Source organism: Scomber scombrus, chromosome 3, assembly GCF_963691925.1.
Source record: "Scomber scombrus chromosome 3, fScoSco1.1, whole genome shotgun sequence".
Classification (NCBI taxonomy): domain Eukaryota; kingdom Metazoa; phylum Chordata; class Actinopteri; order Scombriformes; family Scombridae; genus Scomber; species Scomber scombrus.
The window spans coordinates 17,709,531-17,779,083 of NC_084972.1; the positions used below are offsets into that span (position 1 = coordinate 17,709,531).

General features: G+C 40.1%; 9 protein-coding genes across 9 annotated transcripts in view; 5 read left to right on the plus strand and 4 right to left on the minus strand.

Annotated features, from left to right (window-relative positions):
* The first annotated feature begins 13,610 nt into the window (after positions 1-13,610).
* Positions 13,611-20,566, plus strand: LOC134005957 (von Willebrand factor A domain-containing protein 1-like). Its single transcript, XM_062445005.1, has 6 exons — positions 13,611-13,692; positions 18,168-18,707; positions 18,829-19,104; positions 19,621-19,896; positions 20,134-20,418; positions 20,547-20,566. The coding sequence occupies exons 1-6, from the start codon at positions 13,611-13,613 to the stop codon at positions 20,564-20,566; spliced, it is 1,479 nt and encodes a 492-aa protein (XP_062300989.1).
* Positions 20,567-23,444: 2,878 nt separating this feature from the next.
* On the plus strand, positions 23,445-25,655 carry LOC133977874 (olfactory receptor class A-like protein 4). The gene is made up of 4 exons (XM_062416172.1): positions 23,445-23,681; positions 23,902-24,165; positions 24,959-25,204; positions 25,443-25,655. The coding sequence occupies exons 1-4, from the start codon at positions 23,451-23,453 to the stop codon at positions 25,653-25,655; spliced, it is 954 nt and encodes a 317-aa protein (XP_062272156.1). The 5' UTR covers positions 23,445-23,450.
* Positions 25,656-26,328: 673 nt separating this feature from the next.
* On the minus strand, positions 26,329-27,949 carry LOC133977895 (olfactory receptor class A-like protein 4). Its single transcript, XM_062416193.1, has 2 exons — positions 27,466-27,949; positions 26,329-27,370 (listed from the first exon to the last, which is right to left on the minus strand). Exons 1-2 carry the CDS (start codon positions 27,550-27,552, stop codon positions 26,378-26,380), a joined length of 1,080 nt encoding a protein of 359 aa, XP_062272177.1. The 5' UTR covers positions 27,553-27,949; the 3' UTR covers positions 26,329-26,377.
* Positions 27,950-33,448: 5,499 nt separating this feature from the next.
* Positions 33,449-38,373, plus strand: ssu72 (SSU72 homolog, RNA polymerase II CTD phosphatase). Its single transcript, XM_062415986.1, has 5 exons — positions 33,449-33,708; positions 34,647-34,790; positions 36,681-36,820; positions 36,997-37,115; positions 37,425-38,373. The coding sequence occupies exons 1-5, from the start codon at positions 33,629-33,631 to the stop codon at positions 37,524-37,526; spliced, it is 585 nt and encodes a 194-aa protein (XP_062271970.1). The 5' UTR covers positions 33,449-33,628; the 3' UTR covers positions 37,527-38,373.
* Positions 38,374-43,157: 4,784 nt separating this feature from the next.
* atad3 (ATPase family AAA domain containing 3) lies at positions 43,158-49,513 on the minus strand. The gene is made up of 16 exons (XM_062416318.1): positions 49,232-49,513; positions 48,546-48,622; positions 47,790-47,891; positions 47,578-47,637; positions 47,415-47,484; positions 47,148-47,313; positions 46,863-46,932; positions 46,221-46,376; positions 46,050-46,106; positions 45,502-45,627; positions 45,263-45,387; positions 45,083-45,134; positions 44,878-44,948; positions 44,597-44,764; positions 44,028-44,136; positions 43,158-43,937 (listed from the first exon to the last, which is right to left on the minus strand). The coding sequence occupies exons 1-16, from the start codon at positions 49,422-49,424 to the stop codon at positions 43,452-43,454; spliced, it is 2,088 nt and encodes a 695-aa protein (XP_062272302.1). The 5' UTR covers positions 49,425-49,513; the 3' UTR covers positions 43,158-43,451.
* Positions 49,514-50,076: 563 nt separating this feature from the next.
* Positions 50,077-52,844, minus strand: mrpl20 (mitochondrial ribosomal protein L20). Its single transcript, XM_062415774.1, has 4 exons — positions 52,651-52,844; positions 52,425-52,535; positions 51,462-51,539; positions 50,077-51,367 (listed from the first exon to the last, which is right to left on the minus strand). Exons 1-4 carry the CDS (start codon positions 52,735-52,737, stop codon positions 51,194-51,196), a joined length of 450 nt encoding a protein of 149 aa, XP_062271758.1. The 5' UTR covers positions 52,738-52,844; the 3' UTR covers positions 50,077-51,193.
* A 180-nt stretch (positions 52,845-53,024) lies between these two features.
* On the plus strand, positions 53,025-57,475 carry sdhb (succinate dehydrogenase complex, subunit B, iron sulfur (Ip)). Its single transcript, XM_062416617.1, has 8 exons — positions 53,025-53,132; positions 54,211-54,344; positions 55,018-55,103; positions 55,483-55,619; positions 55,766-55,882; positions 55,986-56,087; positions 56,186-56,308; positions 56,898-57,475. The coding sequence occupies exons 1-8, from the start codon at positions 53,061-53,063 to the stop codon at positions 56,976-56,978; spliced, it is 852 nt and encodes a 283-aa protein (XP_062272601.1). The 5' UTR covers positions 53,025-53,060; the 3' UTR covers positions 56,979-57,475.
* Positions 57,476-59,182: 1,707 nt separating this feature from the next.
* On the plus strand, positions 59,183-65,885 carry mfap2 (microfibril associated protein 2). Its single transcript, XM_062416620.1, has 9 exons — positions 59,183-59,278; positions 61,197-61,258; positions 62,863-62,910; positions 63,323-63,349; positions 63,456-63,545; positions 63,659-63,700; positions 63,786-63,873; positions 64,856-64,929; positions 65,042-65,885. Exons 2-9 carry the CDS (start codon positions 61,228-61,230, stop codon positions 65,143-65,145), a joined length of 504 nt encoding a protein of 167 aa, XP_062272604.1. The 5' UTR covers positions 59,183-59,278; positions 61,197-61,227; the 3' UTR covers positions 65,146-65,885.
* A 277-nt stretch (positions 65,886-66,162) lies between these two features.
* LOC134005966 (rootletin-like) overlaps positions 66,163-69,553 on the minus strand; it is an 18,398-nt gene continuing 15,007 nt past the window's right edge. Inside the window, exons 36-37 of the mRNA XM_062445014.1 lie at positions 68,006-68,179; positions 66,163-66,940 (exon numbers count right to left, since the gene is read on the minus strand). Coding sequence (XP_062300998.1) covers positions 66,854-66,940; positions 68,006-68,179 — 261 coding nt within the window. The 3' untranslated portion in view covers positions 66,163-66,853. The remainder of the gene's footprint in view (positions 66,941-68,005; positions 68,180-69,553) is intronic.

Genomic DNA, 69,553 nt, shown 5'->3' on the forward strand with positions numbered 1-69,553 from the left:
TGCAATCCAGTCTGGGACACAAGGGAACAATGTAGTATACTGCATACTGCAGTCCACTGCATCAAGAAATGCAAACTACACAACAGTGAGAAATAAAAAAAAACACAACTGAATTAAAGTATGACCCAACATACTGCAGAAGGGACAACTTCTGAAACCATACTACACAGACCTCTACATTTAATGCCAAACATCTTTGAGTACCCTGTCATCTTTCTTGAATAGTCAGTTATTTTGTACATTTCTGATTGCTGGTGAGAAATGAAGGGCATTTCTTTTGTCTGGTTTCAAGAGTGAAATAAAAGTAAATCAAGATAAACAAACAACAAAATGAAAAAACAAAAATCAATGTAATGACAGTAGAGGAAACATTTCCTTTCCATTCCAGTAATTTTTTTTCCAATTGTTGAGGTCACTGTTGACACAATATTTGGAGAAAATATTGTCATACACAGCAGCACAAACATAAAAAGTCATGAGCCAACTGTTTGAACAGCCTGAAAGTAATCCTACCCAGTGAGCACGTCAGCGACCAATCGAATAAGGACAGTAAATGAGAAGAATGCATGAAGGGCCCTGGAGGCTTGTTATAAATTCCTAACTGAACAGATGTTTGAGACTAAAACACAGCACCAGGGCTTCAAAACTGGATGAGCTGTGTGAAACAGTAACACAAGGTAAGAGCTGTAAAAGAGCCCGTGAATGATGACCTTTATGACAAATCTTCGCTGACCTGCTGACAAACACACAGCTACTGTTACTACTGACAACAAGCTGTGTCTGCTGCCATTTTCAAACAATAAGACAATGCTGTATTTCACACCCGTTCATTCCAGCGACAACGTCTCTCAAGAAATTATTGCTCCGTTGATAAGATGTGCAGATTTATAGCAGCTTTGATGTCTGCCATGCGGGTGTTAAGGCACAGCTGTGATTGACAGTTCGGCCACCTGCTGCTCTCATCGACTCTGGGATTCGAACTGAGCTGGACTTTCGAAACTCTGAGATTCAAACCAGCTCAACCTCAAGGTCTGAAAAGTGACGCAAATAGGGAAGTGCCTTAAACCTGTATTTTCTTTCAGGGCCATTGGCTCTGAAAAGAAGTCCGAACATGACCCTACTTCTCACTTGATTTATTACCTCAGTAAACATTTTTCTAATGAGTTTATGGTCTCAATCTAGTGGCTTAAAACAGTCTTGTTCAGTGTTTTGGTTGCACTAAATGACCCTCTAAGGAATCAGATCTTTAGTTTTTTTCGATTTTTGCTTGCAAAATTTAGCATTATCATTAGCATTATCACAGTTAACCTCAAACTGTTAATAGAGCATGCTAACCCAGCTACAAAATAGCGTTAATGTCAGCTCCATCCTCTCCTACAAATATGATCACTTCTCATCAGCTCCCAAAAATCAAAGATAGTGACTGGTGTCAAAATGCCAATCTTGATGCTTCAAAATGAGTTTACAAGCCAATGGGTGACGGCACAGAGACTATCGGCATTATTTTTATACAGTCTATGAAACAAATGATGTCATACCATGCTACGTCCATCTTTACACAGTTAATATTTCAGCCTTGATTATTTAGTTAAAGTATTATTCTATTTAAATATGGCATCAGTTTTGTCGCCACTGTCATCACTGTGAACACAACATATAACGAACGTATAACTGTTCCCTCACCAAAGCTTATACAGTACCTTAAATGCAAACAGTAGCAAACTTACACATCCAGCAGACACCGAGCAAAATAAAGATTTATTTGGGGACATGTTTTTGTCTACCTGGGGAGTATAAATCCCATGTTCAATATCCTTTTAGCTCTTCTTTTGTCTCCACTAACTCCTGAAAGAAATAACTGTCTGGCTTTTTAGCTGCTAAATACTCTGCTATGCTCACCAGTCACTATCTTTGTTGGTCTGTCATTTGGTGCTGAAAAAGTAGTGTACAGAGGGTTTATCTGAGCTTATTTGGTGAAAACAGCTTCCTGCTGCGGCATTGTGAGTAAAACAAAACAGTAAAGTTGGGGACCATAAAATAAAACTATGGGCTGTAAGACACTAAGACTGCAGAATCAGGTGATTTATCACTTTATTTGATCCGTTTGTCACATTAAAAATATTGACGAGAACAATTTCAAACTCTCTGCAGTCTTTTGTTTCAGTCCTTTTACATAAAGATCTTTTATAAGTTTCATGAGTTACTTTAAAACCAACAGGAGGTGACAGATAATAAACACCAGATGTGCTCAGTCCTTTCAATTAGTCTGATAACGTTAAAAGTCTAAACACCTGTCAACACCCAGAGCAACTGAGCAATGACTCTCTCCTGGTTTCAAAAGTTAGACATATATGTATGAATGACTTGTTTCTTATTTAATAAGTAAATATAATATGTGTTGAGCTCATTTCTTTCGGTTTCATTAAATAAGACACTGTATCACCACCTCATTTCCCAATTTTATTTTTAAACATGTTGCCTCAAATTCTTCTGAATGTTAAACAAAGCACACAGAACACTTGCAGGCTGTTAGAATATTAAATAAATATATTGTACATTGTAGAGATTATAGGTATCTTCCAGCATCTCAAGGATGGGCCACCGGGATGCAGATAGAAATCTTTAAACACATTGCTGTAACAACAGAACATCCTGACAACTTAATAATAACACATCACATAACTCTGTGACATTTATGTATACATATATGTATGTTTATATATGATATGATATAATGATATGATACAACCTTTACAGTGACCAAGTACGGGGATGTATAAAGAGAATCTACACCTTATTTACTATTTATTATACCATAGAAAATGCTTCCTTCTGATTGGCTGGCAGATATCAGTTAAACTCCTATAGGACTAGGAGCTTGTTTATCTACTGAATCTACTTATCTACTTAAAGGATGTGAAAAACACCTGAGGCCTACTGGCAGCGGACCTCTGAGAGCACTCTCAGTAGTGAGCAGTGATTACAATGTCAAACATAGAGACACTGAGGTCGATTGAGCCTTTTTTGAAACCGTCTGAAACACTCTGATTGATCGATTGGTCCTAGGTCACAGCAGGTCACATGTGCTGCCGCTGTAACAAAATCTTTGAGATCAATTCCTAATCAATCTTCCGAAGAAAGGAGAATCAGTGTGTGTGTTTGCTTCAGCACTGATAGTAAAATACACAGTAAGACCACAGTATTGACTTTACTGCTTTTTTATGGTTGCATCAGTGGTCATTCTCTGCAGCCTGCCAGAAATCAATGAGGAACTGTGCTGTATGTATGCAGGGCACAAACCAGCCAGCGCTAGCCAGCGGAAATGCGTGATGTGACCGGCCGCTTTTTATGACGCTTACTGCAATGACAATCTGTTATTCAACTGCACCTGCAGGGAGCTGATCATTTTCCCCTCTGTGGTCAGTCTACTGAAGATTATAATGAAATGACACCTACGCTAAAATCCAGCTAAGAGTCAGTAGCTGCAGGGCTTCAATCAGCAAAGCAGCTGATGGGAAATGTAAAATTTCAGCAGACTAAAAGCTTTATTATTATTATTTATTATGCCATAAAGGAAAAATATTGCAACACTTTGATAATACCACATTGACTTGTTTATATGTTTTTAAATGAATGTTCAATGGTGGTGCCACCTTATTTCCAACCATATACTGTGTAGTAAGTATTAGGGCTCACCATTTACAAATGCATGCAGAGGGGTTTTACTGTTGATCCTTTAATGTGTTTTTCCAGCATCAAGGCAGCCATTAGTTTACATTCATTTCTTGAATATAGATTTGAATCATCATTATCCACTTCCACTGTTCAATTCTCATTTCCATGGCCTGATAATGCAGCTGTGTGCACACAACCACTAATATATCAACTGTGACAAAAGCGAATATGATGTTCACAGTGATGGAAAATGTGGAAAAAAAGCTTCCAATCTTTGTTAATGGATTTTCATACAACACAGAAATTAGTTGAAAGCAGCTGCCTAGAAAGTAAGAACAATACAATAAATTATTGTAAACAGTAGTTTCAACATTAAATTCATCCCTTAAACCAGTAATTTCCAAGAATAAAGGCAAAGATTACAGTCAGGGTGGGGGCATATCATCATCATCATCATCATCATCATCATCATCATCATCATCATCATCATCATCATCATTGAATTAGGGAGAGAGAGGGAGGTGTGGTCTTTTTCCTGAGCCTCAGTTATAATAACTTTACATATTAAGTATGCTGTATGTGATTTGTCATGAATGTATGTGAAAGTGAGGGCCTCATACAGTTTTAAGGGATTTTTTATAATTAGATTTGGGACTGTTTCCAGAGTTTTGACCTCCTCTAACCTCAATTTTCACCCAGAAAATATGTTAATTCAGACACATTTCTCTCTGCAGCCCTCCACTGCTGCTTTTTTTTTTACCCCAGTCTCATTCTCCAGGTCTTGCGTCAGAGAAGAGATACTTAGTGCTGGCCTCAGTTCAGTTTTGCTCTGTTTCTGATTGTTTCCTACAGTTGTCTCGTTACAGTAAGCCTGCTCTCCCACACAGCCTCCCTCTCTCTATTTCCTGCATCCTTTCCCAAATGTTCTGCATCTTTCTTCACAATGACTGTTTGAATATTTTTTATTGGATTAGAAATGCGACTGGCAGATATTAAAGTCAATTACACGACTTCAGCTGCTCCATTAGCTAAATGGTGTTAGGATCAGAAACCTGCTATCATCTGTTACATTCCAGTCAACCAAATCAGCCTTCAGATGAATGGATGAATGAGATTTGAGTACGCTTTCAGAGTTCGCTGCCAGAGTAACTCATTGGTGAAATGCTGGTAGCCTTCACAGGCAGACAAAACGGCATTCATCTACCTATCTCCGTGTTTTATGAGGCAGCTGAAGGTTAGTGCTCTCTAAGATGACACTGAAGAATTTTATTTACTCCATTGGAGCTCTGAAACAGGTGATTAGATTAACTACTAATACACATACACACATGGAGGAAGGAAATCATTTCACACTTTGGACATTTAAAATTGTAGCAAAATTGTGTTTTGTGTGTGTTCTCTGGAGCTTTCTTTTTTCCCTCACAATGTGCAGTAAATTGATAAACACTTTACATTAACGGAAGTGGGAGAAGTGGCAAAAGTTTTAAAATTACATTTCATTCATGAATTCTTGCCCTTTTTTGTGTCTTCTTCCTTCACAATTGATTCCTGTGAGTAGAAGTAAGTAGAATTATTTATATATCACCTCTCTGGATGTCACAAAGTGCTTCACAAGAAAGACAATAGAAAGACAGAAAATGGAGACACTATATTCAAACATTACATTAAATAATGAGACGAATAAATAATTAAAGGCAAACTGTTCTTGAGCTACTTTTCAAAGGTGTTCATGCTCGCCACAGATCTTAAGTCCAACAAGAGACAGATCCAAAGTTTAGGAGCCACGACTTCAAAGGCACATCTCCTTTCATTTTGAGTCCGAAGTAAAGAACAGTTGTCAAACCCTGATCAGAGAATCTTAGAGACTGACTTGTAATGTAAGGCTGCATAAGACTTTTAATGTCGACAAGTGCCTGAGCATGCAGAGATACTGTAAGAGTGATAAGATTTGGAATTGGATTCTGAATTTCATGGGGAACTTTTGTTAAGGGATCAGGATTGGACAAGTGGTCTAATCCTGTAATGTTTTCTGACCAAGGATTTAACACAGGTGGAGAGGGAACCAGGGTTTTCCCAGTGGCAGCACAAACAACAACCTCTGTTTTTATCAGCATTAATCTGTGGCAAACTATTAACCATCCAATATTTAATAACATTTAGACAGTCATATTTAACAGACAATTTTGTCAGATAGTTAAAAGAGATGTACAACTGAATATCAGGAAAATATATGCCTTTAAACTCATTATGTGCCCAAGGAGAAGCATGTTCATGGCAAACAAGATAGGGCCAAAATAGGAGGCATAGGTACTAACAGCTTCAGAAAAACTGCTATCAGAGAGGTAAGGCCGACCCAGTCTGTCTCAGTCTGTCAGTTCAACAAGGAGATATCAGTTGGAAGTGTATAACATTATTAATTGATGTTAGTTTTTTGGCATTTCGACTCCATGCGATGCAAAGGATCTTCATAAAGTGTAAACCTGTATAAAGATAGGAGATAGGACAGGATCCACCTGGAGCCTAGACACTGGTGGTGGTGGAGCAGAGCTGGCAGGTGGTTGATGGAAACCTGGAGCCATGGAGGTCATGGTGGTGATTAGGAAGAGGGTTGGCAGAATTGTGAATGAAGGGATTTTGACAGTGCCAGAAAGCGAAAGTGATGGAGAGAAATAAAACCAGGGGAAATAGCAGACCCAAAATGTAATAAAGGCAGAACCTGAGGAAAGTAACTTCCTTCTTGAACTTTTGCCAAAGCTTCATTCAGGATACTGTTATCTACAGTGTCAGAAGCCGTACTGAGATGCATCAGTGCTGAACCACAGCATTCTCCTGCTTCATCGTGAATTAGTGCTGTATGTCATTTGAGACTGTGAGAAGTGGAGCGTAGTCTACCGAAGCCTGACTGAAACTTATCAAGATTGCTGTATGCATCTAAGCATCTGGGAGCTGCACTGCTACGTGTTCTAAAATGTTGGCTAATGAAGACATCTTTGTGAGATGGAACGACTGGGTGAAAATGAAAAGTGTCAAAAGAACAGTCCAGCAGAAAGTTGGTTCAGAATGCAAGAGCCAATTAATCAAAGGCAAAGTTATGAATCCAGATTAAAAAATATTTAAATAAAACAATAATGATCTGCAATAAAAAGATCATCAGAATAAATGGAATCAATATTTAAACTGAGGGTATAAAAAAGATCAAGAGTAGGCCCTCTGTTGTGTGAAGGGTCTGACACGTGAATGAATCATCATCGATATGAATATTAAAATCACTGACAATAACAGAGGATAAGAAAATCACTGAATTCATTCAGAAAGGAGCGATGATTTAAAATGCAATAAAATCATTAATATACATTCAACTTTGATCATCTGTACTTCAAAAGATGAGAGAGACACAGCGCTCACCAGCAGACATACCAAGCAGCCCCTGAACACCACAGTGGAGGAGGGAGGGCATGCTCCATTTTTCTCTGTCGGGTTTCAGTCAGAAATAGAAAATCTCAATTATGAGACAGAATAAAATCATTGAGCATGAAAGTTTTGTAGAGCGAGCATTGAGCAGCCCCATCATCGTATTGTCACTTTTTCACTTTACAGTTCATTTTTTAAAAAGCCGAAGTGTGTTTTCATATTTTCCCCAATAATGACTCCAAAGAGGAAGGTGTCAACTATAATTAGAAAAGCCATGAAAATGGATGCTTGTTAAACAATCTGACTTTGGAAAATCCATAAAGTCTCACAGAATTCCAGGTATGCACAACCCAACATATATACTGTGCATTACACTGTTTGGCTCTTTGTCAAAAAAACACATACCAACATGCAAACTCAAAAACATGTCATGTTTTTCCATGCAAACAGGAAGAGAAAGCAACCTTTTCCAGACAGTTTTCCATCGTACAGGGAGGGCTGTGATGTCACAGGCCCGGACAAGCACCAGACAGCATATGGGTACGGAGATGGAAGGAAGGCTCCATCCTTATTAATCTGTCCTTTGAGTCAATGCCTCTAATCAATATCTGTAAGTGCTCTGCATATTGTGGTTTCCCTGCTCTTACTTTTGGCTCAAAGTTGTCCTTGAGAGCTTTTCCCTGTAGCCAACATTCATCATGAAAACACTGAAGCAACTCAAATGTTCACTCCACTTTTTAAAGGCCTTTTCATAATGAAAGCATTCAAACTTAAAGGGAAATAGGTTGCCACTTAATTCCTGCCCTGTGCAGTCAGTATTGTTGTATTACTGTGCTGTTGTGATAACAAATCCTGTTAATTTGAGCAGCAGAGGCAGAGAGCTGACAGCACATTCATCTGGAAGTTAATCAGCAGGACTCCTCAGCAGTAGCAGAGTTCATCAACATGGTGTTAATAAAATTGCTTTTTAATAGAACATCTTCCTTCTTTGTGCGCAACCAGGCCATGTATTTTTTTACACTGTAGAGAATAATGTGCTGTTAGTTTGCTAATCAAATACGCCTTCATGGTGCATGCACAGAGGGAATTTATAATACTGCTTTCACAGCCCTCTTATAGATTAACTGAGTTCAGAGCACGAACACATGCACACACACATAACTGGGATGCTGCACAGGGATGGAATATCTCACTTGATATATGCATTATATTAAAATTTTAAAAAGAGGTAAAAAACCATAACTTCCGAAGTACCACAATGAGAATTGCAACAGCGAGCTGTCGCTGTTGGAGGACATTTTAGACCCTCTCATTTATCTGTGGGGACTACAGTAATTTTTTAAAGAAAAAATTCAATATTCCAGCTTCTCCAATATGGATATTTTCTAGTTTATTTTGTCTTTTATGACAGTAAATTAAATTTTTTTTTTTTTTTTGACTTTTGGAAGGGACAAAAGAAGACATTCAAGATGTCCCGTTTGGCTGTGGGAAACAGTGATCAACATTTTCCACCATTTTCCAATCATTTAATGTACCTACAAATTAATCGATTAATCTAGAAAATAATCCACAGATTAATTGATGATGAAAATAATCAATAGTTGCTGCCCTAGTGAAGATTTTATAATAACAAGAGTTTACAGCCACACCAACAGCTCTGTGAGGCAGAGCTAAAAGCTAACATGTTCAAAATGACAACGCTAACATTTTGATGTTTATAATGTTTACCATGTTTAGCATCTTAGTTTAGCAGGTTAGCATGGCTGTGATTGCTTATTAGCACTAAACACAAAGAGCTGAGGCTGATGGTAATGTCATCAGTTTTGTGATTAGATATTTGGTCATAAAACAGTGACCAACTGATGATGGCAACAGATGAAAAGTTAAGGGATCACCTACGTTAAATTCACCCTGAGGGGACATCAACATGTACCAGATTTCATAGCAATGCCCTCAGTAGTTGAGATTGTTTTGAACCAAAATATCAACCTGCTGATGGTGCTAGAGGGAAAGTCAGGGGACCATCAAAGTCATTATAATTCATCCTCTAGGGACAATAAATGTCTGTCCAGGATTTCATGGCAATCCATCCAATAGTTGTTGAGCTATTTCAGTCTGGAACAAAGTGGTGGACTGAGATTGACATTCATACAACCCTGCTGCTAATGTGGCTAAAGATGTGAAGCAAAATGAGAAGCCTCTTGACTGTCTCTGCTTTATTAGACTTTCGAATGTATCTGAGTATAAAGCTGGTAAAAGTGTGGAGGCTTTATAATAACATTTTTAAGGCCTGACATCAAACCTGATTATCTCTCTGACTCAGAAGCTAAAAACCGTCACATCAATATACAACATTGAGATGTCCGTGTTCACAAAGGGAAAAGCTCATGTTTAAATATTAAATATCCATGACAACGCACTTTAACATGTTCAAGGATACCAAACTGACATTTGTGCCTAATGGCATATTAGATTAAATTTACATTCACATGTACACACACACACACACACACACACACACACACACACACACACACACGCACACGCACACGCACACACACACACACACACACACACACACACACACACACACACACACACACACACACACACACACGCTATTGTAATTTTTCAGTTTAATTACAGAGAGTCTAGGAGTTCAAGAGTGGTGAGCTAGGCTAGATTTACAGCTTCATACACCGTGGCCTCAGATATTGATCATCAACTGTCTGAGGAGGAAAACCGGAGGTATTAAAAAAAAAAAAAGAAATATATTATAAAGCTGGCCTGAGAGGGTACACAGAGAAGAAAAAACAATTTGTGCTCAAATTAATAATTTGTGCGCACAGATGACTTAATAAGTTCTCCATTTATCTATTTTGCATGTTCTTGTAGGGGACACCAAAGGCATTCAGTCAGCAAGAAGTTTAAAGAAGGTGATGAAGAAGTAATTTGCTTTAGCCTCCTTTCGCACAAAAATACCATCTTCTGTGTGAATCCAGCTATATCCATGAAGTGCTGCAGGACCCTGAAGCTGAGTTTTTATGAACTAGATGACATCCACTGGAGCATAAAGATTTTTATAGTGAAAAAGTCTGTTATGCCATAAAACCCAAAGTATATCCACATATCTTAGTCCAAGATCAAAATAAAACATTATTAAATCCAAGCAAAGCATATTGTACACAGAAAGAAGAATGGCATAACTAATTATTAAACTGAGAGCACAAGTTAGTTGTTGTTTCCATCATGGCTCCTACTGGGCTCAGCAGAAAGCCTCAACAGAACTTCATATATATTTATGGCAAAAGCACTTTAATGGTTTCTTGGAAAGAGTTAAATAAGAAGGTCACCACTCTCATGTCTGTTATCCAGTTACCTTGACATAGCATAAAGACTGGAAAGAGGGAAACAGCTAGCCTGTCTCTGTTAGAGATAACAAAATCTGCCTGCGAGCACTGCTAAAGCTCAGTAATTAACACATTATATCTTTGATAGTTTACACTGTACAAAAAAGTGTATATGTGTAAAAATGACATATAAGGATTTTACAGACAGTTTCCAGTAGTCCTGCTCCTGGCCAAGAAATAGTCTGACACACAAACCTCCATAAAACCATGTTTCTACACTTTAATTTTTGTGTATTAAAGAACAGTTTAAAGGTGCTATGAAGTTGATTTTATAACCTTTGTACAGAGACAGGCTAGCTGTTTCCCCGTTTCCAGTCTTTGTGCCAAGCTAAGCTAACTTCATGTTTAGCAAATAAATATGACAATAGTATCAATCTTCTCATCTAATACTTGAGAAGAAAGTGAATAAGCGTATTTCCCAAGAAGTTTTCCAACGTGTTCTGCTTTGACAACAAACCACATAATAACACCATTAGGAGACCCACAGATCTTATACTCTTCTGCATCAATAAACCTGCAGACACACTCTTTGTATACATCAATAGACTTAACTTCTGATTTGCACCTGCACTCAGATACCAGCCTGGTTACGGGTTTGTATTGCGCATCAAAAGGCAGAATCAACAAAACATGTCGTCTTTAAAAGACATAAAAGATTATTGTTCCATTCTCTGTCTGCCACCTTGGATCCACCCTGAACCACACCCTGTCTGCTGGGTCACTGGCACAAAATCAAAACATAAAAATGAAAAACGCTGTCACCTTCAGACAAATTCTGATTATCTGCATTATTTCCAGTCAAGTAAGAGAAGCTCTTAGCACCAGGCACATGCAGGGGCACTCTCATCTCTAGAGGGTACATTCAGTCAGTGCCCTCCATTTATTAAGCCTTTTATCTTCATCTGGCAAAAGACAAACGCACACACATAAGGAGGGGTGTTTGGACTTGGGTCCTATTGTAGTTGACTGCAGTAAATGCATGTGAATAGCCTGCACTTGATCCAACTAATCTTTCTGATAAGAGGCAGCTGTGGTATTTACTGTAATCCTGTCTAATGGAGCGGCTGAATGGTTTTCTTTGCTGCTGCTTGATCCAAATGGTGTCTTGTTCTGTTCTGTCTCGCTTCAGGGGTTCCCAAAAGTCAGGTCCAACTCCTGGACAGCCTGAGGGGCTGTCAGGGAGTCCTAGTGGTTGAAGGTAATAAGTACATTTACAGTAAATATACTTAGTACTTGAGTAAATTATTTACTCAATTTTGAGATACTTTACTTGAGTATTCTCATTTAATGCTACTTATACTTCTGCTCCACTACATTTATTTGACAGCTTTAGTTACTTTTCAGATGAAGATTTGACACAATGTATAATATAAAAGCATTGTTAAAGATGAAACCTTTTTGGCTTTTGACGTCTTACAAAAAGGAGTGTGCAGTCATTGTCACATTTCAGATGTCTATGAGTTGTTAAAAGCTCCACCAAATAGGGATTTTTTTTTTACGCCTCTAAACACATGGATTAATTTCAATAATTGTTCAAAGGATCCAATATTTCACCAAAAATCAAAGATTAGTGACAAAGTCGAAAAGCTAATCTCATGATCACTTAGATGTATCTGGTGACCCTTTGGAGGGGCCCGACCCCTAGTTTGGGAATCACTGAACAAAACTAGAGGACTGTATATAGTTGAAACCAGCACCACCTCCAGCAGCTACAACAGTAACATGCTGCTCTAACACTGATGCTTCACTATTAATAATTTAATGATGTCATATATAATAATATATCAGTCAGATGGATGAAATTAGTACTTTCACTTAATACCTTATGTACTTATGTACTTGTATTAAGTGGGTTTTTCAGTGCAGGTCTTCTACTTGTAATGGAGTATTTTTACATTTCTGTGTTGATGCTCTTACTTAAAGGTGCAGTGTGTAGCATTTAATGGCATCTTGCAGAAACGTTGCAGATTGAATACACCTCTCCAAAGCCAGTATTTGGTTTTCTGGGCTACTGTAGATACATGGTGGTGCAACACAGTGGGCTCCACATTGTGTGCACACTGAATATGCTGGGTGGTGTTTCTCTCCCTCCCCCCCCTTTACATTGTGACAACATCTCAGATTTCTCAATTGTTTTTATATATAAAACCTTCATGGATCAAAAGGTCATAATTGACCTTGTTTGCAGTATGAGGTGTCCTGTCAACAGTTTTACAGATGTCTCTTTTATAGTGGTGGACTATGGGGAAAATGCTTTTAAGGCTGCAGGGGTATTTTTCACTGCAATAGCGTGATTGACCATTAGCTGCAAGGCTGAGTGACACAGCCTTTTTCTAGCACTTACAATACATCCATGGTACCTGCTTCCTATACAGATATACACTAATTAAAACATCCTTAGCCTGTGAATATTATATTCCATTTCTGCCAAGTCTGTTCCATTAAATGCTACTGAATTCTACACACTGGTCCTTTAAGCAAAGGACCTGAATACTTCTCCACCACTGGAGTTTCCCCAGAGAAAACAGAGCCCAGAACATTTTCAGATAATGTACAGGGATACCAGATGAGATTATTTCTCTTGCAGCTACAGCAGACATTCAATTCAGAATAATACTGCTGAGATTTTCTTGGTTCCTCTGGGACACTCATCAAATGGGAGTCCATGTGCTATAATGCCTGAGCGGTTAGATGAATGAGTGTGGTGACCCTTGGACTGGATGATTATTAGTACTAGAGGATGCCGTAACCATTAAGAAAGCATCTGTCCCATCAAAGACCAAAGTCCAATAAAAAGTGGCAGTGATATTATTTGCTGGCTGAAGCAGCCTAGGGAGGAGAAGGAGGAGGAGTAATATGCACCAGAAACTGAACTCGTGAAACAATTTGGCGAAGTAATCCTGTATTGTAGGAAAGAAGTGCACTGCGGAACAAGCGCTTTGCTGAAGGAAGAGTAGGTGACGCAGGTGTTTGTTGAGGAAAAAAGTTACCAAACTCAGACAGAGCGCGACAGCGGGCTGTACGATGGGAGCCGGTGAAGACACGGTGTCGTTTATTCCACCTGCCTGCGTTGTTTCTGGTCAAATTCACGTGTTTTGATGCAGCCCGGAGAGGATGAAGTGCTTTTTACTCGGCTGCGTTTTTGTCTGGGCGATGTTACAGCAGAGCAACATGCATTTGACTCTACCTGCCACAGGTGAGGTGATACCTCTGATACATTTATTAAACAAAAGGAGAGTAAGGTATGTAGCCAAATGCAACGTGCAGATTGCATATTTGATGCACAAATACGAGCTTTGCACGTTTCAATCTTATTCATCGCCAATGGTAGATTAGTAAACTTTGTTTATTTTGTAAGTGGAGCTAATATGTAAATACACACAAGGGGAAGTGAAAAAGTACAGTACGTGAAATGTTGCAGCAGGCCAGGGTTATTTCCACAGGCAGACTGGTTTAGACAAGTTGTCACATGGACAGTGTTGCTCTAGTGATCTAATGTGTGCTGAAGTGTGTGTGTTGCATAGACATATTTAATAACATGACTTTTATCATTCAGGACATGTAATAAGTGTGTTATTATATGGTTACAGATGTACTCTAATCATTAAACATAATAAGGAACAAGGCACAATTAAAGGTCACTGTCAACAAACAGATGGTTGTATTTAGCAGGTAAATTTTTTTTATTCCGCTCCATTTATCTTCCATCTATAGTTACGAAAGCCACTTTCCAGTTTATGATTTCATCTTATCTAAAAAAACAAAAACAAAATACGATAAAGTATGATAGTTACAACTATTCAGTTGTTGTTGCAAAAGTCTGCTTACACATTAATGTATTAATAATCCGGTAATAAAACATGCTAGTACAACACTCACAGGGGGCATTTTTCTGCATAATGACTACATTAACTTTGATACTTTAAGTTTATTTTTCTCAAAGCTACTTTTATAAGATTTGAATGCAAGACTTAAACTTATACTGGAGTAGACGTTTTTTCTACTTTCCTCCACCACTTCATAGTCCATGTTTTTCAAGAGTGGAAAGAAGCCGGCTGAACTGGGCTAAAGTTGTTTTTGTGACTTCTTGTGGAACAAAATATCAGGCTGTATTAAATGCAACAAGCTAAGGAAAAAGTAATCTCTTCCAAATTATGACACCTGTGGAGATCCTGCAGCCAAACTGGACCTCAGCCCATTAATAGAAACATATGCAAGTAAACAGTGTGTCCAACAACTCTGGTCTGACCTAAAACTTTGTAAAGGGGAACTCTTGCAATTTATCGTTGCACTTATTTAAAGTTAGGGTACTCACAATAAATAGATTTTTAAAGAAGAAAGGTTGACTTTTATTTCCTAATGTAGGATAATCAACATTCCCATAATCCCTGTCTGTTGAACACTCGCATTTTACAAACTACTAGTCTTCAGATTGTAACGCATGCTTCCCGTTGTAAAATTGCAGCCCAAACTGAGATACAAAGATATCTGATGACAAACAATGTCTCTGATGGCATCACTGTGACATCATCATCAGTTATTTTCCAGAAACACGAAAGATAATATGCAACTTGTGCTTTCTTCTGGGCTCAGTCCTCGTTGTGACAAGTAAACTGACCTTTATCTATGAAATTGCTGAAGAGCCCCTTTAAACACAGAACAATTTGTTGGGTAAACAATGAGCAGTGGATGCATTTCCTCTCCTCTCTGTGCTTTTGATGCTACTGTTGGGAGGCTGTTTACTGTGATTATCTGAACCTATTGTATCTTTATTTTCAGTATTTTAGATCTGGCAATGTGCACAAATGGTGGGAAAGCAAGTTTCTACACAGGTTTGTAGGTATAGTTGTATAACAGAAAAATATTTTCTGAATAGAGAGGACAAAAAAATACATTTAGTGTACTTTATATCAAGGATACAGTAGGTAGTATTGCACAGAGATTCAATTAATAACCAATTAAAAGTGAGGGTATACCTTTCCGCAGTGATTTGTTAGCAGATCAGAGAGGTCAGAGGACAGAAAAGGGGCTGAGATCAGAGATAAAAAGTGGTGCAGAGCCATGCAGTGCAGTTTATAAACTAAAGTTTGATCATCCACATTATGTGCATGTTTAATTCAAGCATTACTGTATTTTTTTTATGGACAATAGTTTTGCTCCTCATGCTGACTTTAACATAGAGAACGTTCTGGTGATTACAGGTGGCCACAGCTAATGAAAAGTCAATATTTTGACTAATTAGCTGAGTTAAGGATCCCAAAAAAAGGCTGTATGGAATTTGTGGAATTTTTTAATTAAATTGCTGTTTTACTTTTCTACATGAAATCTGTTTAAAATTCAACAGAGCAACATACAGTACATGTGCAAAGTGTTTAGAGGTAGCATGCATTGATCTAACAAAGACTGGACAGTCGACCATCTGTCTGAGCTTGGCGTATGACGATGGTGCACTCAGTAAAATTCACAGGGAAACACATTTTCTTCTGTGCAGCTCTGCAGTATGGCATATGGCCTTGGCACAGCTTGAAACCAATTAAATGACAGTCGACATGCTCAAATCTCTGTCATCTCTCTCTGTCTGTCTCTCACACACATGCACTTTTCCTCAGAGGAATGCAAAGACAAAGTAGTACATCTCCATCAACAACTGTAATCCAGCTATCGCCCCTCATCTTTCTGTCTCCTTTGTGTCTTCTCTGTCTTGTTTTACCCCTTCAGCTTCTTCCTTCTACCACCATGTATTGATATTTCCACAGAGCCCCCCCTCCCCCACGTAGCACCTCTCTCCTCTTGTCTCTCTAATCTCCTTAAGTTATCAGTGTTCCAAAGATGTTGGCTGATGCGTCTTCGTCTGATTGCACTGTTCTCCCTCATTTCCTTTCTTCCTGTTTATTTTCCTGCTGTTTTATTTTCAGGCTTCCTATAAAAGTTTAATGATTATGGACCATTGCCGCAATAAAGTAATTGGTGTGTTCTGTGGAGGAGCTGCAAATGGAAAAGACAGAGAAGTGTGAACGACATGGAAGAAGGGATGCAAAAAGCAGATGTTTATGTTGTGTGAAGAACAATTAGGGATGTGTGCGTTGCTATTGATCTGATCCTCAATCAAAATTACTACAGCAGTCATTTATAATTGCTACTTTTGAGACTTGAGTAATATTTCATGAACTACAGATACAATATGTACCAAAAGTCAGACACATGCAGGGAGCAGGATTATTGGGAAATACTTGCTGGTTTCCAGGAGGAACAGGCGAGTGAGTCATTGGCATGTATTAATAACATATCTGATTGTGCAGGATAGTGCTTGTAGGTAGAATTGATTCTTTTCATTGAACTTTATTCCAGTAAGATGACTTTTTGCCAACGAGATTGGGCGCAATTGCTTCTGAGAAATGATGAAAGATGAGAAGGAGAAACCAGTATGTGTTCATCCAAGGGGAGGGATCCAGGGATGTGGTGTGCTTTCTCTTTCTTTCTCTGTACTGTCCTTTTTAAAAAAAAACAGTTTATCTACAATTTAAATCTCACTCCAGTTTTGTTTGATAAATCGACTCCTGTGACCAATTCTCCCGGTGCCTCACTATCATAAATCCTTTGCAGCAGCTCCATTTAAAGTATTCTCAATGCTATAATTTTTTTCTGGACATGTTTTGACACAGTGTGAGCACCACTGCAGATTGTTCTCTGGATTTCAGTGCCATGTATAAACCAAGACACCTAATATACCTGTTATTACCTCCTTTTTATATCAATGTTTCCTCAAGGACAGTAACAGCACCTTTGACATTAATAGGATCCTTCTTGCCTCAGATTAGTGTCATTTTTTTTCTGTGACTGAATTATTAGGTAGTCGTGATGGGGTGAGTCATTACCTCCAGCACTGTCTAGTATCTTTTGAGTGTGTAAGCACCTAATAAGTCACCTAATTCTATGACAATGTTATGTGAACTATTAATTAAAAACTTGCCAGTCTGTGGCCTTATCCAGTATCATGAAGGGGGAGAAGCTCTACTTACAAACTGCTATAATAATTTTTTTTTATATTAGCATGGATCAAATGTCTATGTGTATGTGGAAGGTGTCGGTATGCAGTGATGAAGACACAGAATTATGTAGACTTTGAGAATTATTTATAAACGTTGCAATTCATCTCAGCTCTACACAGGGTTACAGCATCTTTTGGCTAATTGTTTTGGTTCTAGTAAGGTTAGGGTTTTACTTCAGTCATCAGCATCCAAGCAAAAAAGCTTTAGAAACCTACTGTACACTATCTGTCCAGTGCCAAACAGAAGACAAGCAAAGTCAGCAACCAGCTGGTGAACATAGTGGACCATTTAGCAGCTAAAGAGCCAGATATTTCCCTCAGTAGGTGGTGGAGACCAAAAATGGCATATACATTCTTAAGGTGGACAGAAACACACATCCAAATAAATGGATGTGTGTGTGGATGTGTTTCCCCACATCTGCTGGTTGTGTTAATAGGAAACTGTTTGCTAACAAGGTGATAATGTGTCAATATGGCAGTTAAAGTAGGCTTAAAGGGTGTATTGTGGCATAAATATGCAAAATGGTAACTAGTAAACCTGTCAGTCAAAATATGAGGGACACAAGGTTCATACTGCACCCACATATTCAAATGACCTTGATGTTTTTCCTCCTCTTGTGCAGCATTAAACTGCTGTGAAGGTAATATTCTCATTTTGCTGGACTCCTCGGGAAGTGTGGCAAACTACGAGTTCTCCCGCCTGCTGCGCTTTGCTGCCGAGCTGCTCCACCCCTTCTCGCTGGGCCGTGGCCACGTGAGAGTCAGCCTGCTTCATGTAGGAACCACCCCACACCTTGAATTCGGCCTGGACGCCCACAACAAACAGGAAAGTCTGCAGAAAGCTCTGCAGAGTGTCAAACAGCTGCAGGGAGACACCAACACTGAGGCGGCACTCAGAGTGGCTCAGCATCTCCTGACAGAGACAGGGACAGATGTGCTAAAGATCCTGCTGTGGCTGACTGATGGTGTGCAGCCTGGAGAAGTGGATGAGTTGATGTCAGAGCTGAAGGCGCAGGGAGTTTCTGTGTTGGCTGTGTCTACAGTGCATGGCAACTACCAGGTGTTACAGCGCGCAGTGACACCTCCTCTAGAGTCCCACCTCTACTCTGTGGACATAGATAACATCGACATCATCACCGAGGACATAAGGGAGGCCATCATTAGTATGTGTGTTTGAAATATGAGCTTCAGCACATTAGAAGCCAGTCACTTTTTAATTACTCAATTTTCTGTATTTGATTTCACTTGCCTTTGCTCTTTTATCCCCTCTTGTCCTATTTACAGAAATTATTTGTGCAAAACGGCTGCGTGTGGTTCAGGTGACATCCCACAGTGCTGTGCTGCAGTGGTGTCCTGTTATAAGCGCAGGCAGCAGTTTCTATAAACTCTTGTATAGCGATGGTAATAGGAACACTGTGATCAGACGCAATCTCCCGGGTGGCTCCAGCTTTGCAGAGCTGACCCACCTGCGGCCTAATACCACCTACACAGCCTTACTCACCCCAGAATCCAACCAGAGGCTGTTTGATACTCTGGGAGTTAACTTCACCACTCTTCCTGGTGAGAGGATTTAATTTAAGGTGGATTTTCACTTTACATTTCTGTGTAGTTACATTTTCATGTTATGCACTTAAGTGAAAAAAAGGAAGGACTAGAAAAAAATAGTTGGCAAAAAAATCTCACCTCAAGGTCCAGTAGCTGTTCTGATTCAGAGCTTTCAATAATTGCTCAAAATCTTCCTCCACAGATGGAGCTAGCCTGAGAGTCAGTAAGTTATATATGCTTCAATTTTTTTTTTCTCATAGAAATATATAAGAAAACTGGAGAATCAGACATTTAACAGGCTGAGTGAGGTTTGTTTCTAGACAAATGAAGATGTCATTAGGGAGCCACTTACTGCTTTTTTTTTTTTTACATTATCAGCATGAGGTCGCCTGTCTGCAAATTTACAGTTTTGTATTAACACATGCAAACCTTTATTAGTACAGCTGCAGCAATCTAAGGCACACTGCAGTATTTCTGATTCCACCTAGTACATAAATGCATCAACATCTTGCCTGCCTGCACTCCCCTCAGATGTTTTAAGCCCGTCAGTGGTCTCAGTGTCAGACTCCGGCCCTCATCAGATCCGTGTGAGCTGGGGTCCCCTGCAGCCGGCTCAGGTCCAGAGATACATGGTGGAGTACGGAGCGATTCCAAGTGGCCCGATCCAGACCGTGAAGTTAGACAGTCAAAAGAACTCCACTTTACTAACTGATCTGGATCCAGGCACTCAGTACCTGGTCACAGTCAGTGCTCTGCATGTGGATGGGAAGGAAAGAGCCATGTCTGTGAAAGCATGCACCCAGAAAGGTACGCTTTCAATTTGACGTTTTTATGTCTTTGTGCATCAGTTGTAATTCAGTTGTTGGTTAAAAGTGTCCCATTTTTTCTGTTTATTTCTCATTATTGAAAGTTGACCTTTAAGAGCTGCCAATTCAGATGTCTTTTGTAAATCAACCTTTTTTTCCATTGTATCAGCTTCACATGACCAGGCCGTTTACATCTTTCTGTTGTTTCCTTTTATGTGTTTTCTATGATAACCTGCAGCAGCTCTGCCTGCCCTGGCTGACCTTCAGCTGACCCTAGTGGAGCATCAGGAGGCGCAGGTTACGTGGCAGGCCCATGAGGAGGGCCTGAGAGGCTACTGGCTTAGCTGGGAGAGAGAAAACTCCCTCAGCTCCTCAAAGTCCTCAATTTCCTCCGCCTACCTGCCCCCTACCTCTCGTTCAATGCGGCTCACGCACCTCTCCCAGAGCAGTCGAGTGTGTGTGTCTCCTGTGTACAGCTCGGGCAGAGGAGATGGGATATGTTGCACTGCAGACAAGCAAAGAGGTTGGCCAAGCTGAGTATTATTATCTCCTTCTTTTTCTAAATTCCTGAAATTATCTTCATACATAGCAGGCTTAGTTTACTAGAGGAAGTGTAATTTCCCCTTTTTCTCTTTTTTCTCTCTCTGATAGATTCCAGTCAGTGGGGTTAACCACCAGAGTCTGCAGCAATCAAGCAGCTGGAGCAGCAAAATGGGTGAAATCAAGCATTTAGAGTGCTGGATGCATAAGATAACGTCCAGGAGTGAATATTATTTCTAAAGTGAAAATGTCATCTCAAAATGAATTTTAGTAACACAACAAGCTTTATCACATAACCCCACCCCTCGGTCCTCACAGTGGCTGAGCAAATAGCTGGCATCATTTATTTTAGTTGGGGTTTTCCTTTATAGGAAAACTGTCCTACAACTCCACAATTTAATTCAAACATAATATCAGAGTTATTCAAGAACATACACAGAAAATACAAGAGGAAGGAGACGCAGCAGAAATGTTCAAAGGATGTCTTAAAATGTTATTCAGAAAGAAAGGGAGTATTCAGGTAGAAAGAACTATTGTTATTGGCAATTATTTATTATGATGATTGACAGCCTGTGTTGTTAGCTTTCTCTTAAATTGGATTGTTGCATAATTATAGGAGTATTTACTTGACATTATATGGAAAAGGTTTTTTCCTCCATGAAAGATTATTCAATGCACTTATCAGTGTACAATTTTGTCCTGCCCATCAGCTTCCTTGAGGCCATCTGTAACTGCTTTTAAATCCTAAAACCTATTAAAGACAAAGCTTTTCTTAGTTAGGTGACTAGTTTGAATGGCATTTTAGTTACAATGCCTGAAATAAAGTCTACAGATCATGATATGCTTGAGAAAATGTCCTGTTTCATACTTGTATGAATATATCCCGGTGTTAATTGAAGATCTGAAGTTTGACAGTTAAAAGCATAAGTGCCTTGATAAATCACAGCATTAGAAACAGAACTACAGCAGCATGATAATCAGACAGTTGTTTGTTTTCACTTCATTGCTCATTATTAATCACTGAAAATCAAAAAATCAAAGATACACAATGTTTTCTTCCCCTTGTTAGATGTCTTGTCTATGTTGTTTAATCGGTTGGCAGCATAAATAGCTGAAGAAGCTCTGAATGCTAATCAGAGGACTGTGCATAATGTTTTTCCTTGATAAGCAAAGTGCTTTCTCTCACTGATACCAATGATTGCTTATTCTTTGAAACTTACGACAACAGTTTTAACAAAGTTTAAAACTGTCACAGTGTCTTACTATGCACTTTGTGTATATATTATTGTCAATATACAACAAAGTTGTGTTACACATAGTGTTATCAGCCAAAAATAATCCTTTGTAAGGCTGCAGCCTACAAACAAAGCAGCAAAAACAATTGTTTTCTTCTTTAATGACCAAACATCAGCTTGTTATGTCTCATCTATGGCCTCTGAAGTGGCTGCTGACTGGATGAATTGTTCATTTTATCAGAACCGTTTTAAACGTTCAGATTTTGAAACTGATTACAATTGAGAAAGTGTTTTTTTGTTTGTTTGTTTTGTTCACTATCTTGGTGTCACTCAGTGACAGACATTTATCCACTGTATCATATGCTGGCTGATGTCACAGACAGGAGTGTTTCTGCATCGCTGTTAGTGATTAAAAAGCAGAGAGGACATGCTGTCTACAAAGCATAAAGATGATTATTGTACGCTCTGTCCTCGGCTCGCTAGATTGCAATACATTTCTTACTGGATCAGCTTCCTTTTTACTGTACATTATTTCTTCTCATGAGCATTCAATGCTGATATTGAATATGTACTGTGAATATTTTAGTTTGATTATGTTATTGTTTTGTATTTATATGCCGTGGCCATGTTTGTCTGGTAACATATTTCTCTGGACAAATTAAATGACACAGAGAAAAAAACTAAATAAACTAAATAAACTTTGAAAAACTAAATAAAAATGTAAATATTACTGTAAGAATGTTTTGTCCTTTCTGGTACTCTGGTATTTGGTTGTTTGTGGGGCCATCTAGTGACCGTTGGCTGTAATCAGAAATTGAAAACTGAGTAAATGGTAAACTTAATGTCATCTTGTCAATGTGACATTAATTGTTTATTTAGGATAATTAAAGGTCATTTTATTTATAGTAAATTACTTGAACACACTCAGAAACACTTATGAAACATTCTTGTAATCAAAAAGAGGACATGGATATTAACTGGTTTATCCAGCCTTAATCATTGTAATGGATGGGACTTACGTACACTTAACGTCCCACTGATCACATTCAGTCAGGACTTAAGTCTGTAACAGTGGTGAATAAAAGTGTCTGTTAAAGGTACTCATATCTTGCACGCCAAACTTAAATCTCTCACTGCAGGGTTGACGATAGACACATTGCATGTTTAATATACTGTACTTAGTCAGGTTTCAGTGTTAAGCTCTGGCCTGGTGAGTGATACCAAACTTTTTGTACATTTGCTTAAAGCCTGCCCACAAGCAAGTACGTACATGCACATGAACAAACAGGCTTCCACCTAATTATACCATAATGAATCTGCAAAGGAAGCACATTTCATTGAGGGGAGCTGATTAATCTCTTGTGTTTCATTAACATGCTGCTTGAGCTCCCTGAAGAATAAAACCCTAACTTTCTGTAGGTCTAACAGGGATTATCGTACTTGAAAGTAGCACAAAGACACCTTCTCTGTCTGTTTTATGGCGTGACGTCATAGATGAGATCAACTTCCTCCAGGCGTGTCTTAAGTTTACTGACTGCACCTGCAAACACCAAGAAGCACAAAACACCAGTGGAGTGATTACTATGATGCCCACCATGTTGGCAGCAGGTTGGAGGATGACAACTGAAATATTTTCACTTGACAGACATCAAAATTGAAGATTAAGCATGATTTAAGACTTTGCATCAGCTGTCAAAACTGTTTCATACATAAGGTTGTTAAAACAGTGGCTGCGATTAACGGCCCCATGGAGGAGAATGGAGATGCAGAGCTTGTGGGGATGGGACTTCGTGTCTCTGTGTCCCCTGTACAAACTGCCTTTTACATCATCCTAGTGATGATGGGCATCCTGGGCAATGCCACTGTGGTTGGGGTGATTGGTAAAAGTGTAATGATGGACCGTTCAGGGGGACGTAACTCGGACATCATTATCATTAACATGGCACTGTCTAACCTGCTGGTGTCTGTTTTGAGAAACACACTGCTTATCATCTCAGACGTGGGACTCGAGGTATGTAGTCTACAAGTTGAAAGTGGATTTTGTGTTGTAAACCTAAATTAGAGCTTACAGTAATGACTGATATGTAGATGGAGCTTGCCAATCAGTCACAATGAATTAGTTTAGAATTAGTTTAAAAGAAGGACGTTTATTGATGGATGTGAGTACAGGATTATGTGAGGAAACACACCAAATTTGTGAATACACACCTGTTACTCTTTTTTTTACACAGTTGTACTCATCCAAAGAGTGGTGTCAATTCCTGATGGGTGTCTGGGTGTGGTTGCGATCGGTCAATGTGTGGTCAACACTATTTCTCAGTGCCTTCCACCTGCAGACCCTGAGGCGGGTGGCTCCTGCTATTGGGAACCTTCACAGGACTCGGGGTGCTCCCAAGATCATACTGCTGATTCTGGGCCTCATCTGGCTTCTCAACTTAATTTACTCCATTCCTGCTCATATCTTTTCCACTAATGGGAACCAGAACACCACAGAGGTGAGATAAGAGAAAGCCTGATGCAACCGGTGGCTGTGTAGCTTTACTTCAAGGACTGTATCAGTGGTTTTAACACATTTTCTACTAGTCATTTTACTTTGCATCAGAACTAGTCACTTTGTACCATGCCACTGTGTGTTTTTAAATTAGCACACAGTCTTTTAATTTCATGGATTCATTGGTTTCCATTAATTTGGCATTCTTAAAAAACTTGCTTGCCTTGTGTAATGCATTGCAGTGAACAACAAATCAAATTATTGTTATGAGGTTAATAAGTTCAGACTTGGCAGGGCAGGATTCAGCCTGCAGTTACATTACTACATAATAATTATAATAAAAAATTAAAAGAATCATGCTGAATTTCTGTTTTTGGATATGAATATCTCTGGATTCTGCTAATCGATAGTGCAAAACAAAAAAACAATGGGTGTCTGGGTTGTTAGGAAAACACATCAGTCTAATACTGCATAGCATTTATTAACCAATGGTCAACAAAAATGTGAAATACACAGGATGAAACACAGTTGGTGCTGCAAACTAAGCCTGCAAATGAAGTGCTCAATTTTAACTAATTTGAGCTTTAAAAGCAGTTTGATTTGTTGATTGCTTCATGCAGATGTAAGCTTTTAACAGCATCAGTCCCTTCCTAAGTCAGTGGTGTTGTTAATATATTTATATGTGGCAGATGCATACTTATTGATAAGACTGAGTAATTCTCTCTACACTGCTAGCTCAGGATATGTGTGACCCTCTTTCCTCCATGTTTTGCCTCCTCTTTCTTCCTATTTTGCAGACCTTGATGCTGGTGAGCAGCACAACACGCCCCCTGCTGGGCTGTGTGTGGAACTTTCCATCCAGCTTTAGCGGCCTGGCCTATGCCACCACATCTATGGTGATCCATGAAACAGTTCCTATAATCCTGATGGCCTTTACCAACATAGGCTCCCTTTACACACTGTACACACATGGCAGGATGCGCAGCTCGGCGCATGATGCGCCTGTCATAAAGCGAGTACCAGCTGAGAGACGAGCAGCCAAGGTGAGCAGGAAGAGGGTGAGCTTATCAAGAGCTCACTGAAACCAGGTTCATCATGTAGATGAGATAAATAAAAATGTAATGTTTGTAACACCACAGAATGGACACATTTTAAATGTAAAAAAAACATGCATCTGAACTGTTTAAGCAACATGTGTATTGGACATAAGGTGAACATTTTTCATCATGTCTCAATATCTGAGTTTCATTTCCTAACTCTTTGCATTGTTTGCTCCTCCAGGTGATTCTTGCTCTCATCATGCTCTTCATTGCATCCTGGGGAACCAGCATTATCTCTGTCAACTATTTCAATTACAACCGTGGATCATCTGCTGACTTTCTTCTGGTCATTGCTCGATTTGCCAATATCATTTTCATTGCCATGTCACCAGTTGTTCTGGCAGTTGGCCACCGGCGGCTGCGATCCTTCCTCAAATCTGCCCTCTTTCACTGACTGAGCAACAGTACACTCTGCTGAAGCACTGGAGGTGCAAATTACATAATACTGCTGAGCATAAACTGTCATAAACAATAACTTGCATCATCCTGCACCAAAAACAAAACATTTAATGGAGATCTATGGTTATAAATAATGTTTCACTCTGCCAATCTCCATGTATGTGTGTGACTGTAGAGCTGCATGATTGAGTGGATGGAAAGGGCAACTGAAAGCATCTTTATGTAGCTAAGGCTGATAGTTGTGCCACATTTTTATTTTACAGTCCATATAAATGCTCAAATAATGAACAAAATATTATGAATATTTCCATTAGGATTTATAAAAAATTGTCAAAAACATTTATTTCGATTACACTGATACGTTAATCATATTCATTTGATGTTTTGGTCATTTTGCTTTTGGGTTTAATGTAGAGTTAGTGTGATTTGAAAGCAGAATCAAATGGTTACTGTTACTATTACTGGATATTTTGGACCACATGATCAATCTATCATCTATCAACGAGATCCACAGTTTTATTAAAGTTATTAGTTACCTTGATAGCTTCTTGTGTCACCCTGTTTGCAAAGCCATCCAACCAAGAGACAGTATACTAACCCAGAATTTTAAATGTTTGGGTTTCTATTTGTAGGTTTATTGATTAAGCACATAGCCAAGGAGGTTAATATAATGGCAAATTTTTGTATATTTCAGTGTTTAAAGGAGTATCAGAGCTGTCATTTGTTTTCTTTCAAATTCTGAACAACAAATATTGTTTGTTTTCCTTTCTTTTCTTTAGCTTCTGGGGAGTCATTCCCAACTTCGATGTCTGCATTGTGACATTTAACAATTTTACACCACCCAAGTATCATACCCATGATTTTCCTCCTGAGCTTGCCATGTCCCAGGGCCACCACCATGGGACTGAATCCTACAAAAAGTGAGGCCGAGAAATGAGATACAGTCAGCAGCCCTTCAGCATGGTGTCCTCCATCGTGGTTGTAGTACGTCACTGCAGCGACCTGTAGGGCCCAGCAGACCACGAAGAGTGACACCAGTGACATGATTACATGAGCTGCTTTACGTTCAGTGGACACATGTTTGTCCAGCTCCCCGTGGCTTCCACCAGAGTCTCCCCCTGAGGTGACGGCTCTGATGTGCTTTGCCAGAGCGTGCAGGGTGGCCAGGTTGGTGAAAATCATCAGCACCAGTGGCAACACCTCATTGAGTGCCAATGAGCTGGAGGCAAAAGCTGAGCCCTGTTCGCTGGAGGGGAACTCCCAGATGCAGCCCAGCAGAGGCCTGGTGGTGCAGCTGATCACCATCAGCTCCACAGTGGCATTGCCGTGAACATGGGTGCTATATACCAGAGCGGGGATAGAGAAGGCAAGATTAGCCCCCCACACAAGGCCCAGAACAATCCAAACTCGCCGCCTCTCCCGCTGCTGTGCGAGAGGTCCAAAGATGACATGCTGCCGCCTCAGGGTAGTGCAGTGGAAGACGCTAAGGGCCAGAGTCACCCAACAGCCCACAGCTCGCCACCACACCCACAGCAGCATGAAGACTCGACACCAGCCTGGAGAAAGAGACACATCCAAGCCAAGGTCCGACACAAAGATGGGAACTGTGCGGAAAAGCGAGGTCAGCAGGTTTGCCAGTGACAGGTGCACCAAAATAGTGTCGGAGGGAGGGAGCCGTCGAGACGGACTCTGAATGGCTGTCTGAAACACCTGAGAGTGAAGGAGGGAGAGAGAGTGACACTGAGAACAATCTTAACAGAAACATTCAGCTCAAGTCTTGAATAAAATGTTCTGGGTTATCTTACCACATGGATGACCAAGATGTTTCCTAGGATGCCAGAAAATACCAGGAGCCCAAACAAAATAGCGTCTACGGTGAGTACCTCTGACATGGCATTATCCTCTGCATGGCGACATGGTTTGCGCTTTCTTTGTGACACAGGCACAGGTGTGAGAGTCAGAGTGAAACATCAAAGCTTCATATACTCCACTACTGCTGCTGATGTTCCTCCTGGTGTTTTATATATGCACACGCACACAAATAAATAGATTCATTACATGCATTCATCTATGCTGACTCAGCTCAAGGTCAATTTAGTTGAATATGTTGATGAATTGAGGCAGCAAAGGTAAGCACTTTCAACGTTTTATTTCCACGCCACCAACCAACTGCAAATGCAACGCTGTCTCTTGACCTGAACAATCACATCAGCAGGTGTGGGTCACTGTTATTTGTTGTGTTCATAGCAGCCTGTTCCCATTAAATTATTCATACAGATTATCACTTGACTCTGCTGTGGAAATGTGTGTAGTGATGCACCAGTGATCTGCTTATTTGTTTTTTCAGCAGTTCTAATGTCCCATTACTATAGTAGCTAAATAACAATGGTTGATATCAGACTATCAGACATATCAGTAAATGCAGATCACATAGACTTTTACTAGTTATCCCATGTGACCTTTTCGGTGGCAGGTGGTGCTGAGCCAGTCTCACTGATGCAGCATTTTTCTCTTATTAGTCAGCCTCCATACTCTCTCCTTTGGTACTAATTGTTTGCTTGGTTGTAAAGTTTTTCTCTTGGGATGAGGAAATCATTACTTCGAATAATCTCTCATGTCATGATGAAGATACAAGCTCGGCGGATAATGACGCATCTTGATCACATGTCAGTGTTTGATTTTTTTCGATTGTGCTTGAGATAATTTATTATCAGGAGACTATTTTCCATTTAAAAGCCTATCAAGTAAAATATTAAACAGCAGAAATTTGGTTAATTGTATTATTCCTTCTGACAGCTGCTCCTTTTTCATTTTAATGTTAAATTAATATTAACAATCAGTATATAAAGAATATTATGAAGTTAACCTCATTCAACAATAATTAAAGTGTAAGTAGCAGGGCCCTTTTGCCTTAAGGCCTCTCTGATGCACCAGATGTAAGAATGCTGCATGTACAGCGATAACGGATGCAATTAGATGCACTTTATCTGCACCTGATTTGTAATAATGTTTAGTTTGTGTTGAGACTGTGTCGAGAGGCCTTATAAAGTGCTTATGAAGCTGTTTGGATTATGGTGTAGCTGTTTGTGTGATCACCATCAAGACAGTGGACACAATGACATGTGGATTTTAAAGTACACTTCCATGCAGCCCACACAAAATACAGCCTGACACAGTTTCAACAAAATGTGAACATTATGAGCCTTGCAGAGGTACAATTGCAGGAAGTAATTGGACTGCCTCCAGACAGTGGTGTTGCTTTAATTGGGTCCTGACTCAATGTAAACAACACATTTACTACCACATATTTTATTTTAGCCTCATGGTGTAACACTGTTTTCTGGAGCACCAAAACAAATCTATAAGTGCCTTATTGAATAATCTATATAATAAATCGCTACCAACAACATTAAACATTTTGGCACGTTTCGATACTCGGAAATGCTACCTACATATCATTTAATGGTTGCACATCTTGATTTGTGATTTACGAATCAACACATTCTGATTTTTAGGCCACATGCTGAATCAAATGCGAAATGTGTTGAGGTTAATTCAACGTACTACTCTACCTTAAATGTTAAGATAGTGGAGGAGAAGGGTGTAGTTTTTTTCGTAGATAACTGTGATAATGTTTATGTGGGTGTTTTTGGGCTTTGATTAACAGCAGCTCTGGTTTGGTTTAATGTTGGGTGGGATGCATGTTGGTTAAAACCCTCCATCATTGCTGCTTGTTGTCTCAGTATTGACAGACACCTGCAGCACTGTGTGTGTGTGTGTGTGGGATGATGACTCACGAACCGTGTGTTGATGACTACTATGTTGTGCACGCTCACGGCGCGCGCTCCGTCCACGTGCACTCTCGCACAGCAGGCATCAAAGCCTTTATGTCAAGCCAGACAGGAAGAGGGGGGAAAAAATCTGATGGCACGATAGCCGGGTCCTCGCGTCCCACCCAAAGAAGTAGGTGATTTTCCTGAGATGAATGTGAACACTAATTACTCGTATCGTCGTTTAGGTTGTGTTAACTTCATCCTGCAAGCCAATTCATCCCATGCAAGGTCATACTCGAAGCTGCATGATTAAATGTTATTTCTGTCGCAGATGCACACCCGCTCCTCTCGCCCATGGACGCGCTATCCTGTTTCAGACGGATTTCACTGAAGCAGAGCTGATCTTATGGCAGTCATCAGCCCGCCTTTTACCAATCTGAACCAGTGTACATGAAAACAAATCGACGAGAGGAAGGGACATGAAAAGCCAACAACGACCATCACTGCTCGCCTTATCTGCGCTCCTGCTCTGCACATTACACCAGGCAGCTGTGTCCAGCTGCAGCTCAGCATCATCAACATCATCAGCAGCAGCAGCAGCAACATCCCCATCAGAGGTGAGAGGCAGGGATAATTTGGGGACACCCCATAACTGGCTAAAAGAGACTAACACCAGTTCCAACTATGGCAATCACAGCCACAAAAGTAGGCCATCACCAAAGCTAAAAGAGGCATCAGGCCACGTGAATAGCTTCAACACCAGCAGAGGCAACATTACTACTGTGATATCTGAAAGGGCTGGCAGACCAAGCTGGGGCACAGAGAAAGGGGTGTCATCGCTGTGTGCTTACCGAATGATTGAGGGAGGCATCGGGGGGCAGCTCTGTTTCCGACAAACACTGTTTGGGTACAAGTGTCTCAAGGGAGACTGCAGGACTGTGGTGTCTTTGGGGAGCCTGGTGGCAAATATTCTTATCAATGGCAGTGTACTGTTACAGTGGACCCATGAGGAGGAGTCCAACATGACTGGCCGAGACATCAACGCAAAAGAGGCTACAGCTGTCCAGAAGAGCGATGGGACAAATTTAACAAGAGAAGAAACTCTAAAATCTAACCCTGTTTTTGGTGTCCGACGGCACAGACGGGGAGGCTACGAGTTGAACTGCTGGTGGAATGGAAGCTATACCCAGTTTGAGTGTGCAGGTGTCCATCTTGGATCTGGCTGCAGAGACTTTCTCCTGACCGAGCTGCATGAGAACATACCCTACCGCATCTGCCTGCGCTCCCTGGCCCGCTCCCAACCAGCTCAGAGGGCAGATCAGAAGGACTGTGTGGAGTTTACCCTGCCGCCGTCTGGGATGCAGGACATTGTAATTGCCATGACAACAGTGGGGGGAGCCATTTGCGTGATGCTGGTCATCATCTGTTTGCTGGTGGCGTATATCACAGAAAACATCATGAGCCCCACAACACAGCATTCATACTCCTACCGTACTCACTCGCGCAACTAAGTTTAACACTCAAAAGATGCACTGCTAAATGAATAAAAGGGCCTTCATTTAACCTCCATTATGAACATATCTAATCTCATCATCATCATCACTCATTGTCAATAATTATTTTTTAAATAGCCACATAATATGGTATGTGAATATGAATTGAAGCACAATCTAATGTGGCTCTGAAAGAAATAACATGCCTTGTCAACCTCTGCGAGGATGCACTGAACCAAAAGTACTGATAACTTAAATTTAGTAAACAGTAGTTTACTGTGTTATGTTTTTGTTTAGGAGTTGTCTGTGATTGAGTCTGTCAATCTGTATGCTGGCAGCATTTATACAGCAATACAATTAATGAAATGCTTCGAGTACATCAGAACCAGATTTTATTTGCTAAATGTGCAGCCTGTGAAAGTGTCCATATTGATTCTGTTCTTTCTGGGGGCACAGGAAAATGAAACTTTACACGAGTTACTTTTTTCCGCTTTTAGGTCTGCATACAGTATGTATTTGTACCATTTTGTGAAGGGCAATACAATCTGGTGTACAATTTCCAAATACTGTGCCAAACATCTTGAGTTATAATGCCTTTTTGTCCTGCTGTCAGTGAATAAAGTATCATGAGGTCATTTGTAATACTTTGCAGCTTTCCTTATTTTTCTGTGTGTTTATGTGAGAGTGTGTTTATGTGTCTGCTGTCACATCACAGGACAATTTACAAGAATCAAAAACAGACAAGAATTTAAAATTATCGTACAGACACAAACCGTCATGAGCTATGTGATGTCTGTTAATCACCAAAGAGAAAATGGTGCTAAATGATATGAATGAGCCTGTTTTGTTGAAAGTAAATAGAGGATTTTTGGGTGGTTTTAACAGGAAAAAAGCAACAAAATCAAATTAGGTTAAAGTTCTTCTTTCTTTCATTAGGCTATACAACATATCTAATATTATTTCACTACATCAATATACAAAGTGACATGGTAAATATTTTGGAAAATCAATTTAGAAAATATTTATGAAGAAAATAACCAGATGGGTTTCTGTTTCTTGGCTGATCATTAAAATTAACTACCTGAATATTTGAAGTACTTCATCACATAAATGCCATTATCATATAAATATGCCATAAAGCCTGTTCACCAAAATGGCCAAACAGTCTTGGAAACATTAAAGGCGACATCAAAGTCAAAATTGACAAATTCATGTAGTCTCAGGGTAACATCATACTGTATAGACGATGATCACATGGAACAGTAAGTCCAGTGGAAAGAATACACAGAAGAGTTACAATGATTTGTTGATTAATCAATTAGTTTCCAAATTAATCGCCAACTATTTTGACAATCAATTAATTGTATGTAGTCGTTCTCTTAGTTAAAAAAAAGTCCATACTCTCTGATTCTAGCCTCTCAAATGTGAATATTCTTTCTATAAAAATAAACAAACAGTAATATTGCAACTGCATCATAAACACTGAATATTGATACTAATCAGTGGTGGAACAAAGTACTCAGATCCTTCACTTAAGTAAAAGCCCCAATACAGCAATGTAACAATACTCTATTACAAGTAGTAACAATCCTGCATGAAAAATCCTACTTAAGTAAAAATACAAAACTATTAGCAGCAAAATTCCTTTGAGTATTACAGTAAAAGTGGTTTGGTCCCTCTGACTGATATATTATTATTATATGACATCATTAGATTATTAATTGTGAAGCATCAGTGTTAGAGCAGCATGTTACTGTTGTAGCTGCTGGACGTGGAGCTATTTTCAACTACTTTATATATAGTTAGTTAATTTAGTCCAGTGGTTCCCAACCTGGCATCGGGACACCCCAAAAGTTCAGCAGATAAATCTGAGAGGTTGTGACATAATTAATGGGATAGGGAAAAAAACACACACCTCTATGATACATAAATCTGTTTTGAGATTTTACTGAAATTAAACCATGTGAGAAGTTTAGAGGGGAAAATAACTATTTAGTGGAGCTGTTAACAACTACACACTGCTTTTTGTAAGACGCCAAAAGCCCAAAAGATCGGACACCACTGGTTTAATCTTAAACAATGTGTTATGATTGTTATATTATCCATTGTGTTACATCTTTATCTGAAGAGTCACTAAAGCTGTAAAATAAATGTAGTGAAAGTACAGTATTTACTTCCGAAATGTAGCAGAGTGGCAGCATAAAGTAAGTAGGCGAAATATAAGTATCAGAAAATTGTGCTTAAATATAGTACTCCAGTAAATGTACTTGCCACTGTTACTTTCCACCACTGCAGTGCCATTGGATTGAAATTACAAGTCAGCTCCTGTTTTAGAAGCTGTCCTGTGTGTTCACATGGCCACTTTTACTATAGTATAAATATATATATGTCTAACTTGGATAAAAGTCCTATTTTTCCACACCATGTTTGTTTGTCAACGTCACGTCATGACACGTAGAACGCCCCGCCCCCCGATGACATCACTCCATAAAGCCGTATTCTGCTCGCGGCGCTCCGCCATTTTAACTTCCTGCTTGGTAAGAAGACGAGCTCACCGTGCAGTGTTTGTTCTTGAAACGCTTTCTGATTTAGTTTAACATAGGGGTTTGTCTTGTTATTATTCCTTTACAGGGATCAAACTAACCACCTCTGTGTTAGTTTCCGACAGCTTTGTATCGTCTAGTTTCAGCCGGGGAGTCGCGATGCCGAGCCACCCGCTGCGTGTAGCGGTTGTGTGCTCGAGCAACCAGAATCGCAGTATGGAAGCGCACAATATCCTCAGGTAAAGACGAGCCTCCGGGACCAGAAGAAACTGGAAAACGACTGCGAAGTGAACGAAATATGTGCGGTATCGAGCCGTTATCTAAATGATGGTGATCCTGATGGCAGTCCGTCGGGCCTCAACGCAGTTTAACAATGGACCCGCACCTCTGAGTGTCACACCGGGGCTACAGCACACTTTAAGCGCTGCTTTATGACTAACTTTCAGCTTTATAGTCGCCTTAAAGTTAAACGTCCACAGAGCTTTTGCTTTCAAACAGGTTCAGGGCTTTCAGAATAATCGGCCCAAGTTGTTTAGTAGTTTTATTTCCCCCCTTTAACACACACATATGTTGACAAGAGCGCCCCCTGTAGAGAAATATTCCGGAAGGGAGGAACTGCAGCTATGCAACTCTGGATGACTTATCAAATCTGTGCAGTCCTCACATTCTCACACAAACTTAGTAGCTCTTGGACAGGTGTGAGTATGTCCACATAGCGGAGCTCAGTGGCGACTTGTGCACCAGGATTGGGTTAAGAACAAGTGCCTTGGTCTAGAATAAAATGTTTATGGACTAAGATAGACTCTTTGGTTACAAGCTCAGCTATACATTCTAATTTAATATTTATAGTCAGCTGAAGTAAACCTATATAGGATTTTTTTGGTCATTTTAACATAAGACAGTAATGGTGTGGCAAGCTAGAAATAGTCTTACAGCTGTGTGCAGTTATGTTTGATTTCATATCCTGAGACATATAAAAGACACTTTTGTTATCCGATTATTAATTTAGATATTGAATCTGAGGAGACAAATGAAAAAGGTGATTTCATAGGTTTCCCACAGGTGTTGAAAGATTATTGTATTCTGCTTGTATGTAATGGTTTCTTATATCTAATGATGATGCAGGAAATGTTGTGTTAAATGTTATTTACTCTCTTGTCCTTTTTCCTCTTTGCAGCAAACGTGGATTTGATGTGCGTTCATTCGGGACAGGGTCTCATGTGAAGCTACCCGGTCCTGCCCCGGATAAGCCAAATGTGTATGACTTCAAAACGTCATATGAACAGATGTACAACGACTTGGTCCGCAAGGACAAGGAACTGTATCCCCTTCTCACTCATTTTTGCACACACACCTTAAACACACGAACTGGAGGCCAGATAAGTAAACACATGTACACGTGTCTTCATTAGAAATTAATCTTTGTGGGAGCTCAGGAAGGTATGATTACGCTGGAGCGGCACAGCGGACGGGACTACAGCGATGAGTAAATGGCATGCAGGGATTTAAAAATGTGCTTTGTTTAAACTTATACAAGTGGCAAGGAAAACACCTTGCAATACAACAATGGTGAAGTCTTAAATACAGTTTGTTGAAGATCATCCTTTTTTTTTTAGAACACTTATACAGGTTTTGACTAGTCATTTCTAAAAACCATAGTTTATATAGAGTATGAGGGTATTTGTGTAACCATTATACTCTTTTAATGTACTTTTTAAGATGCTGTACTTTTCCCTTTCCTAACGTATATAATTTTGCATCTACAAAACATTTGGTCTTACGTGGGCGGCTTATGCTGCGTTGATTACCCACAAAGATCATTTTAAGCTCATTAATGAAGCAAAAACATTTTACTAAGTATAACATTTCATTTCATTTGGTTTTTTTTGTAATTGCTCATGCATCAGTGGTAAGGGGGAACAAAAACAAACACAGCAGAACTGCATTAGAAAAGAACGGTGGACAAAAGTTTACCTACTTAAAGAAAAACATTCATTACAAAAACTAAAACTACAGGTAGCCTCCAGGAGTAAACCATTTAATCCTGGTTCATGAAGGTTGAGCACATCTTAAATTTGGATTATGTGCTTGTAAAATTTAGTAACCCAGACTAAAAGAAAATCCACACTTTAATACACCTGTAACTTTGTGGAATTGGAGGAGCAAAAACTGAAATTGAAAATTTCATTGCATTTTCTGAAATCATGAAAATAATTTCATCAAAAATATTAGGCTGTTTAGTTAGTACCCATCTGGGTGCTGGCGTTTATTGGTCCTCACTGAAATATCTCAAATGCAGGATAATCGTCCGTCAGAAAATAGGTACGATTGACTAAAAACCAGACTAAATCTAGGGACTATTCCTGATCATGTGAGAGAGAGCCTATTAGTTAAATAGGCTTAACCTATAAATACATTACTATTGGTTTTTTTCTTAATTTAAAAAAGTGTTGTTGCTAATAATGCTGCTGAATTGCAGGTGTAAGTTTTGTCATCACTGTAAGTTAAGAGGTGAAATCTGTGTTCTTGAATATGAAAGGTGCCTTGTTAGACACTGTAATCTAGCAGACTGTATGTCATAATGTAATATAAATGCAAGATGTACATAATGCCTCCCATATAACTTGAACAACTATATGTAGTATTCTTGCGACCTTGCATGGATTTCTCAAATATAGTGCACTTTTGTGGACAATACACCATAGTGGTTGGTCTTCTTTTTTTTTTTTGATTTTTATCTCAGTGTCTGTTAAGATGGTCACACAGTGATACTGAGTTGCATGGACTACTTCAGCTGTCTTGGAAATGTTAAGGAGTGTTACTAATTGATCATAGTTAAGACTTCTCAGTTTTACTGATACTGCCCTGAAATGCTATTCTGTTGCTGAGGTTTTCTCAACTACTAATAAATGATAGGTGTAGGGTTCACAAACACCACTAGAGGGGGCTGCAGCTTTTCTAATGCAAACCCTGCTGACGCCACTGAAGTGTGTATTCACCTGCTCCTGTGATATGACAAGAGAAGTAACCCAACAAATGCAAACTGAACACAGTCTCATCCTATATCTGAACACCTGTCTGTTCTGGCAGTGTTACTGGGCTACTGCAGGCACTTCCCAGTGCCCAGTTGATTGTTTCTATGATGTGTGTCATGTGACCGTGAGATGTTTCTCTTGCTCCTGCTGTGTTCCTTGACCACCTCACTCTTCAGATACACACAGAACGGCATTCTGCACATGCTGGACCGCAACAAGCGCATCAAATTGAAGCCGGAGCGCTTTCAAAACTGCAAGGATAAGTTTGACCTGGTCATCACCTGCGAAGAGAGAGTCTATGACCAAGTGCTGGAGGGTGAGGCTCCTTTTTATGGGGGGGAAAAAAAGTTTGGGGGTGTAGCTAATTCAGAGAAAGGACACTGTCGCAGCATCGACTCATAGCAGGTTTTCGAACACTCACTTTGCATACACACCCACGTTTTTTACAACACTGACTACATTGTTCTCTCTTTCTCATCTATTGCTCCCCAGATTTGAGCTCAAGAGAACAGGAGACTTTACAGCCCGTGCACGTCATCAATGTAGACATTCAGGATAACCATGAGGAAGCCACGCTGGGCGCCTTCCTTATCTGCGAGCTGTGTCAATGTGTGAGTGTCTTCAAGCAGGAATAAATGCCACACAGCCAAACTGAGGGCAAGGTTTAAGGATTTGAGTGGTTCAGTAATTAAATTATGTAGTAAATCTAAATACATGTACAACATTCAAATTGCTGTACATGTATTTAACCTGCTAAATATTTATTTCTGAAAGAGTTTGTGATAATCTAATGAAATGCTGTCAATGTGTATAAACTACAGATTCATGAATGGTGTATATTGTTATGAGGTTGTTGGTGCAGCTGAGTGTGCATGCGCGCGCAGGCTGTGTGTAATAGGCTTTCTCCTCCACCCCTGCAGATCCAGCACACTGACGACATGGAGAATGAAATCGACGAGCTCCTGCAAGAGTTTGAGGACAAGAGCAACAGGCCTTTTCTTCACACTGTCTGTTTCTACTGATACACAACAGACATTTGCAATAAACACAGACTGAGATCACAAGCAATCAAACAGTGGTATATAGACACACACACACTCTTCATCTACGACACAATTCATGCACATTGTGTGCCTACATACACACACAGCTATGGGTCAGGACCTAACAAATGGCTGCTGTTGGATTTATTGGTGATGATGGGTTTTTCCTCTCTGCAGAGGACGGACTCGCTGCTCTCGCTCTGCCTTTATTCTTCCAGATCAAGGTCAGGCCAAGGTCCTCCCTCCATCCCAGTCTAGTGAAATCACTCAACCATGTCTCCTCAGGGAGAGCCATAACACCCCCCCCCCCCCCCCCCCCCCCCCCCCCCCCCCCCCCAGTCAAACAACTACAGTTGTCCCAAGTCCTTCTGATTTTGTTGAGTACAGCACTATGATGCGGATTTTTTTGTTTTAAATTTATTCTCCAGATGAAATATAATCGTAATTCATTGAAGCATATACTATGTCAGATTTTTATTCCTGACCTGGGACAGTGTAAGTGTCTGTATTGGGGTCAGACAGGGAGAAAAATTAGTTGAATTGAATGCGTGTTTCTTTTGTGCGACCATGTGTTGTAGATTAGTTAGGATTAAGTTAAAGTGGCTGGGCAAATAATGAATAACCAAACCTAGACCTCTCTGAGGCTCTCTTCTGATGTATTTCCAATATAATGTGTTGATTCATATTTAAACTTGGATATGCTATCTTTCAGGGCATAGTTTTTTTTTCTTTTGTACATGTTAAAGAATTGAAGCATTGTCAGCTCAGAGTGCCTGATTTTTTCTGTATGTACATATGAATCCACTAAAAGAATCTCTAAGAAACATTTCATGACTCTTCATTTGCTTTGTGACATTTAGAGCATTAATTTAAAGTTGAAAATGGGCATTGTTACACCAAGCTTTTAACATTCAGCTACCCCCTACAGTGCTGTCAAGTATTTTAATGTTTGATTTAGATGATATAGACCTCAGACAAGCAAAACAAGTGTGATTATTTTACAATATTTCAACAAGTGAGGGTTATCAGAAAATAATTTAAACTATGTTCTCAGTTTGACTTGAGACAGTCACTGCCCACCTCCAGCCTATAATTTACCCAGAGAAACTGTGGGGAGTGTTTGGGCCACAATGAATGATACCTTTCATTATCATTTAATCAGATTATCATTTTCTCAATTAATTAGTTTGGTCTGTGAAATGGTGAAAAATGTCTATCACTGCTTACCAAAGTGTGACCTCAAATATCTTGTTTGTCCTTCCTACAGTCCACAACCCAAAGATATTCAGTTAGCTAAAGAAACCATTAAATAGTCACATTTAAGAAGCTTTAATATTTAATATTTAAATAAAAATTATCATCAAAATAGTTGCCGATTCATTTTCTGTCGATCCATTACTCCAGTGGTATGGGGACCCCCAGGGTTCTTTGAGGGGATACCAGGACATCCTCAGCAGAAAGGGGAGTCATTTATTTTCACTATAATTCCACCCATAGCCTAAGTAACAAAATGTCAATGTATGACTATAGTGGTCATGGGTTTCATACATACATACACACATACACTCACTGGCCACGTTATTAGGTACACCTGTGCAATCAAATTCAATCCAATACAAGCTCGGCTATAAATTCTAATTTAATATTTCTAATTTATAAATGTTTAAGCTTATATATTGTAAGCTTTTGTTGACATTGTCAGGAAGGTGATAATTCTACTTAATGTTTATTATTGAGGTCATAGTGGGTGATGGTGGTGTATTAGGGTGCATTGTATTGAATGGTGTTCCTATTTTGGCCACTTCATTAAAATACATGAGAGGGGCAAAATATTAGGAACACCAGTCAATATAATTCACCCCAGTACGCCATCACCACTTTGTACGACCTCAATAATAAACATAAAGTAGAATTACCATCTTCCTGACAATGTCAACAAAACTGAAAATGTATAACTAAAGTAGAATTTATGGAAGAGCTGTTGTATTTGATTGAATTATATTGCACAGGTGTAGCCTAGTTAATGAAGTGGCGGTTGAGTGTACACTTTCTTTAATAAAACATCTAAAAGCTAAAAGGAGTTTGTGAATGTATACATGTCAGTAAAGACAAACCACCTGAACTTGACTAAAACGATTATGTTAAATTAGCATGTCGGCTAAAGTTCGACGGAATTTGAATCGAATTCGAACGTTCCAGTAGTGAAGGTAACCATGGCAACTCGTGTAATTCGTTAAAAGCATAAATCAGTGATTGGTTGAACTCTGTAACCGAGGACAGTAGCTCAACGACCTGTCACTGTCACTGACTCTTCCTCGGTGTTAGCGGATAGTAAACTGAGCAGGAGCCGGTCGGTGAGTGAAAGCAGCAGCACCTTGCGCGGATGTTCAGGCACGAATAGTTCCAGGGAGACTCAGGAGTCCCTTCTTCTTATCTCGGAGCGCAAAAACATGTAAGCTATGTTTAAAGATATTCAGTTGTGATGGTAAAAGATAAAGTCATGTTAAAAATAAACACTATTTAAATAATCAGACAAGCAGAATTTAACTAAAGACTTGTCTTTTTTCCGGAATAACAGTGCTTTGTTTACTTCAGCTGTTTTGTTTCAGACTTTCCTGGTGGACATGAACGGATTTCTTGACCGCTTTCACAACTTCGTCTTACCCTTAGTGAGAGGAGAGGACCACGTCTGCTCCTGCACCTGCGGAAGGTAAAGTAAATACATGAGGAGACTTAACTAAACGCTTTAAGCTCCAAAACCTTAATCCTACCCTGACCCCCTATCATTTTTGTCACAGCTCAGCTTTATTCTGTCATTCTCATTTTTCATGAATTTGTTTATCAAATTGTTCATAGTGACTTGATACCATTGTTTTCTGATTCTGTTTTAATTAGTACTTTTAAATATATGTTTATATTGGGGTCCTGAGGGACACCAGTCAAAAGTGCCCAATTCTGCCTTTATGCAGTTTTAATAGATGGAGCTATTTATTTACTTGAAGTTTGCCATGGGTCCTAATTTAAAGTATCAAGGGGTTAAGGGCATGGATTTATTATTAGAACTCTTAATACATGCATGGTGTAGGGACACTGTCTATTTGAAGGCTTTGTACTAAAGAAAAGTATAGATTATATGCAAATTAACTGTAATTTTCCTCATAATTTATTTTTAGATCGATTTTTAGAGAACATAGCTAATAATGTTTTTTGAAAGGAAATAAGTCAACATTTTGCTTTGATGGTTGCTTCTTACAGTAGTTTATTCTTAGGGTCCCTAGTGACCCCAGTCGGTTGTCCTTGTATGTTAAATATGTTGGTAGGATGAGGGTTAAACCTGTTGTTTAGTGAACAATAATCTCCAAACTACTGCTGTGTCTCCATTGATACTGACAAATGAACTCTGGATATTTAGCTGTCTCTTGGCTCTCAGCTCCAAACATGAGTTTCCAGTGAGGTTCTTCATGTTCAGATTGTGTTTTGCCGATACACAGCCATTAAGAATATGTCCTCACCTCTGAAGGCTATTTTAAACACACTGGGTTTTTGAAAATGTAGAGCTATTAGTTGATAAATTGATTAGTTGTCAACTCTTAAATAAATCTGCATCTCTTTTGATATTCAATTCTTCATTTTCAAGACTTTTTTTCTCTCGTATTAAATTCTTATTTCAGTTTCTCAAATGTGATTATTTTCTGGTTTCTTCCGTGAATTTATTCATTGCGGCTGTATAAAAATGCATTTTTTAATCAAAGGAAATTTGACGTTTTGAAGATCAACAACGCCACTTTTTTTTATAAAGTTCTCTAATCATTTTTTCTTGTAGTGCTTTGTGCTTTGATGAATCTATCCTCCTATAACCCCACTGACACTGTTGTCACTTGACTTTTCTGTGTGCAAACTTCCCACTGGCTCCCACTCTGTCTGCTGCAGGCGCCAGGTCTATCGTGTTGTTCCATATCATGGGGCTCAATCCTTGGTGGACTGCGGCATTAACTACTTTGTCAGTGACATGATGACAAAGCAAGAGATGGATGTGATAGCTGGGCTGCTCCTCGGCATCTGCATCAGCTTTTTCTTGCTTTGGCTGGATCGTGTTTGCCATTTGAGGGCCAGACACTGGCTGAACAGTAAGTCAGTGTAGCTGTACATTGGTCAAGATACAGTGGAAAGTATGTATTATACATTTAAGCTATAGTAATGCTGTTAAGAGATTTTCAGGCTGATGTCACAGCAAATTGAAACTTACTTTTATAAAAAATAAGGATCATATTTTTCTATTTTGAAAAAGAGTGAAGAAAAAATGGACAGAGAAGACTTAATCTAACCACATCAAAGTTAATTCAAATCAACTTAACCCCCAAAACAGAAAGAAAAGAAAGAGAAAAGAAAATAAGTATGGTGGTATTTTCCATGCCAGCATATAATAAATTTACCAAAAGTAGGGCAATTTCTGTGACAACTTGCAATTCAAGTACTGCAATATAAAAACACAAAAGAGCCGTTCACCAGCCCACTTTCCCTGTCTTTTTTTCCAGATGTGGGTTTGTTGTCACGGCTGCCCAAATTCAGTAACACAAAGGACTTGCTCAAGCATTTACATCCCAGACAAACTGAGGCCTCGAGGGGGAACATGGCGAACGTCAGGCAAGATGTGCCCCATAATTTTACTGGAAGCATTTGACACTGAAAAGATAAAAAATGTGAAGTAAATTCAACAACTACTGCGTGTGCTGTTTTCTGTCTAATAAGTAAATTCCTTTATGTACTTCTTGTGTTGAAATGCTACTTTAACTAAAATATGTTTGTTTACGGAAAATAATCACTAGTTCCAAAAGGTGCTTCACAATCTAAATAAAGTAAAACTACAGCAAATTACTTTCAAAAGATCAGAAAGATGGGGCCAGGCCATGCAAAGAGCCTTAAATTCAACATTAAACTATAAACATAATTTGGCCTATTGGGCTTTTTATGTTTTTTTTTTATTAGGCTACACAATGTTTTGTGCTTGAGGTTATATTTTTTCAGTTTTACCTCCACGTTGAACAGCTCCATCACCTTAAGAAACCTACACTTTTCCAATCAGGATAACTAGATTTGTGGGTTCTTTTTGTGACACGTTCATACATCCTAGTGCATGAAGGCATGCTATAATGTCATGACAAGGAGTTTTATCATGTGGTCTATTCTGAACCAAGGACAGCTTCATGCCCTTGAACTAGCTTTGTGTAAGAAGGTGGGGCCATTACTGTGAAATATTAAAATCCCAGGTGGATTCTTATAGGATGGGATCGCTGCCTCATCCAATCTTAACCCCTCGTCTCTGCTAGCACCTCCACTCTTATATATTGTGCTGCTCTATCATGTGTTTTCAAAGCCATATATAAAGCTTGACAATGTCATTGCAAGGTCTGATGTCTCTAAATATTACGTCAGCATTTTATGAGTTTCACAACAACAGATGTCACACCACTGACTGTTGATTTCTAAATGTAGCAAAAAGAAACATTAACTCCTCTGTGTCTTGATCATTGAAGTGTTAAATCTCAAAGCTATTGTCATATAGCAACTGTACCCCAAAACCGTTGTAAGAAACAGAGCTTGTACTGTTTATAAAAACACAGATCATTTTAATTATTTGAGACGTTCAACTGTGCACAACATTTATATACTGACATTACAGACACACTGTCAGGTACACTTTTACAATGTTTACATTATATATTAGAATGAAAGAGTCTCAGGCGTCTTTCGTGTTTTGTTAATTGATTTTCTTCCAACCAAGTGAACTCATTTTTTGTCATAAAGACAGTCCAGCAGACTTATAGACATAAACTGACAGACTAGTTAAAGAGGCAGGACACTAATGTTTCTAGTCCAGGCAGCCCCGGTGAACACATCTACACCTCAAACTGGAGTTCCATCCTTTGGAGGAGGTCCAGTCTTGTCTTCCTTTTCCACCTTGACCTCACTGTCAGAGGGGGCAGCAGGCTGGGATAAACTCTGCTCTGTTGTCGCAGCTTCTGCTTTGACAGCATCTTCACAGTCCCATCCAGCTGGGATGCTGCTTTTGCCCTCGGCTGATTGGTCGATGTCTGAGAGAGGTGGTGTCATCTCTTGAGGTATACTGTCACCTTCTTGCTTCGTATTAATCTCAAGGACTGGAGCGATCACCTCCTGAGCCTGAGGTGCCTCGCAGAGGGGCAGAGTGAAGCCCATTTTTCCTTCATTTCCTGTCGCTCCAACTGGTGGTGGTGTAAGGGTCTTGGCCTGAGCCTCCTCATCTCCGTGCAGCCAATCCATCTTCTGAACGTGCTGCTTGACAGCGTCATCGACCCGGGCATCAATCATAGCCTCCGTCAGGACGCCATCTTCAGAGGAATATGCTGCTGCCTGTGAACACATGAAGCGACACACAAGTTCGACACGTTCTTTTTAAGTTTAGCGTTATTTAAGTGAAATTTCTGACTGTAGGGAACGTACCTGCCAGGCCACACCCAGCTTAGAGATCTCTCTTCCGGACATGCCGCCTGTCCTCTTTGCTATATCAGAGCACTTTTTACCATAGTCAAACTGTGCCAGCTTCATCCTCCTGCACAAAACCACACAAGACAGAAACACAAGGATGACATTGTGTGGGAGGGGGGACAGCATGATGAGTTTCCCACTGTTTCTCTAGTCTGGATGTAATTTCTTTCTCACTTTGCTGTGTTTTTGCAGCTCAGTTCATTGCCTGCTAGTTTGTGTGAGGGTGTCATCCCCCCTGTCCCTCCCACCTATCAGCCTTCATCACACATCTGAGCTCTTAGTAATTAAAGCCTCACATGGCTGGCCAGGCTCCATGGGCCCAGCAGGCTGTCTCTAGGCCTGATCTTATCCTGTCACAGCCCTTTTAGTCAAGTATCACTTTATTAGATATAATAAGACTTAGAATCAATACATCTACATGCCAGTGTGCAGACATGGTAGACTTTAACTCAATTACTTTTTTTAGTATGCATCCCGAGTGTGCCCGTTTAACAGTTTTGTTGTAGAGTAGGGATTATACTCACTGCCTCCCTCCAGTGGCGGGCTCAAGCACGTATCTGTCAAAGTACAACCGCACCAGCCTCTCCCTTTCTTCAGGGCCCGGCAGAGCAAAATTCACTATTTCATCTATACGGTCATTTATGGCCCAGTCAAACTGCTCTGGTTGGTTACTGGCCAGCACCAGCATGAACCTGCAGGACAAAATAAACAAATCAAGCTGCTTAGAGATGTGCTCAGAAGTAGATATGCCATGAGATGAAGGTTTAGGTCACAGTTCAGGTACCACATAAAAATGAATTCTTACTTGTTGCTCTGTTCTCCAGTGCGATACAAGAAAGCATTCAAAGTGGCTCTCAGGTCTTCACTAATCTTCTCCTACAAAAAGCAAGAATGAAAATTGCATGTTATGTAAAGTCAAGGAAGATGTCAAAAAGGGTTAAAAAAAGAAAGAAAAAAAAGACATTAATGTTCAAGGTTTCAAGGAAATAAACATTGTCATGCAGACTTACAGTGGATCTCTTGCGAAGGAATGCATCAGCTTCATCCACAAAGAGCAGCAGTCTGTAACAATAAAAACACATGATAACTTCATCTGCTGATATCATATCTGGAGTACACCGTTTATAATTTATATGCAAATTAATCTCATTTAATACAATATTATCGAGGTGTATGTATGTTTAACATACCCTCGTCGATTTGTGTTAGCCCAGTCAAAAACTTTGTGCATGGCAGTCACGCCATCCCGGCCCATGGGTGCTACATCACCACCGGTCATGATTGCATAGTCCATCCCAGAATGCATTGCCAGCTTCTACTCAAGAAAAAGAGAAATGCCTCAGAGTTAGGCAAAGTATCACTTTCCATGTATAATACAGTTTAAAATTGGTCAGGCCTCAATTTAAATCATTTAGTCACTGAGGTGTACCTTAGCAAAAAGAGTTTTCCCAGTTCCTGGGGGCCCGTACATGAGGATGTTCCTGTAGAGTCCGTGGTTCTGCCTTGTGTTTCTTGTTGCTATGGCAATATCTCGCACTCGCTCCTCCAGTTTAGGCTAAGAGATTTTTTGAAAAGCATTATTTTCAGGTGGTTACAAAATTGGGCTGAGAGATATAGACAAAATAAGATATCAAAATATTTTTATCTCAATATTGAGATTGCGACAATATTATAGAAACGACTACTGGTGCTTTCACTTAATATTAACACAAAATATAAATAACCTGAATATAATGACTAAGTGGGTAAAGACAAATATAATAATACAGCTAGAACAGTCTGCTAAGTTCCCTTAAAACCAGAAAAGACAACATTTATGCCATATCACAATAACCAATATCTAAGATCATATCGTTCAGCCTCACATCATATCAATATAATATTGATATATTGCTCAGCCCTATTACAACATTTAAAATGCAAATGTATTACTTTCTTCCAATATGTGGTGTAAGAACTTTTCTATATGCTACTTACACTGAGCACAACTCCTTCAAGGGCATCCTGAGGTTTGCTCTTCAGACGTTTGAATGTCTGCGTAGTCGTGGAGGGAGACAGAAAGATTGTCCAATTTAGGAAATTATATATTTTAAAAAATCCATATTCTTACACAAATATGAACAAGGATTCAAATTCTATATTACATACCTTGACAGGATGCTTGATTCCCTCTGCCACAGTGAACCGTGACGTCTCTCGCACCAGTGACGGCTTCCCCAGCCTCGCCTCAATGTAACGTCCCGCCACTCCGGTTGCGTTGCGGGCTGTATACACTCCCACTGCTAAAAGAGTAAGTCCTGCCACCTGGTGACGTGATAGAAGAGTTGCACAATGTTCAAATATCGGTCACTCGATTCTAATCCATTTCAAGTTTGCTCACCCCGACAGTCCAAGCATTTAAACTGAAATTCTTGTCTTATCAATTGCATGATACTCGAGAATGCAAATATGGGTAATAAAAGGATTATAATACTGATGCTTCTATTCACAAGTAAGTAATTCAGTAAAAGAAAACAACTTCAACTGTTTCTGATTTAACTATATTTTTTCATAAAGGTGAAATTTGTGAATACCAGAATGTCTGGTATGTTTACCTCAAAAGTAAAAAGCAATGTTGACTGGATCCATCTAGTACAACAATGAAGTGGACTCATTTATTTGTTGGGAATTTTACTTTCAGAGAACTTGTTTGGTTGCAAGTCAATAAAACTAAAAAGTGGCAAAATCAGCTCCGATTATTGTAAATCAATCATTCAACGAACTGATTGTGAATGGAAACAATGGTCTCACCGTGGCTGTGACTTTATCCCAGTCTGACACAAAAGCCCTGAATCCTTCTCCAAACACAGCACCTGCAGTCCTAAAAGCAAACACACATTAAAAGTCAGCAAACCTTCTGTGTGTTATGACATAAAAAAACTTGCCATTTATGTATTATTAATTGGTTTACTTTATCATCATCAGTTTCAACTGGTTAGGTGATTCAGGACACCAAGAACGTCACTACACTACATCAAATCATCACAGCAGGGTCATGTTGTGGTGTGAAATCACAGAAAAGTGAGCATGTCTTACTTTATGGACTCCAGGACTGTCTGTCTGTGTTCTGCAGCCTTCAGACGGATTTGCTCACGGATTATATCAGCGTTCTCTCTCTCCACGCGGGCTCGAGCTTTAGTCTCTGCCTCAATACGCAGAAGCTCATTCTTGTGCCTCAGCTCCATCTCGTGCTCTATCGTAGCTATAAAAACCGCAACAAGACAAGTACATAAACCTCCACTCAGCATTTTCAAAACTTTCCACAAGATCCTGTCATTAGTGTTACTGTGGTGATGTCCGTACCTTTCCTCATGGCCTCCTGTTTATTTACGGACTCCTCCTGTTTGCGAAGGTTCTCCTCATTCAGTGCTTGCTAATGGAGAAAAAGAGAAAAAAACATTTTTGAATTTGGTACTTCATCTTATTTATGAGAATTTTATACTAAATATGGAAATGATAAACTCACCTGTTGCCTGAGTTGGTCCTCATATCGCTGTCTGGCCAGCTTGTCTTGATACTGAGCTCTCTGATGGGGAAAACACAACACAGTATAACTATACAACTCAAACTGGTTCACTGCTGCAACATACCTCTAATTGATCTTTGATTAATTTACTAAAAGAAAAGGAAATCTGCTTCTTTTGTTATCAGCAGACTGTCCTGTAGTTCTGCTCTCACCGCTTGATGCTGCTTTGTCTCTTCATTCAGAGTTTTTCTCCTCTCCTCACCCTGGACCCGCATCTGGTCGCCTTTGATCTGCTCCACTGCTGCTTCGTACTCCTGTTACAAAGGAAGCCAAAACTATTAAGACTCAAACAATACACCTGTGAACCTTTAAATCCATTTGTATCCCATCATTGGCTCAGTTGTGCCACTTAAGAGTTAAACACACGGGGCTTTGAAGTAGCAGTATTAGACAATGTGACAGATCTCCAGTTGAGACACTTTTTCTATACAAGACTTCTATTTATGGCAAACTATAAATCTGTGGGTCTGGATTTTGAACCTACTAATCCATATTAATATTTAGACATCAGTTAATCCAAGTGTCAAAACCTCCTCATCTGTGCCATGACAAATACTCTTTAACTTCAGAAATCAAAATGTGTGTAACCTTTATCAAAATGCAGAGCACAGATAAAGCTTTGACACACAGTTTGACTCAGTAAATGACATGCAATCTTTTAAACTCCACAATGTACACTCTTTTAAAACTGCTGTGTAGTTATTCACTCTCATTCTCCACTGACTGTATCATGATATAGCTACATTTTAGCACCACTGTAAATCACATTATTTTAAAAACATATTCTATACGTGATGTAAACTGAAACAAGAGAAATGAATTAAATTCTCTGGAAAAAACAAAACACTGATGTCCTGCTGAAAATCAGGAGTGAAGCTGCACTTTAAATATGTCAGAGTCTGTTATACCTTAATTTTAGTCTGGTGCTCCATCTGTGTGGTCTGCTCCTGCATGCGAGCCAAGTCCAGAGCTTCTTTAGCATGTCCTGGATTTAGGATAGACAACAGCACAGTCCTGAATGTTGTGACCACTTCACATAGTGGGATTATAAATCCTACTGGTGACTCAGTGATCCACAGTATGATGGATATGTCTCTCAACAGCAATGCCGCTCCATCTCTTCTTTCACCTTTATGATCTTTCCCTTATTAAAACTGAGATTGATTATACTCAATGGACACAAGTCAACATAGAAACACCTGGAGAACTCTGGCATGTAATTGACACAAGTGACATTTGGGTGTTGCAACCCAAACTGCAAGGCCATGCAAGGCCATGACCTTTGAACCCTGTCCACTGGTTTGAATGAAGGTGAGTGCAGCAAAGCCATTTCCATGAGAAAGAATGTCACACATTAATTTTTCATGAATCTAATCAGTATGAATGAAATGAATGGCTGCTGCCTGTGACTCTGGGCCTCATTATCGATGGTGTTGCATCACTGAAACGAGCAGCAGCATGAGCCGGAGAGGAGCAGATGTGAGCTGGATGCTGGTCCATCATGACTGAAGTGTGAAGTAATGCTGTAATAATCTGGATAGACATCCACCCCGCTGACCCACACAAGGCTAACGAGCCCCTCCTGAACACTTACGGGACTTGTCGAGGTCCTTGGCCGCCTGAGCAGCCCGCTCCAGCCCGGTGGGATCAAAGTTGCTCCATTTGTCCTTGGGTTTATCTCCGCCGCCGCCGGAGCCCCCGGCCGGCGGAGGAGGCGGCGGTGGCTGCACCGGGAGGCCGGGTGGCGCTTCGGGCTGCCCCCTGTTCAGGCCGAACAGCCACGACATTTTAGTGTGAATAAATAAAATAAGAGTTTAGCCGGCTGTGCAGACCGAGAGGTAGCAGCTGCTGCAACTGTCAATGGACTTCCTCCACACGCGTGTCACGCCGCAGTCATTTGCGCAGGTGCAGCGGAGAGCGCAGGTTTCTCTGAATAACAGCGACGATGATTGGCTGGTGACAAGCACGCCTTCTTACTATTGGCTGTCCCAGCAGTGGCATTCAGTAGAGGTCACGGATGGAGTACCGCCCCAAAACGGTACGGCAGCAGCAGAGGGTCAAAATATGTCCGCATCACAAGAAAGGACATGATTTTAGCCAGTTGCATCAGACTGGTTGTAGTTGTGTAAGGCAGGCCATTGACATTGCCCTGATGTGACCTGCTCTCACTAACAAGGAGCAGCTCTGAGTTTGATCTATGCAGGAATAATAGAAAAGGCTGGACAAGACATCAAATCTGGTCATGTTTCTCAAATAAAATCATCTAGTCCTTGTTTTCTGTAATATTTTGATACTGTGCTGTTTCTGTAGACATAGTAACCAATACGAAAGCTAAAAAGACTAATCTAGTGTAAAATACCTCATAAATACATGCTTTACATCACTATCAGCTTTGGCAAATGTCATTAACTGAAAAGAATAAAGACAGGATGACAAGAGTATATATCAAAATGTTTAATGAACTAAACATTAAGAGGACAATCATACCACAAGAAATGGTAAAATATATATTTACACAAAACACAAAAGTCATCAGATGATAAAGTTTGAGGTCACCTCTCACAAAAACTCACAATCCTTCAGCATCCAATCATAACTTAACAAAGGTTGCATATGATTTACAGGGGAGGATGGTGGTAATTGATTATCATGTGTCTGTCATGACACTGGATGTCATCAGGAGGGCTGCTGAGGACCATCTGTTGATAGGAAATCTCTGGCACACATGATAGAGATGTTGGATTGAAATCAGTGAATCGAGCAGGTCTGTCTGGGGATACACAATTGCTACGCTGTTTAATGTTAGCTGCTCTCTTGGATTATGATGATGTAGTGCACAAAGTCAGAAATACTCCTGAATCAATCACCGGTCCCCTGGAAAGATGTTTCAACAATATTACAGAGGTGCCTACTGCCAGCATTGTCAGCAAGAGCCTGAATAGTAGAAAAATTCCTAGTTTCACATTCTCTTTTTATAAATGTGTTGCTTTCTGACAGCAGGGTAACTATATTAGAGAAACTGTCTGTTCGTCAAGGCCAGGGATCAAGGCACTGCAACAAAAATCTACTGATGGAGTGTCCTTGAGCAAGACTTTATACTCATCTACTTCAGGGACATAGTTTGGGTAACTTTGTTTCAGATCTCTCTAAGAACAAGGGACAGGGGAAATGTATTTTTCACACCAAAGACTAGGAGCAGACCATACAGGACTTCATTATATATCCATGTTAATCATTTCTGCATACTGCAGGCAAGAGACAAAGGTGAGGCAGTGTGTCACAAAATAGGTCTACTCTGTGGTCAGCCAGTACTTCTTCTCCCTAAGTTGACACCTTTTTACAAAGCGATCCACTGGTCTCAGTAACGCAACAGAGTATCACAAAAATAAAAAACCTGACTCTCATTCCATTAAACTTTCTTTAAAAAAAACAAAACTCAGAACTGTAAAGCAAGATGGTCAGTATGTATCTGGTTTGTTTGTTTCATGAACATCTCCACAATCCAAGAGCTCTGCTCGTTAAACCACATAGCTACTGGAAATCTGTCTCACGTCCGTTACTGTAGCAACACAACACGGGAGAAGACACCGGGAGGCTCTTTGCCGTCACCCAACGCCGCACAGAAGCCTTCCTGTTGCCGAGCCCTCGCCAGCTTTGCGAGGGAGAGGAATGATCGAGGTTCTGTGACGGCCAGGTCACTGACGACACGTCGGTTGAGCTGGACGCTGGTCTGTGTGGAGGAAGAGAAGAAATGTAGGGTGAACCAACATCATAAAGAGGGCAGATGGAAATGGTGTAATGCTGAAACATTCAACTCAACTAACCTTTGTGAGGTTGTGCATGAGGGCGGGATACTTCATGCCGTGCTCTCGTGACGCTGCAGCAATGCGTGTGATCCAGAGCTGTAAAATTTTAAAAAGAGTCATCATGTTTATTTATGTTGACTTTTTACATTATTCAACAACCACATACTGTTAAAATCCTTTTCATTAAAAAAGAATTTGACACTAGAAGACTGTTTTCATTCATGTTAAATCTGAGTATATGGTGTGTACCAACGAGCATAATTTGTGACGTCACTAGTTTGGAGCCAATCATGCTCCAATTATGCAACCGTTTCCTATTTCACTGTGAAGTCCACTCTCAGTGTTTGTGTGATGGAGGCTTCAAGATTCCACATCATACTTGTGTCAGCTTCCAAAACACAATAGTCCTGATGTCACAAATACTGCTCGTAGGCCCACCCTTAAAAATCTGATTTTCAATGAGCTCTGAAAAACTTTCCACTTTCAGCAGATATATTTCAAAACAGCCTTCTGGTGTCAAACTCTGCACAATGAAGCTCAAACATCAAACTGAAGAAAAACACATTTTTGAATGGAGGGGATCTTTAAGAAAGAAATGCACGCTTTTTAAAACGTCTTTTGACCTTCAGATGTGTCCCCACTCCCCAAGAGATTGGAAACCACCTTGCAAGACAGTTGTCCAGTTAAATGTTTCCCATGTACCTGCTGCTACACATTGATACTGTTTGATATTTTAAAAATCCACAGTTCATTGTTGGGTATGAAAACAGGTGTGGTTTCAGTCTGTGTAGTCCTAGAGTGCACAGTCACACCTGATCATCTACAATATTCACTGCTGGATGAGATAAAATATCCTTAAAGCACATTGTTCCTGCACTGTCACAACTACTGTCAATTAGACAGCAGTTAGAGGCTACTTGTGCACCGGTCATGTGTTAGTATTTGTGGCCGGTTCACCGGGACTGGATATGAGTGTCTTACCGTCCTCATGTTGCGTTTCTTGAGCCTCCGAGCATTGGTGGCGTAGACGAAAGCCCTCCTGACCGCCCGCACAGCCAGCTTGTAGCAGCGGTTCTTCCTGCCTCTGAAGTGCTATTAAAGAAACAGGAAGGACGTTAACTTTGATTATATTAAATTAGGATGACGATGAGGCGTCTTTCTAACCCGGGTTAGCAACCTCTCCTCCAGGATTTAGTCTTGACCTTACCCGTGCATGCTTTAGAAGTTCTTGGACTTTCCAATATCTGTCGGGTCCACGATTTCTGATCCAACAAGACAGCGTCAGGAACACCATTTCTATCCCCCTGTCAGCTTCACCACAGAGACCCCTTTTAAATTGAAAGAAAACACCGGATTAAATGACCTTAACTCCGCTCCACATGAGACTCGGTTGTAGCTGTTATGAGACTTCGCACACACGCCGCCGTGTGACTGACAGAGGGTTCGTTTGATTTATAATCCGGGGAATGTGGTGTACGCGTTCCCCCGGCTCCGCTCAACTTTTCTTGCGTAACGGGAGATGCTCTTAAGTAAAACTAGCGCTCCAATCAGCGTCATGACGTAGTCACAGCGGACGCCACCGGTAGCGCACACAGTGGAGGTCAGAGAAGTACCAAAATGTCGGTTGCTGCTTTCTCGTCCTTGAGCCGTTGTAGTGTTTTGGCTTTCCGGTCGCCCGCTGGACTGGTGGTATGTTGTCTTTTATTATAAAGGAAGTACAATAGTTTGTATCAGCAGTTGTTGCTGCTTACAGTTTCTCACAGCGGGTCTGTTCCTTTGCTCTAACTAACGTTACGTCAATCAGCGCAGGGCTCCGTCTATATCCTGAAGTACAGGTTACATAGTACAGCTATTAGATAACTATCCAGCCTCCTGTCTACTGTCATACTCCTAATTAACTATGTCCTTTGTTCATTTGTTCATTACTTGTGTATCATTTGGTGTGTGTTTAGCCTTAAAAGCAAACGTTATACTTTAAAATCTGTGTAAACACCAAAGTGGCAGGAGATGAGTTAATGACACTTGTAAACACTGTAAAGCTAATTATAGCAAAACGAAGTAATATTAGACTTTAATTTGAGAAATTCAGTCAAAACAAGCAACCAAACATAACTAAGCTATAACTTCACCCTGTGCAACAGTAGATTCATATTGAGCAAATCATGTCATTGCAATGTTTTCTGTAATGTTCTGCAATGTTATGCTGTATTTGTTGTCAAAAGAAGGAATAATAGTAAAGTTTCTCTAAAGAGCTGGTGAAAATGGAAGCAAACAGCACATATGCCTCTGTTGTCTATTGGTGTATCTGTGCTCTTTTACATTCAGATAGATAGATAGATATCACAGCAATGAATGTGCACACTAGACTGCAGTCACCCAGTCCTGAAATACAATTAAATTATCGAGAATAAAAGCACGATGAAACTAAAAGCCTTTTTCTGTTGTCTTCCATTAAGAGGAAAAGAGGGTATGGTAGCATATATCGTAAATTTCCCCTCAGGGGATCAATCGACTCTCATTTTATTTTTGTTCCATCAAACAAATTAACAAACACACAATCAAGCAAAACAGATGATGACAGACTTATGATTCTGTTGTCTGGGATTGTCAGTATGATTAAGGAGCAAACAAGTAAATAAAGATTTGTACAGTTATTATTTTAATGTGAGGGCATCATCTAACTATAAATCAACTGTACAAGCATCATTTTCTTCCACTATCAAAGTAGCTATGTCATTTTTTTAATTTCCTCTGTCCCTGCTCTCAGGCGGTCCGGTATGCCCAGACAGCGGCAGCTCCAGCATCACAGCCCAGGGTAAAGAAGTTTCAGGTGTACAGATGGGATCCAGACACTCCAGGAGACAAACCCCGCATGCAGACCTATGACATCGACCTCAACACGTAGGTGCTTTTACCTTCGCAGTGAGGAGGTTGAAGAAGTTCAGCCTGTGTTGTTGTCATTAGCTACTTAAATACTTCAACAAGGAATCCTGAGATCCAGAAATAAAGGGTGAGGTGGAGGTGAATCTGCAAAATTCTCAGAGGCTGAATGTAAATCTACGGACACCTTAGAGCCTGTCAGACTAGTCCTTTGTCAGGTTAAGCATTAACTGTCAAATCAAAAGTCTGCTTATCTGTTCGACTGAACACTGCCGACTTTGGACTTTTAATAAAGCTGCAGTTAGTTCATATCATTAATAATAGCAGCGATGTGGTTCTGACCATGCTGACCTGCACTGATGGAGACTTGTTGCTGAGAGCATTGAAAGCATTACCCTGTAAACAGAGGACATTATTAATGAACTGAGAACAGCCATCAGCTGGATTTAACACAGATGGCTCTGACAGTTTGGCACATTGTTCCTTCGTCATCCTTCATCCAGTCCTTTAATCAGCTTGGGAACATTGTCTACTCACCCCTGTGAACATGACACTGCTTCCAAAATAGTCAAAGCACAATCATGCATGTCAGCCATAACACCGGTCAGGATTTCCTTTGTCCAAGTTAAACACACCAAAGATCTCCCTTTATAACTTTCCTGTCTTGACATGTCTGTAATCCTCCTCTGTACAGTTGCGGGCCAATGGTTCTTGATGCCCTGATCAAGATCAAAAATGAGATGGACTCCACTCTGACTTTCCGCCGCTCCTGCAGAGAAGGTCAGTGATATGAAGGGTGGAGTGACACACCAGCAAATTATTGACCTCTATTTGGCCAATAATACATCTATGTAATTATTCCATGTTAAAATTATGAAAAAAATAATTATATCTGAAATGGATTTCTACAATGTAAGAACATGTGAGTTATTAAAGAATAATAAACCACAAAAAGTCTCAAATTAACATTAAAGCTGTGCACATAATAATACTGTACAGTCTCCCTCTTTACTTTTTTCTCCTAGTGAATCTGCATTACTTTTCTGGTGGTACACTACAATAATAAACTACTTGTAATAGAAAAATGATGGGAAAGCTGTTTTTATGTTCAGACTTTTCTGCCTCAGAAATAATATTTAAAGCTGTTTTTTTTTTGCAGGTATTTGTGGATCCTGTGCAATGAACATCAATGGGGGAAACACACTGGCCTGTCTCAACAAGATTGACACCAACATTAGCAAACCAACCAAGATTTACCCCCTCCCACACATGTATGTGGTCAAAGATCTGGTGCCTGTGAGTAAATGTATAAATAATTATGACTCCACCACACCCTGAACATTAGGAAGTTTTTTTCATGATCAAATTTGAAGTATTTTATGTTAATTTTACATTTTCCAAGTTTCATGCAGGCCTAATCTCTGATTGCATTGCGTTTGCAGGACATGAGTAACTTCTACGCTCAGTACAAGTCGATTGAACCATACCTGAAGAAGAAGGATGACTCAAAGGAAGGGAAGGAGCAGTACCTGCAGTCTGTGGAGGACAGACAGAAACTGGTACATCACTGCTTTGAGTTTGGTTTCGTGCTTATAGATGCATTTTCCAGGTGCTCAAAGTCTCATGACACTAAATATCCTGTCTTCCTCTCCTCGGGTGTAGGACGGGCTGTACGAGTGTATCCTGTGCGCCTGCTGCAGTACGAGTTGCCCCAGCTACTGGTGGAACGGAGACAAATACCTGGGGCCTGCTGTACTCATGCAGGTATGTGTGTGTGTGTGTATGAGCACATAAACATCATGGACATTGATAAAAAAGCAGTATGCAAATTAATAGTAATTATGCGTACTGTCATTTCTCAGGCATATCGTTGGATGATTGACTCTCGAGATGAGTTCACAGAGGAGCGTCTGTCCAAGCTGCAGGATCCTTTCTCTCTGTACCGGTGCCACACTATCATGAACTGCACCAAAACCTGCCCCAAGGTAACCTGTCAGCTCATATCTTCAGCCCCACACACACACACACACACACACACACACACATGTACCACAGCTCTAGCGTATCATGATACCGTCTTCACAAGCCCATATGTAGGTTGAAAGAGTTATTGGTTGATATAATAATTCCTCCTGTAATAACTGGTGATTTTGATAATCATTTGAGCACATTTTTGAGACAAAGACTCTCCCTCTGAATAGTCTTAACCGTGACACAGGTTTAAGGAAAGGACAGATCAAGTAAATCATCAGACATACAGTTAACACAGATCCACAGTTTTTAACTAGATAATAAATCAGAATCAAATCAAAGCAGTAAGATCAGCTGCAGCGTCCAACGACCTACAAATTTACAATAAAGAGATCGGTCGGTCCATGAAAGACTTCGATGAAGTCTGGATCAGGCGAGGATTTGGGAGCGAGGAATGATCCAATAAAGTAATTGGGAGTCCTGTTTATCTTGTGCCCTTCAGACACAGACGTCATGATGATGTTTGCGTCATGCTGTCTATTCATCAAATACCTCAAATTGACTCTTACCGCTCTCTCCTAATCTGTTTCGTTTTCCTCGCAGGGCCTGAACCCGGGAAAAGCGATAGCCGAGATCAAGAAGATGATGGCCACATACAAGGAGAAGAAGGCAGCTGCTGTTTAAACCCTCAGTAGCCATGTACAACCTTTCCCTTTATGATTTTAAATTATATATTGATTTTTAAAATTCTTATCGAGGTCTGATGGCCCAGTACACCTGTCCGCTCCACCACCACCGCACCCTGCAGGACTGAAGTCAACTGTAATGAAAATGTGTGCAGGTGTGTGTGTGTGTGTGTGTGTGGTTTGAAAATTTGGTGTTACACAAACGCACATGTACAGTATGAATGCAGGAGAGAAAGTGTGTGTCTGAGTCTTACGTGTACCATAACAGAGGCATTGAACTCCAGCTCAACTTGTTGTATGGTTGTGCACTTGAGAGACATGACACTACATATTATAGTAAAATTAAGGTGTTTTTCTTTCATGTTGAAACATTTTTTTTTTAGCTTGTTGCTTTTCAGGTTAGCAGCAAGTTCACAGACACACAGTGTATAAGTTCCCTCAGATCTTCCAACATACCAACTGCAGTTTTGATGGAAAATAAATAGTTAAAATGCCTGTAGCTGTTTTGTTGATTCTTCTTTTGCTTGTCACAATGTCACTCCGATTATCCACCTTCTCCTTTAAACACACATGCACAGCAGTTTTGCAGAGTGTCCCCTAAGTGTCGCTGTGGTGCTGAGCCTGAGCTGCCAATGAGCTCTGTAGCCTCATCACTGTTCCAGTAGATTTGAATGAAGACAAACACAGATAAGTTTGTCAATATTTCTTAGACACATTTTTCATCATATTTTCAGGTTTTTTTGCTTGTCTTTAATGTTTATGGTGTTCACGTGAAAAAGCATTAAAATGTCCTGCACCTGTCGTTGTACCTGTGTGTTAACTGAAACTTCAAGAACTGCTCATCAGAGGATCATATGGACACAATAAAGGCAAAAAAAGTATTATGTTGAAACCTAATACAAAAGCTCTGAAAATGAAATGTATTAATTATTGAGATTAAAAAATTGTTAATTCGTTTTTTTAAAGGCTGAATTTAAGTAGCAGCATTTGTCTCCTCTTACATACAACAACATGTAGTTACTGGTAAACAGGATAAAGGCCATCACTCACAACACTACTGATTTAAAGTGATCCTTCCCTCTAAGGAGACAAGTGGACCCAAACAGTGTCAGCAAAATGCCACCAGATCTCCTCTAGGGGTCAACATTAAAGCGATGGTTCGGCGTAATTTCGACCTAGCGTCATAGGCACCATGCAGTCTATCTAACCACCCGCTCCGCTTTTTTTTTTCCATTTTGTGGCAAACTGGTGGAGTAAGAGCCATCAGCCGAATGGCTTAGTACAGGCGCTAATGGACCCACCAGAGTATCTCGTAAATTACTCCACTAATAATGCCTGGGTTGTTATCAAACTTCTACAGCAGTTCAAATAGGGTCTTTACTCATAAATCGATGCATTGGAAAGTTTGTTAGTACACCAGGAGTTTATTAAAATAAACACTTACCTGATGGCTTTTACTCTGCTGCTACTGCTAAAGTTGTAAACATTGTCGAAATATCGCGCAATCACTGAAATCCCGTGTGGTCGCGCAAGATCCCCACACAAATCTCTAGATGTACTGTGAGGGGGTCTCACGCGACCACACAGGATTTCAGATGTGGCTAAGCGGCTGATGGCTCTTACTCCACCAGTTTGCGACAAAATGGGGGGAAAAAACGGACCGGGTGGTTAGATAGACGTCATGGTGCATATGAGGCTAGGTCAAAATTACGCCGAACCATCGCTTTAAGACGTGTACCAGTTTTTCCCCTAATTTGTAACCCTTCTGTATATTAACACTGTGAAAGTTGTTTGATATAAAAAAAGAGGTTAAAATCTCTTGAAAATGCTCTGTAGAGTTTAAAACCCATGTTATTTTAACTGCCTAACGACCTAATTAAGCAAACCTAACCATAAGACTGTACATATTATGGTAAACTGACCTTTGATACCCAATCAGGACCTGTTGCCATGGACACAAACTTCATTTTAATTGCATCAAAACTTTTTTACAGCTCCTACACGATGACACATTACACTTAGTCTAATAGTTGGTATCACAACTGGTAAAAAAGGTGTCGATAGGCAACCCCTTACCATTTAATATCCGATCAACTCATCGATACATTTCTCATTGACACCTCTGGCCTCAGTATTTGACGGGTCGTATTCGGGCCCAGTGCGGGGAGTGAGGGGGGGCTGGAGGCAGGACGGGGGAGGAGACTACAGATGCGGGGTGGTACAATGCTGCTAGGTCCTCCTGCACTCAGAGGACGCATGAAAGCTGAGGATAGTCGGAGCAAACTGAATCAAAGTGAGGTAAGAAGCTTTTTTTTTAAATTTACCTATCATCTGCTTGGATTAGTTGGAGCTACTGTTTTTTTTTTGTTTTCATGTGATGCATATGTCAGCTGAGAAAGTTAAGAAGACTTTAACTGTTTTTGTGCTAAGATTAATGCAGGAAAAAAAAGAAAAGAAATGAGGAGATGTGAAGGGGATTCTGCACAGCCTGCATGCAGCCAACTCCGTGTTTCAAGGACATGAAAGCACTGAAAGCATTTATCTTAATGTAGCCTAGACTGAATCATTGGGTATAATTTGCCTGTATGTTAATGGTTGTTGGGTGCTGACATGTGGTCCTGTGTTTTCACTGGAGAGAAGAAGGAGGAGGAGGGACTTTCACAGCACAGCCTGCAGCAATGGCACTACAATGGAGAAAGGGTGCCAAGAGGGAAAACCAAACCCAAGAAAAAAGTTGCTTTCAGAGAAAAAGGGTCAATGAGGGCAAGTGAAAAGAAAAGTTAAAAAAATAAATTATTTATTTGTCAGGGTTGCAAATAAAACAAAAGACACAAAAGTAGATGACAGCAATGCATCCCCTGCTGCTGTCCTCAGAAACTCTTACTAGTGTGTGTGTGTGTGTGTGTGTGTGTGTGTGTGTGTGTGTGTGTGTGTGTGTGTGTGTGTGTGTGTGAGTGTGTGTGTGTGTGTGTGTGTGTGTGTGTGTGTGGGGGGAGAGAGGGGGTCTCTGGGAGGGGAAGGACTCAATGGGGAGAGGGGGGCTAATCGCTCCCAGATGTGTGCTGTGAAAACATATGGTTTCCGATAGCCACTGTGATGCACACAAAGAATTTTTGAGCTGTGTGTGTGTGTGTGTGTTATGTTGGTAACACACACACACACACACACACACACACACACACACACACACACACACACACACACAGATTTATTGATACACATGCAGAGCGTTGTGCAGACAGTGTCTTGATCTCATGTTTTTTTGTCCAGTGAGGCCTCATAAATATCTTCATGCAAACAGACAGACGAAGCTCCAAACTCCACTTTTTTATGATGTTTAAAAATGTCAAAGCACAAATAAACTGCTTCATGTTGTGTGAATGAAGTCGTCTACAGTACAGAGCTGCAGCAGAGGAGGAGGAGGAGTAGGAGTGTTCATACTTTCCACAAAGTGGAAAAGTAGTTTAGTGAGTGTCAGAGGAAGTGAAGGTAATGGATTTACTGTATGTAACACTTTTACAGTGCACCTTACTGGATTTCATGGACGATTTAAGCAAAACAATAGTCATCTGGTTTACTAGTCGGCGATGCTATCAGTGTTCATGTTTTTATGTCCACATGTCATTTTCACTCAACCTGAGCGGCTCTTTTGCTTGGTGGAGTGAAGAAGAAAGAAAAAAGGGGGGAAAGGGGAGGGGGGGGGGTGGAGGGTTCGAGGAAATGACCAGTGAGGGCGACAGAAGGGAAATGAAGGATGTGGAGAGAAAGGAGGGAGGGAGGGATGAAGAAAACTCAGAGAGAGGGGTGGGGTTGAGGGGTCCTCTGTTTCTTTTCCTGGAATGCAGCCTCGAGACTGTCTGCTGCAGCGAGGAAAAGTAGGAAAACAGAGAGATTGTTCTTAGGAAGACAGACGTGCCACATTCTTGCTGTCAGAGTCCCCACCCCACCCCACTCCCCCCTCACTCTTTTTTTTTTTCTTGCTGTGGCTGTTGTGGGCCAGTTGGAGGGGGGAGGAGGATGAGGGGTGAAGGAGGGCAATGAAAGAGAGAGGGGGGGGGGGGCAATGGGGGGCTGGAGAGGTGACGGAGGGCAGGGGGAAAAGAGAGAAGCGAGAAGGAGGAGAGGAGACCAAAGGAATATCCAGCACTGAGCTCTTTATTCCTCTCATGTTGCTCTGTGTTTGTTTGTTCATACTCTTCTCATCTTCCCCCCACAGAGTCAAAGTCAGTCTACCTCCCAGAGTGACCATGAGAGTCCTCCTACTCATCTGCATGCCAGGTAACTGCACCACATTCCTGCACTGATGGAACAGTCTCTTAAAACTGTAGTGAAGTCACATATTTCCCAAGTACTAGTGTCAAAATTTTAGAAAGGCACAAAAATGAACTGCTGTGTTATCCATATCGTGTGTGTTTAACCTCTCCAGAACCTCTTGCAAAGACCCTCTTGTTAATTTAATGCTCCAAATAACAATTATTTTCATTACTATTTTTTGAGAAATAGTCTAATGCATTGTATTAATGAATATAATAATACATCAAAGACATGTATGTTAGGGTTAATATACTGCTGGCAGTGCATCTGGCCGCAACCACTGGCAATAAGAGCTGGAGCTGGTCCTGGATGCTGCGCTGGGGCTGCCCACTGCTCCCAGTGTGTAGGATGGTTTAAATGCAAGTGACAATAAAGAAATCTTAATCTATTTTCATTGGATTTGTTCAACAAAAAAAAAGGACGACCAGCGTGGTTTCCAACATTCTCATATCCTCAAGTGTCTTGTTTTGTCTGACCAAAAGTCTAAAACCCAAAGATGTTTAATTTAATTTAATCCTCACATTTGATAAGCTGAAAGCAAAATTCTTTCTACTTTTTGGTTTAAAAAATGACTTTAATGATTCTTTAATCATCATAATAGTTGCGAATTTATTAGTCAGCAGAAAATCTTTCTTTTTTCCCTTAAAGCCAGTAATTGGTCTGATAGGACCAGTAACTTATGATTGCTAATGTACAGAAACATCTACTAACATTTGCGTACATGTGCTGCTGTTACACTATATTTTAACATTCACCATTATGACTTGTGGCCAGCAACATTTACACAGTCCCTCAAACAACAACAGTTGTCAGGATGTACAGGATGTAATCCGTGTGTTTCACTTGTAGCTTTCACAAAGAGCAGATGTTTTATATATTTATTTATTGTTTAATGTTTGTCTGTATGAGGACAAGTATACAGTATAGCACAAACTACACCACATACCACAGCATTTAAAGCCTTAGCTAGTTTGCAATGTCCGACCCTAGATGGGCCTTCAACATCAACATCCAACAAGAAAATACATACAAAACACAAACAATTTATAAACACTGACACAATAAACGTATCGTAAAATGACATTTTGTAAAAACCATGTTTTTTTTATGTTGTTTTGTATAGTCAATATCTATTTATTAGTCACGTGATTGATTGTTTGTTTGACTGTTTATATGGAAACCAGAAACAACCTCAGACGTCATCCTGATTAAGACAGAAAAGCAGAAATCATTTGGTGAACAGAGCGCAGCGTACTGGAGGAGAGCTGTGTGGTATGCTTTAAATTTTATGGACTTGCACTGAAGCTCACAGTGAACCTCGCTCAGTGTGCACGCTCAGAGATGGAGATTGTAATTGTTTCCATAACAAAAAGGAGTGGCATACAATGTTCAATACTTAGAAAGTTAGATATGAAAAAAGAAAAATGAACAGGTAATTACAGATGTTAGAAAGTTGATGATAAAGTTGTTTAGTTACAGTATTCAGAATGATTGTAAATACTTTCCGCCCTGCATTTCACTCATCAGTCCATCTTTGTGATGACTTTGTTTCTCTGAAATATCAACAGTTCTGCTGCTCGCTCAGGGCCAGTACCAGGAACCGTATCCTTTTTTGGGTGAGTTCATTAAGAGAATATTGGCTTGTATTGTTCCAGCTCAGCATCGGTTTATATCCGAGCTCTCCACATCTGTTCCTGATTTCTCCTGTCCTCTGATGTGTCACCTAGCCTCGGGGAGTTCTCTCTCCTCCTCCGATTTCTATTTACCACCCGGATAGCAACTGTTTTCACAGTGTAAATAGCACACTGACCACTCTGCATGTTATTATTTGTAAACATCTTGCGTATGACGTCATGCGTTACAGCCTCGCAAGCTGCTCTGATCTTCAGTTTTTGGCATGCAGGTGGTTTGTTTTAAATGGTGCGGTGCTTTATATGTGTGTGGAGGAGGTTACAGACTGTAATTAGTTTCACAATGTTGATCTCATAAAACCTTTGTTCCCTCTCGACATGTTTTATGACCTACCAGAGGACTATGGGCCGGATTATTTTCCAGGTAAAGCATGTTCATAGAAAAGTTCCTCCATGTTCTTGAAATTATACTTTCACATTTAAAAATTAAAAGTGTGTTTGACAAAAGGGATTTCTCTTTTTCTGCTCAGAGAGTCCAGATCCTGTGAATGCTGAATCTCTTCCTGGAACCTACCAGCAACAGGTCCGACTGGAGCCAGTGGTCCGTCCAGAAAAATCAGGTATATCCCCCCCCCCACCCTCCCGTCCTCACAAGGACTGTTAAGACATTCAAAAGATGTTTATATTGTGTCGTAGAATTGACTTTTAAATCTGTCTTTCATGTGGATATCAGAGGCAGAGCTGGAGACAGAACCCACAGAGCCCGGCCCTCTCGGTAAGAAAGCTGGAGAAAAAGAGGACATATAATCAGTTCTTTAGTTTGAGCACAGAAATGATCTTCCTGTGTGTTTCATTTGCAGATTGCAGAGAGGAACAATATCCCTGCACCAGACTCTACTCTGTTCACAAGCCATGCAAGCAGTGCCTGAACAGCCTCTGCTTCTACAGGTACGCAGCACCTGAAAACACTCAAATGAGTCGTTCACTCCTAATCTCCTGATCTCTTTTCTCTTTACGTCAGTCAAAACCTGAACCTGAAATTTGTACCACCATTTCAGACTCCTCCAAGTTACGAATGAAGCTTTTTTTACAGCTTAAAAAATAGACAATTTGTCCATCAAATCTCTTAACAGTGGAGCCAAAAAGTCCACTAATTAACATGTTTGTTGATATGTATTTGTTTCTTACGACTCAAATTGACGTAAATCTCTATGAAAATTTGATACTTTTGAAACCATAGTACATTTATATGTCTAAAAACACTGACAACAGGATGTAGATTTTATGTGTCTTCATGTAAAGAGGCCAACAAGGGTGTTCAGAGGCTAAATCCCTGTTCCGTCATCTTGTGAACTTAACAAATAAGAACAGGAATATTTCTTATTGTCAGCTTACCCTATTAAAATACAAAAATCAGTATTGTGTATGTTGGTATACAGTGGCTGTGGCACTCAGGCCCTTTCATTCCTACTGGGGACGTAAGTCTTTAAAAAAATAGGTCACAAAAATATCGTTTTATTTCTTAATAATAATTTGTAATTTCTTAAAACAGCTACTCAAATAAAAAGTGCATTTGTTGGGGACTATTTTCAGACGTGGATCAATACACATTTGGTGCTCTTGTGAGTATTTATAGAGGCAGGAAGGTGCTACTGTGCCAATACAGTGTTCATGTTCATGGTAATGAAGTGAAGGTCATGGCTCGTTTAAGTGTTTTTAATAGAGCTCTGTAGCACAGAAGAATAAACTATGTCAGGCAATATTTATTAGTGGGATAAATTCTTGCTGGTGTTGTTTTTTGTGAAATTAGCTGACAATCAAATAGATACAGAATATCACCAGACTGAGTGTATTTTGAGGTTAACTACTCCTTTATAATCACTGACACTTGTTTGAGCCTCACTTGACCACCTTGTATGTTTTCATTCAGTTTGCGACGGGTGTACGTCATTAACAAGGAGGTGTGTGTGAGGACTGTGTGTGCACATGAAGAACTGCTCAGAGGTGGGTCCAGTGTGATTATATGTGTGTGTATATGTGTGTTTGCATATGTAGACTTGTTATTTTAACTCTGACTCCTCTCTGTGTGTGTGTGTGTGTGTGTGTGTGTGTTTAGCGGACCTGTGCCGTGATCAGTTCTCTCGCTGTGGCGTTGCAGCACTGAGCGGTCAGTGTTCATCAATAGGAGGAAGCTGCGGAAAGAGCTGTGGTGGCTGCTGATTGAGTACTGAGATCAGGGACACTACCTGCCCAAATACTGCCGCTTTTCTACCACTTGTCCACATCCCAAACTCATCTTACTCTGTTCTCCTTCTCCCTCTCAGTTTCTCCTCACTTTTTGCCTTCTGACTCCTCCTGTATGAGTCATTACAACTGTGCGGAAAGCACTTCTACATTTGAAATGAGTTCACTTCTGTTTGTGTATGTCTGCCCTTTAGATCCTGTGTGTATGGATAAATATACTCCAAAGAACATTGATGATTGTATAAATCACTGGTGCTATAAAATCATCACACTGGTGCTATAAAAAGTTAACTTTTATAGATGCACATAACTGCGGAAACATCTTTTCTGTTTTTTTTGTGTTTTTTTTTGGCATATTGTACCATATTAATCTCATGCTTTGTATTTGTTGATATGTTACTGTACTTGTGTTGAAAAGCAGTCATTGTCATGATGATCAACTCATCAATGGTGGCCACCGTGCACTGACATCAGATAAACTAATCAATACCCAGTCTCATCGCTGAAGATCATGAGACGTGTGAACAAGCAGGTGGTGAGTGACCTCAGTTTTTGTACTACTGCCACCTGGATCTGTGCTTAGCAACCAAGCAGCAAGCTTTTATAAATATATCCCAGTGGCAACAAGTGCTTTGAGAACAGCCTCGGTACTACTGCTTTGTAAAACTGTCACTATAAAAGACTGAGAAAAAAAAAATAAACTTTTTTTTTTTTTTTTTTTTACTACAGCTGTTTGGTGTGTGATTGAGTCAAACATGATTCATTGCTGTAACGTAATCTAAGGCCGTGGTTCAGTGTGCTGAAAGGTATTTATGATAGACACGAGTTATGGTGGACACAAGTGTGTTTATTCTTCTGCAAACATGTGGGATCCATGTGTAATGTCCATACAAGTTATTAATCATCGAAGCTGATATGTCAGTGTGTCAGCCTTTATACGGTAAGTAAAAAGTCTTATACCTAATAAAACTAATCAGAATAACTAATAAAACACATACTGTTGGTTTATCATCATACTGCAGCACTTCACTGCTTATGATCCCATTTTTAGTTGTAAAACAGTTTCTATATTTCATCTGACTCTTATAATCAGTCAAATCTGCACCCTTGTCATAGAGAAAATACAGTGCAGCTCCTTCATTATAGTGAATTCATTTGTTGCCTGGCACTCACACACAGAGAAGACCCTCCCTCCTTCTCTTTGCGTCCTCGACTGTTAATGTTGGAGGAATCGAGGCCAAACTCCAAACCTGGCAGTGGCGTGATTTTCGTTCCTGTGCTACATCAAGACTCTGTCTGGAGGAGAATCCTGCGGTGATTTTGGGTTTCTTCTTGAATAAGAGCAGGAAGTTTGGGAAGATGTTGAGCACGGATCAAGTACAGATGGCTGCCAGTAATCAGCAGCCTGCTGGCGTTCAGAGCACAGCTGCTGCTGTTAAATCACTGGCCTGTGCTCATGTGCTGAGTGTGTTCTTCACTGTACAAAATACCAATAAAATGCCATCATAATGACAGTAGTGCTCATTTCAGTGTCAGAAGTAAAACTAATCATATTTTAAACACTAGAGTTACAGTATGAACACTTTTAGGAATGTTTCTGTAGGTAAATATTGCTTTCAGACATTCATGATGAGTGGATTTTCCCTGGGTTAGACGGTGACGTGCTGGTGCTTTAAGCTGCATCTCAGTTTCCTGCCGATAGTAAGGAGGATGGAAGCGAAGGCTGCCGCCGTCTCATCTCCTGTTGCAGCTGCTCCTTCAGGGTGGACACCTGCAGTAAGGACAACATTAAACATTCAATTTGTTGTTTAAATCACAAGATTACAGGTTGATGCCACAGGGCTAACAGATAACAGAGTAACGAGGGCCAGGTTTTTGTGGTTGAAACATTGTCATGTTCATTTAGAATACCAGGACTAGAGACAATATAGCATTGTGCAGGTGTGTTTTTTTGTGCTGATTATTGTCACTCAGCACCTGCAAAGAATTTGAAGACGCGCGTGCCTCCTGATGACGGCACAAAGACCAGACAGCTGGCTCGTTCTCAGCCTGGGTCTGGACGTGCACATGTAAACACTTGGTTAAAAAACTGAATATGCTTAGAAGCCTCTCTTTATCTAAACAGGTTACTGTGACACGTAAACATCTCAGTGGCCTCACTGTTTGACTTTAAGGCATCTGCACAAACTAAGATTGACACAGTTATGATGTAACAAAAGAAAACAGCATCATCTCATTATTATCTCATTATCTAATTGCGTTTGGCACATCACTTTTTTTTAGAAGTAACATCAATCACAGAAGAAGAGACTCCGTTTTTCTTGGTGTATTGAATGTAGGATAACACTTCATGTGAACTTGTATTATCTGCTGACTCACATTGTTGGGAAGAAGATTACTGGAGCCTCACATAGTTCATTTTTCATTTTGTTTAATGTGGGCTGAAGCAAAAATAATCAAAGGGCTTAAACAGTGTATTGTTGAAGAAGCGTACACCTACTAATGTTGTTCAGAGAGCGCTGAGAACAAGTCTTTCTTTCTTGAGTGACATCATAAAACGACAGTTTAATTCTTCCACTCCCTGATGTTCATGTAAAACGTTGCCAACATCTCTATGATTATGTGCTGTGTTGTAAAGACCATCCATCTTTATATAGTGGAACCTAACAGACAGTATGTAAAGAAATACATTCTTTAAGTAACTTTACCCTGTACATTTAATACTGGTGTTTCTAACCAGTATTATGTAGTCTGGTTTGTAGCAGGGAATGAAAACTGTGTAAGGTTTAATCCGAGAAGGACTTTAATAACCTATATTAGAACTCAATGTCTCTACCTGCTCCTCCAGGCCTTTGACTCTGTGCCGGTGAGCTCGTTCTCTGGTGCCCAGAGTTCGCTCAATGTCCCTGAAGCTGCTCTTCAGCCTCTCCGCCTCCCGCTGGGCCTCGTCTCGCTGCCTCGCCAAACTCTCACACAGACTTTGCGACTGCTCCGTCTCAGCCAGCTGAGTCTACTCATGAAACACACACACACACACACACACACACACACACACACACACACACACACACACACACACACACACACACACACACACACACACACACACACACACACACACACACACACACACACACACACACACACACACACACACACAGACAGAAGAGACCAAAATGTGAACAAGAGGAAAACTTGTTCAGTGAGAACTAGGACTGTTCATATAGAGAAAGTCTAAACAGTGAAGCGAGTTTAGCTGGAAGAATCTAACTTGGTTCTTCGTAACAGCACCGATTAAAAGCAGACCGAACCACACAACAGGCAGAGACTCTTGGAGGAAAACCATACTCATGTTTTGCAGTAAATTAAAGCGTTTTTGGGATGATATCAATGAAACTATAAAAGACATTATGGGAGACAGGGAATAAAGACAAATCTGTTTTTTAGCCCTAAAAAAGCTACAAGAGTATGGTGTAAAGCTGATATTGTTTTGTCTGTAAAACAGTCTTTTGAGAATGAAATGAAATGGTGACAGAAACTGAGAAAGATGGATCATCTACGTGAAACTAGATGCCAAACAAATAACTTTTTGAAAACCCAAAAATGAGAATGTATATGAACTTTATGTCTGAGTACAACATAGCAAATATTTCTTCTCCATTATGTTGTTTTTGTACTGCAGTCACATTTTGTTGTTTCCAGATCTGATAATAAAATAAAAATATTTTTTAAGAAGGAAAAGTCAGAATGAATTAATACAACCAGTGTCTACATTACGATACATTACAGTGGGCATTGTGTCAAAATATTAACAGATGAGGAAACAAACATCACAACTTTGTCCTTCACATTTCAGGGACAATTAACAGCTGGGATTTTTATTGGTCTGGAGAAGATCCTCTGACAAATGGTTGACGACCCCGGGCAGATGTTGATTTGTTTCTAGGTAAATGACACAAAGTGTTTATTCTCCATCTCTTTTTTACTTACTTTCAACTTTTGCACCACAGACTGGTTTCCTCACATATGTCTGTTTAAAATTTGTATTTTAAACAAATCGCAAAAATCTAAGTGTATTACAACAATAGCCTATAAAGTTATATAACTACAGCAATGTTCCTCACAACCCGGTAGCAAATGCTGGGGGGGTTGTGGATAAACAGTTCTGCAGACTGGAACATTTTTTGACTAAATGGGGACAAATGAACAATGATCTGAGATAAACAACTTTAATGACTCTATTTAGATTCTTAAGAAATCCTGTGTGGATTTAATTATTTGCTGGTAAAAAAGATAAGATCTTTGTTTCGGTTTATTACAGAAAAATGACGCACACCCAGAAACATCTAACTGCTTTGGTCAAACTTCTTGTTTTTTGGCGTCA

Coding starts and splice junctions, on each gene's coding strand:
- atad3 (XM_062416318.1), bottom strand. CDS start 49,424: ATGTCGTGGCTGTTCGGCCTGAACAGGGGGCAGCCCGAAGCGCCACCC. Junction 46,377..46,862: donor GGGATAAAGTCACAGCCACG/GTGAGACCATTG, acceptor TCACGTCACCAG/GTGGCAGGACTTACTCTTTT. Junction 44,949..45,082: donor TCCTTCGCAAGAGATCCACT/GTAAGTCTGCAT, acceptor TGCTTTTTGTAG/GAGAAGATTAGTGAAGACCT.
- LOC134005957 (XM_062445005.1), top strand. CDS start 13,611: ATGAAGTGCTTTTTACTCGGCTGCGTTTTTGTCTGGGCGATGTTACAG. Junction 13,693..18,167: donor TTTGACTCTACCTGCCACAG/GTGAGGTGATAC, acceptor CCTCTTGTGCAG/CATTAAACTGCTGTGAAGGT. Junction 19,105..19,620: donor TAACTTCACCACTCTTCCTG/GTGAGAGGATTT, acceptor CACTCCCCTCAG/ATGTTTTAAGCCCGTCAGTG.
- ssu72 (XM_062415986.1), top strand. CDS start 33,629: ATGCCGAGCCACCCGCTGCGTGTAGCGGTTGTGTGCTCGAGCAACCAG. Junction 33,709..34,646: donor GAAGCGCACAATATCCTCAG/GTAAAGACGAGC, acceptor TCCTCTTTGCAG/CAAACGTGGATTTGATGTGC. Junction 37,116..37,424: donor TCTGCGAGCTGTGTCAATGT/GTGAGTGTCTTC, acceptor CCACCCCTGCAG/ATCCAGCACACTGACGACAT.
- LOC133977874 (XM_062416172.1), top strand. CDS start 23,451: ATGGGACTTCGTGTCTCTGTGTCCCCTGTACAAACTGCCTTTTACATC. Junction 23,682..23,901: donor TCTCAGACGTGGGACTCGAG/GTATGTAGTCTA, acceptor TTTTTTACACAG/TTGTACTCATCCAAAGAGTG. Junction 24,166..24,958: donor GGAACCAGAACACCACAGAG/GTGAGATAAGAG, acceptor CCTATTTTGCAG/ACCTTGATGCTGGTGAGCAG.
- mrpl20 (XM_062415774.1), bottom strand. CDS start 52,737: ATGGTGTTCCTGACGCTGTCTTGTTGGATCAGAAATCGTGGACCCGAC. Junction 52,536..52,650: donor AACTTCTAAAGCATGCACGG/GTAAGGTCAAGA, acceptor TTTCTTTAATAG/CACTTCAGAGGCAGGAAGAA. Junction 51,368..51,461: donor TCATGCACAACCTCACAAAG/GTTAGTTGAGTT, acceptor TCCTCCACACAG/ACCAGCGTCCAGCTCAACCG.
- sdhb (XM_062416617.1), top strand. CDS start 53,061: ATGTCGGTTGCTGCTTTCTCGTCCTTGAGCCGTTGTAGTGTTTTGGCT. Junction 55,620..55,765: donor TGGTCAAAGATCTGGTGCCT/GTGAGTAAATGT, acceptor TTGCGTTTGCAG/GACATGAGTAACTTCTACGC. Junction 56,088..56,185: donor GGCCTGCTGTACTCATGCAG/GTATGTGTGTGT, acceptor GTCATTTCTCAG/GCATATCGTTGGATGATTGA.
- LOC133977895 (XM_062416193.1), bottom strand. CDS start 27,552: ATGTCAGAGGTACTCACCGTAGACGCTATTTTGTTTGGGCTCCTGGTA. Junction 27,371..27,465: donor ACATCTTGGTCATCCATGTG/GTAAGATAACCC, acceptor CTTCACTCTCAG/GTGTTTCAGACAGCCATTCA.
- mfap2 (XM_062416620.1), top strand. CDS start 61,228: ATGAGAGTCCTCCTACTCATCTGCATGCCAG. Junction 63,350..63,455: donor TGGGCCGGATTATTTTCCAG/GTAAAGCATGTT, acceptor TTTTCTGCTCAG/AGAGTCCAGATCCTGTGAAT. Junction 64,930..65,041: donor ACATGAAGAACTGCTCAGAG/GTGGGTCCAGTG, acceptor GTGTGTGTTTAG/CGGACCTGTGCCGTGATCAG.